Below are 72,089 nucleotides of genomic sequence, written 5' to 3' on the forward strand. Positions count from 1 at the left end.
CATGAAATTTTTGTTCTAGATCCCCCCCATGATGAAATGGAATTAGGAGGTAAAGTGGCATACCATGCAAACGCGGTTCCTGTTAGCGATAATGAAAATAAACGTACGCGAAATGCCTCTGTGTCGGCCAATTCTCCCAATTGTGCTAAGAACTGGCCTATATGTTCGCGTGTGTTTTTCACTTGATCACCCGAAAATTTTGCGAATTCGGGTATCCTGGTTCCCTGTGGGTATGGGTGGTGATCAAATCAGCTGTCATAAGGTTTCCGATATGATTGCCCCCCAGGGACCATGCTTACTCCGAGCTTATCTCGGAACGCCCCGGCTATTTCTTCCCTTACTATATCAATGGCAGCCGGTGCGAGACCACCGGCTCTCTGGTCAAACATAGGTGGGGTTGGCTGGATATTAGCATGTTGTCTTTCCCCCCATTGGTTTGAGTTACGTGGTGCATTTTCATTTGCCCTATATGGGTCATAGGTTTGATCGTTTCTTTCCAGCCTCCTGGGTGGGGCTGGAAAGCTTTCCTGGGCTCTGGATCTTGAATTAATGGGTTGATGCATTGTATAGTGCGATGGGAAGTGCTGCTGGGACGGGTGAGGATTTCGGTAACAATCCTCCTCAAAAAGGTCATGTGCGGACTGTCCGGACATTGGCCCGGCACATCCGTGATTATGTGCGGACTGTTCGTTGTTGTACGCGGACGGTCCGACTGGGTAGTTTAGATTCTGTGTCGTGTGTGGTGGTTCGGGCGCATATCTAGGTAACTCATTAAAAATCGGCCCGACTGTTGTTGGTCCGGACGGTCCGCGCTCACGTGCGGACGGTCCAGGCATGTGCAGATCGGCTGATTTGCTGCCGATTTGCGGTTGCTCAGGGTATGTGCCCATCGGCATCCCATAAAGGGGTTGTGACTGGTCGTGACAACCTGTAGCCGATGTGTTACGCGTGTTACCTCCTAACTCAACCTCGTGCAAAGGAAAATTTGTGATACTAGATTTATCAAATGCACGTACTAGTCTCTTAAGATCGCTTTGCATACCCCCTATGATGTTCTGCATTTGTTCACGCTGATCTTCTACATAATTTCTAAGAGATTGCAGATCGTTGGTATTACTTACATTGAGGATATCTGGCGTGGGTTGGAGAAAAGCCGGATCCGTTGCCCGATGTCGGACGACCTTGTTGTTCCTGTCCACTTTGAAGTTGGCCAAGAACTTTGCTTTCGCCTCCTGGATCATCCGCTCCTTGTGCTCCTCGAACTGGAGCTGCTCGTCAGCCGGCAAGGTTTCCCAAGTCGGCTTTATGATGTTGCTTGGAGAAATATCAGAGCTATCCCTTGAACCGGCCATTGAGGGCCGATTTGATGAGCTTAGATATGTATGTCCCCAGCGGAGTCGCCAAAAAGTATGTTGACGCCTTTTCGGAGCGTCAAATACTCAAGAAGAACCGGCAGCGGTGCTCTCTGGTCAGGCACGGACGGTACGCGGCCTGGGGCCGGACTGTCCGCGACCTGGCGCAGGGGCTAGGGTTTCCTGCCTGACGGCCGGACGGTCCGCGCGTGCGCAGGGGCGGCGGAAGATCGTCGGCGGCGCCTGGATCTCGCTCCCGGGAGGGACCCCGTCGGGAAGGAGAGATCCTAGGGATTGTCTAGGCTCGGGCCGGCCGACCTAGACTCCTCTAATCGGCGTAGAGTCGAAGAGAGCCGAAGAATTTGGGGATCGAGAGGCTAAACTAGAACTAGACTAGAACTACTTCTACTTGTACTGGAAATAAATGCGAATAGAAGTTGTATTGATTCGGTTGATAGTTTAAAATCGGCCGTAGACCTCTCTATTTATAGAGGAGGGGGGCTGAACTCTTTACACAACTGATTCCAAGCTAATTCCGCGAATATAGCTAATAACCGTAGCACAAAACTCGGAACCCTAATATGTTCGGCGCACGCGCGGACCGTCCGGCCCACAGGCGCGGACTGTCCGGACCGCGGACCGTCCGGCCTTAGGGCCGAACCGTCCGCCAGCTCTTTTTTGGTTCAAACACACACGTTCTAAACGCAGCTTACCCATCGCACAAGAATCGCATCGCATATCCAATAGCAGTGACTATTACTTCCCCCACATTTACTTAAGCAGTCCTCCAACTAAAAGAAAGGAACAAAAAGACAGACGACCCTCACAAGCAAACCCGTCGCCTTGCCCCCATCTCACATAGTACATGCTTCGGCATCAAAGTGGTAGGTTTGCATGTGGTGGCGCCATGTTCGTTCGGACCCTCTGGCTCATGCCATCATCTGGGGTGTTTTGCGGGCCAAGCAACCTTTAAGCATACTATTTTCTTTTCTCTCTCTCTTTTTCCCTTTTTTTCGAACGAACTTGTTTTTTAATCGTAACCTAGCAAATAAAATCTTATATATTGAAACAAACAAAGGGGGGAAATTGCCTTTACAATACTACAACTACAAGCAGGTTTGCGGGATCCGCAATCCCACTGGCACTGGCAGGTGCGAAGCAAATACGGCTTCCCAAACGCAGGCCCACAATGCAGGGACTCGTAGCGCAACAGCTAGACGCCGCAGCTTCCTCCCCGGGCCCCGGCCTCCCTCCCTGGCTGCGATCCGTGATCGATAGCAATGGGAAAGGAACTGCCTCTGCCTTGCCTCTATAAATACGCCGCCCGTCGCAGAACCGAAACCGCAGCCGTGACGGATCCAGCCGAACCCCCTCGCAGTCGCAGCCCCCTCACGCCACGCGACATGGGCAAGATCAGGATGCCCGTGCCGTCCCTGTTCCGCCGCCGCTCCTCCAAGCCGCCGCCGCCGCAGCCGCAGCAGCAGGCGCCTGCCGCGGGCGACGGCGACGGCAGCGGGTCCCCGGAGCGGGCGACGGCGGAGGAGGAGATGGCGCGCGTGTTCCGCAAGTTCGACGCGAACGGCGACGGGCGGATCTCGCGGTCGGAGCTGGCGGCGCTGTTCGAGAGCCTGGGCCACGGCGCGTCGGACGACGAGGTGGCGCGCATGATGGCCGAGGCGGACGCGGACGGCGACGGCTTCATCAGCCTGCCCGAGTTCGCGGCCCTCAACGCCACGGTGGCCGGCGACGCGGCCGCCGTCGAGGAGGACCTGCGCCACGCCTTCCGCGTCTTCGACGCCGACGGCAGCGGCGCCATCTCCGCCGCCGAGCTCGCGCGCGTCCTCCGCAGCCTCGGCGAGCCCGCCTCCGTCGCGCAGTGCCGCCGCATGATCGAGGGCGTCGACCAGAACGGCGACGGCCTCATCTCCTTCGACGAGTTCAAGGTCATGATGGCCAGGGGAGGAGCATGCTTCGCAAAGATCGCCTAGGTAATTAGAGGTTCCCTCCCCAGCCCTTTCGAATCCCTGCTGCTCCACCCATCCCCCCCCCCCCCCCCCCCCCCCCCCCCCCTCCGTTCACAGCAGCCGAGCGTATGGCGTCGTGTGCGGTCTTAAGTAAAGTGTATATAGAAGCCAAGATCATCATGGAGAAGCACTAGCGCTAGATTCTTCTCTCTACTAATAATTGGGAACCACGGCGGATATTGCTTTTTGCAAGATTGGAGCCTGGATGAAAGCAGTGGTTCAGAGCTAACTTCTGTTCTAGAGATGCGGATGCTTGACTATGTGAATGAAAGAGTAGACGATTCGAACCTACTCCTATGTGGATCTCTAATTCGTGTGTTTCCACCTCTCGGAATATGTGAATGTTTTTTGCATGTTTGTTTGGTATTTGTTAGATCCAATGTAAATCTGGTAATCTCAGCGCGGTGGAATCCGTAGGCTGTTAATTTAGCTCGATGCAGATAAAAGCTGTAGTGATCTTTTGTTGAACTTGTGGAGGATTTTTTTTTCTTAAGATCTCAAACATGGAACAGGAATATTCTTGCGAAGGTGGGGAGGAGCTTGAGGAATTGTCCTGATTGCGTACCTATCAATCATTGGCATCATCAGGGCGCGATGGGAGCTCGAATCTCTTCATTAGTTTATATCTACTGGTTGGAATTGGAAGCAGAACATGCGGAGGCCTTGGGTTGCATCTGTCTGCTCCAGTATACTAGTAGAAGATACGTACGTACACCTGTCATAGGAAATCCTGTCACAGGTTGCGTAGTATTACTACTAAATAGTTGTATGTTTTGGTAGGGATACTTAATTCTAGTCCTTAGAGAACTGTTTAGCGCGGCTCATGGGATGGATGACAGACAGAAACAGCTGATGACTAGCGTTGGCTGCTTGGCTCCAATCCAAGGAAGCGTGCGTCAGCCACTCACATGTGTGCTCGTGGTTTACGCGGTGAGTATCTGTGCTGTGCCACCTGGATCCAATTTGGCACCGTGCATTGCATCCGATTCCGAACCAACTCTCGTCAAGTTCGGCATCATCAATTCATCATCATCTCTACGAACAAATATGTGGCTCGCGTGCCTCCGAGTTGCGGTGTGTTGACGCTTGACGGGTACCATCCGCATCGTTGTTGACGATGCCAGTTGGGCCAACAACGGAAGGGCTGATGCGCAGCCTGCCGCTGAGCCCAGCCCAAATGTACAACACGGACCGGGGGAATGGACAGAGATGGGCTGCAATTAGAGGTGATAATGGATCACGATTCACAAATTGTTTGAGCTATTAACTAGTTTTAGTTTAAAAATAAATAGAAATCTTAGCTCATACATCACTCCACCAAAACATCAGTGCTATAAGACTAGCTCATACATCACTCGTGCTATAAGACTAGCTCCACCAAGGAGCTCTAAAGGGTCCTGTACCCTAAATTTAGAGGACGAGGTCCTCTACTCCCTCCAACAGTGTAGTCTAAACGGTCCTCTAAATTTAGAGGACGTTGTTGGATCCTCTATATATAAAGTTTCTATAAACGGTTCTCTATTTATTTGAATACTTTAAACAATCGGTTTAGTAAAACTAAAATATGTACAATACATTTGGTAGTATGACAAATACGTATGTATAAAAATTAAAAATTAAAAAATGTCTTTGATATAGGTATTTACATATAGAGGACGTTATTTAGAGGGCATTGTTGGAGAGAAAATAGATATAGGAGATAGAATCTTTTAGAAAAGACTGTAAAAAACGGATATAGATGATGTATACAGAGGATGTTGCTGGAGATAGTGTAAGAACCTTACCTTGTGTACTGCTCGTTTTCAAAGCACCGCGGGCACGGCAAGGAAATAATAGAAAAAGGCACCTGCTCTGCTCGGACGGAGAAGCGGATTCCGCAGCAAACGACAACTCCCCTGCGCCTGCAAAAGGGAAAAGAAAAGGTCAAAGTGAAGAAGATAGAAACCATTTACTGGATCGCTTTCATAAAGATATAAGATTTAAGCCCCGTTTGTATAGTTGGAATTGAATTTCATTCTAATAATAGTAATTTAGACATATATCAATTAAGCTAATTCAGTTTTATGCAAAATATATTTGTATACTATTATTAGCAAGATGTCGTAGATATTTATGTGCTACATTTTTACTATAGTGGAGTGAGACGAAGAGTGTCATGTAAGTTATAGATTAGAAACCAATTCTACTAATGCATAAAATCATTTCTCACCCTCCACCCCATAAATTTGAGATAGACTTATATCTCAACTTTGGAAAGTGGTGGAATGTGAAATTCCAAACTAAATAAGTTATTTTATTGAGTGAATTTTAATTCCTCTAAAATGAAGGAATCCCAAATGCCCCATTAGGGAAATAAACCGCCCCTTTTTAGCCCACTTGTGCATGTGTAGGCTTACTACTTGTGTACTTTTTACTAGTTCTCGTCGACCAATAATCTAAGTATCCAGTATACGACGACGTCTTTGCAGTTTGCCAAATCTACACCGGACTGGTTTGGTTTAAACTGTAAAATCGGGCTTTTCGTGCTCGATTTGTTTGCACTCCTCGTCTCATGTGCTGGATTGTATTTGACTTGTCAATTACTACCACGCTCGATTCGTACGTCTTTCTCGCAGTCTGTGGCTCTGTGCGGTCGTCGTCTATACGTTGGCATGTCGGCAAGGCATCTGCTTCGAGTAGTTAGTTATATTGGCATGGAGCCGCATGTCCTTGGGTGCAGTTTGGTTCAAAAAATGTAACGCAAATGATAATAGTAATGGTTTTGGCTTGATTACTGGCGATAACAAATTTGAATAAGTTGGTATCAAATTGTACTGTGGTATCTGATTACGGTTGAACTTAAGCAAACATGATTTAATGTTATCCGTTACCCATTATATTATAAATATATGAACCAAACCGCACCTTGATTCACTGGGCCAGCCACACCGCCATAGGCATTAGGCATACCGCATGTGACCTCTGCTCTGCTCTGCTCTGCGACGTAGCACAAGGGAACAAGAAACAGGTCGCGAGTCACGAGGCTGTCATTGTCTCGTCTCGTCTCGTCTGCATGGAAACGGAACTGCCTCAAAAGGCTGCAATGCATGGAAACCGGCGAGAAGGTTCACGCACGCCACGGTCAGCCTCAACCTCGGGAGTTCCCCTAAACTAAACGAAAAAAAAGAGGGCATGGACCAATGCACGGATCAGCACCACCAGCAGCAGCAGAAGATATTCCCTTTGGTCAAATACTGCAGAGGCTCCTAGTACGAACGAGCGCTCTCTGCTTTTGCTTTCACCCCAACCCGACTACTCCCTGCATGTGTAATGTGTCCAGTGTTCCAACTTCCAAGGACGTGCCAGTGCTGCTGCCAGACTTTATAATAATAATTAAAAATTACTAGCATCCATATCATATGGTTGGGCAATTGTATGATAGCAGCAGTATTAACCAGCAGCACGGCCGGATTGTCATTAACGGGAAAGCTGAGTGGATTCGGAGCGGGGGGTACCCGTGAAAATGTAACCATGCTCGCATCGCATCGCATGCCGGCAGCGCAAGAGGTATGGACGATGCCTACTGAGATTTGTGCAATTCCCCTCTGGAGGTATAGGTATGCAACGCAATGCAACTGGTGTGCAATTTCCCCTGTCCCAGACGCAAATTCCTAGTTGTACTTACTAGTCGTGCGTCAAAATAAAAAAAAATAAAAACGAAAAAAGAGATGACTTCTTTTTCCTAGCCTCGGGGGACTGGGTCCTCCCAAGAAATTGCAAGGCTGACTTCCTTCCACCGGTGGATCTTTTGGATGCTGAGAGTTGCTGCGCAGTTTCACCGAACCTGACTCCGCAGACTTGCTTGCAGCTCCAAGCTAGTATGGTTCTGATCATTGAGACAGTCAATCGGACTTACCTCTATTCTGAATGGAGACAGATTTAAGTTCATACCGAAAGGAAGGCTGGTTAAAGTTGGCAACCACACAAAGAATGGTGATTGACTGCAAAGGAGGAACAAGTGCACAATACAGAAAGAGCAAGTATGCGAATAAAAGTGTACGTAATACCTAAAGAAAGACAAAGGTATAATAAGATAAGTCGTTTTGTTCTAACGAGGAATGAAGGCGCAATGGAGCGTATGTTCGAATTTAGGATAGAGTGTCATACCATTAAGAGGGAGGTCTAATTAGACAACGCGATCATCTAGCTAGCTGAAAACTTGGTGTTGGAATGTCATGCGTTGCATATTAAGCGGGACGCGAGAAAGCAAGTGGAAAGATTTATTTAAAATACTTTTTTTAAAAGAAACGCTAACTAGGCTCTAACATGTTTGGCAAAATATTTATTTAAGAGCTAGCTCGCTTCAAAATATTCTCGGTGCGAACTTTGACGGACATGTCCGGTAAGGAATAAGACACGACATGGAATACGAGCGTGGCTAAGGTTTAGTATACAGTTCTTCAGCCATATCAGCATGGTGTTCAGTGTGCACCGAACGAACGGAACGGGTGGCATCGGAATGAGTCTGGCGTGAGGCACCGACTGTTGTCCCAGTGTAGCTCACCGAACGTGTTTGATGTGGCAGTGGATACCACAGTGGACATGAAACTGAAAAGGCCTGTAAATTTGCGTAGCTAAACGTTTCTGGGTGACTTGTTTGTCGGACGTCTGACAAGGTTAGTTTTTTTATGGACAACGCATATTTTTTTTATGGACAACACATGTTTTTTTTATATGGACAGCACATATCTTGTTTCTATTTTTAATGAACAAAAAAAGAATATTCATATTATTGTTGCGATTGCTTCAAGCGCAAGAAGAAAGGCACTGTTAGGATTTATGGGATTGGCTCAGTTAAGAAATTCTAATAAATCCCAGGAAAATCTCAAAAGCCCATACAAGTGGATGGCTAGGGAATTGGTGGAACCAATAGCACCATATTGCTAGTTCTAGTGGAGTAGAGCTAGCTTAAATATGTAAGCCACACTCACTCACCAAGTCATGGATGAGAGGAGAGAGTGTGGAGAGCCACACGCGCGCTAGCTCGCCTCGCCTGGGCGGGGCGAAGGGCGCACGACATGCGCGTGAATGGTCCACCGAAATCCGGCCCCTCGCCTTATCCTAACCGATCGCTATAAAATCTCAACTGATCGCGAGATTTTTGTGGGCGGATAAGATCGGGGGTCGCGGACTCGGCCCTATAAAAGGAGCCCGGCTGCCAGCCTCCAAATCATCCCAGTTCGCTTTCGCCTCTCTTCACAGCTGAGCCGCCTTCCAGTTCTCTTCATCCCGACCGCAGAGGTGCATCTGCGAGACGGGTCATTTTGCAACACAGTGATCGCTAGCAATGAGGAAGACAAAGGGTATGGTAATCTACTTTTCATCTTCCCAGTATTTCAATCACCTAGTTGGTGGCTTGATACTGGTGCTAATGTTCATGTGTGTTCTAACATTAACTTGTTCTCTTCTTATCAGGGTGCCCGGGATTCTTTCGTCCTAATGGGGAATGGGTCACATGCTTCTGTTCATGGCACTGGCACGGTGGATCTGAAGTTTACTTCGAGAAAGATCGTGCAGCTGAAGAATGTGCATCATGTCCCTTCTATACACAAGAATCTCGTTAGCGGAACCCTTCTGTGTAGAGATGGGTTCAAGGTAGTTTTGGAGTCCAATAAATTAGTTGTGTCTAAGTCTTGACAATTTATTGGTAAAGGCTATGACTGCGGAGGCTTGTTCCGCTTTTCTCTGTTAGATTTTAATAATAAGTCTGTGAACCATATTTGCGCTAATGTTGATGATCTTCCAAGTATTTGGCATTCTCGTTTGTGTCATATTAATTTTGGCTCTATGTCTCGGCTTGCAACCATGAGTTTAATTCCGAATATCACCATAGTCAAAGGTTCTAAGTGCCATAGTTATGTGCAGTCGAAGCAACCTCGAAAGCCTCACAAGGCTGCTGAGGAGAGACACCTGGCACCTCTAGAACTCATACATTCTGATCTCTATGAGATGAATGGTGTGTTGACAAAGGGTGGTAAGAGATACTTCATGACATTGATTGATGATGCGTCTAGATTTTGCTATGTATACTTGCTAAAAACTAAAGATGAGGCTTTAGACTACTTTAAAATCTATAAGGCTGAAGTTGAAAAGCAACTAGAGAGAAAGATCAAACGTCTTAGATCAGATCGTGGTGGCGAGTTCTTTCCCAAAGTCTTTGACGATTTCTGTGCAGAACATGACATTATTCATGAGAGGACTCCTCCCTACTCACCCGAGTCAAACGGGATTGGTGAAAGGAAAAACCGTACGTTGACTGACCTGGTGAATGCCATGTTAGACACTTGTGGTTTATCTAAGGCATGGTGGGGGGAGGTAGTCCTGACTTCATGTCATGTTCTGAATAGAATTCCTATGGGCAAAGAAGAGAAAACCCCTTATGAGAAGTGGGTTGGGACAAAACCATCACTTTCATACTTGCGCACTTAGGGGTGCATGGCGAAAGTCAATGTACCAATTAATAAAAAGCGCAAGCTTGGTCTAAGGACAGTGGATTGTGTCTTTCTTGGATATGCTTCGTGTAGCATAGCATATAGATTTTTAGTAGTTAAATTTGAAGTTCCTGATGTATACGTTGATACTTTTATGGAATCACGTGATGCTACTTTCTTTGAACATATATTTCCAATGAAAGACATTCATAGCAATTCTAGATACTCTTCTGAGATAACTCCTGAACATAGTACACCTATTGAGAGTTTTGAATAGCCACATGAAATTGTCCTAGAGGAGGATGACAATGATGCTCCTAAAAGGAGCAAGAGACAAAGGGTTGAAAAATCCTTTGGTGATGATTTCATTGTGTACCTTGTGGACGATACTCCTACTACCATTGCAGAAGCATTTGCATCTCCAGATGCAGATGATTGGAAAGAAGCAGTTCATAATGAGATGGACTCCATTCTTTCAAATGGTACGTGGGAAGTCACTAATCGACCCTATGGATGCAAACCTGTGGGTTGTAAGTGGGTGTTTAAAAAGAAGCTCAAGCCTGATGGTACAATTGAAAAGTACAAGGCTAGGCTTGTGGCTAAAGGCTATACTCAGAAAGAAGGAGAAGACTTCTTTGATACTTACTCACCCGTTGCTAGAATGACCACTATTCGAGTACTACTTTCTTTGGCTGCCTCGTATGGTCTCCTTGTTCATCAGATGGATGTAAAGACAGCTTTTCTTAATGGAGAGCTGGACGAGGAAATCTATATGGAACAGCCTGATGGATTTGTAGTAAAGGGTCAAGAAAGCAAGGTGTGCAAGTTATTGAAATCTCTGTATGGTCTGAAGCAAGCACCAAAGCAGTGGCATGAGAAGTTTGACACGACTCTAACATCTGCAGGCTTTGCCATTAATGAGGCAGACAAGTGTGTATATTATCGCTGTGGTGGGGGCGAAGGAGTTATATTGTGCTTATATGTTGATGATATATTGATATTTGGCACAAACATTGATGTGATCAATGAAGTCAAGTCTTTTCTATCAAAGAGTTTTGATATGAAAGATCTGGGAGAAGCTGATGTGATTCTAAACATCAAGCTGATTAAGGCAGATGGTGGGATTACTCTCTCGCAATCTCACTATGTTGAAAAGGTTTTGAAGCGATTTGGCTTCTCTGAGTGCAAACCTTCTCCAACACCTTATGATCCCAGTGTGACACTGCGAAAGAACAAGAGAATTGGTTTAGACCAATTGAGATACTCTCAGATTGTCGGTTCACTCATGTATCTTGCTGGTGCAACAAGGCCCGATATCTCGTTTGCTGTGAGCAAATTGAGCAGGTTCATGTCAAACCCCGGGACTGATCATTGGCATGCACTTGAGCGGGTTATGCGCTACCTGCAAGGTAAAATGAGTTATGGAATTCACTATTCTGGTCAGCATGCAGTACTTGAAGGATATAGTGATTCGAACTGGATATCTGATGCAGACGAGCTTTATGCCACCAGTGGTTATGTCTTTACTATTGGTGGAGGTGCGGTATCATGGAGGTTATGCAAGCAGACCATTTTGATGAGGTCAACCATGGAAGCCGAGCTAGCTGCACTTGACACAGCAACCGTTGAGGCAGAATGGTTGCGTGAACTCTTGATGGACTTGCCGGTGGTTGAGAAACCAATACCAGCTATCCTTATGAACTGTGACAATCAGACAGTGATTGCTAAAGTGACGAGTTCTAAGGATAATGGAAAGTCATCAAGACATGTCAAAAGACGATTGAAGTCTATCAGAAAGTTAAGAAACTCCGGAGTTATAAGTGTGACTTATATTTCAACAGATAAAAATCTGGCAGATCCTTTTACCAAGGGACTACCACATAATGTGATATAAATCGCATCCAGAGAGATGGGTATGAGACCCGAATAAAGTTGCCATGGTGGAAACCCAGTCTATGTGATCGGAGATCCCGTGAATTAGGTCCTGGGAAGAACAAGCCATTGGTGAACTGAGGAGAGTAACCTTTGACCCTCTCTAAGTAAAGATGCAATACTCTCAAATGCTGTAAGGCAGGTTGGCTTTGTGCCTTAATGTGTTCTGTTGGCTTGTATTAGCGAAGATGTTGTCCTGCAGAACATTCTTTGAAAGAACACACATATATGAGTTAGACTGTCTAACGTCGCAGTCTATGAGATTTGGGTGATCTCTAGTAAACTCATGAAGAGACCTTGGAGTACGACGTATATGCTCCACCTGAGAAGGGGACTACTGGTAGCCAAGTACTGGTCATGACTTCAAGTGAAACCCATTCACGCAAAACTTACAATTCAAGGCATAGTCCATTGTCCAAGTTGTGGGTTGGTGTAGCTTGGAGTTCTAGGCGGAAGTTCAACTTAACAGTCTCTGCTGAAAAACTAGTATATTAAACAGTAGTGAACAGTGGCGAAAACTGTAGATGGACATTTGAGATCTGGTGGGGGATTGTTAGGATTTATGGGCCTGGCCCAGTTAATAAATTCTAATAAATCCCAGGAAAATCTCAAAAGCCCATACAAGTGGATGGCTATGGAATTGGTGGAACCAATAGCACCATATTGCTAGTTCTAGTGGAGTAGAGCTAGCTTAAATATAGAAGTCACACTCACTCACCAAGTCATGGATGAGAGGAGAGAGTGTGGAGAGCCACACGCGCGCGCGCGCTCGCTGGTCTGGCCTAGCCTGGGCGGGGCGAGGCGAAGGGCGCGGGCGCACGACATGCGCGTGAATGGTCCGCCGAAATCCGGCCCCGCAAAATCTCAACTGACCGCGGGATTTTTGTGGGCGGATAAGATCGGGGGTCACGGACTCGGCCCTATAAAAGGAGCCCGGCAGCCAGCCTTCAAATCATACCAGTTCGCTTTCGCCTCTCTTCACAGCTGAGTCGCCTTCCAGTTCTCTTCATCCCGAACGCAGAGGTGCATCTGCGATTAGGAGAGCAGGTCTCTAGAACCCTTCGCCTTCTAGATCTTGCATCAGGAGAGGCCGAATAAGGTTTTTGGGAAGCGTCTTCACGCGACTGCTCGTGATCTTCTGACCTCGTCGACTCTGCTGATTTCGCTACTTCGCCGTCGTCGACCCTGCTGATTCCGGCGCGCGCTATCTATCAGTATGTCTAATCAGTTCGCATCATCTAATTTGACTTTTTACTTCAGTGCTTGTGATTTTGTCATGATTTATATTCGGAATTTAATCTAGAATTTGTTTAATTATTCAACAGGCACTAACTAATCCTGTATTAGAAAAAGGCTGCACTCTAATGCACCGCACCCTTTTGGAGGGTAGCAATGGCTTACTGCAACTCGTGAGGCCGAAACTTGCCTTGCACTTTCTCTTGTTGGAAAGTGAGGCTGACTCCAGCAGGGTCCTGTAAAAGCTCCTGTACTCTACATATAGAGGTTTGTCAGATCCTCTATCCCTCCAACAAGGGACTCTAAAAGGTCCTCTAAAATTTAGAGGATGACATGCATGCGCTATGTATAGAGGATGTACGGCGGTGCTCTATATAGTGTGCTGATTTCTGTGCACGTGCTGACGAGCGGTAAAAAATAATATAGAATGTCAAATCTAGTAGCACTGTTGATATAAAGGATGAAATTTAGGTGATATTGCTGGAGATGAAGAAGATATAGAGTACAGAATCTTTTAGAGAGTGCTGTAAAGGATTGAGAATATTATTCTAGGGGATAAAATTTAGGGGACGTTGCTGGAGACAGCATGACGGGCACTTTCTTTGAACGACACTGGAAAAGGAATAGGGAATGCTCTTGCTACTGTTTTTTTATATATAAAAAAAAGAAGAAACGGTGGAAAAGGTAAGGTCTGGAAGGAGTAGAGAGCACGCAGTTTCGTCGTTTCATGATAGGGAGAAAACAAACAAAAGACGTCTGCCGGGAATTGGGCGAGAAACGAGAGTGAAATGGCATCCTTCTGATAGGGAGAAAACAAAGGACGAGCTTTTGTTCAGTTCAGGGCTTCTTTTCAGGGGTTGTGCTTGATTCGTTTCAGGAGTTGGTATACGAGTGCTTGAGGAGCAACGGTCAGTCTGAGTCAGGTTCAGCAGCACAGACGCAGGAGAGCACAAACGAACTCGAATCTCCAATCATTCGTATTCGTACATCCAATTCATCCCATACGGCAGATTGAAAGAACGAATTTTGCATGCATGCATGCCGGCCGGTCACTGCACATTACTCTCTCGAACGAATTTTGCAAGCTGCATGCACGGGGCGGGGCGTTCTACTACTAATCGTGCATGGATTAGCAGCAAGCAAACATTTTTTTATAACAATTTGGAGCAAGTAGTCCTACTAGCAAGCAGGTGGGTAGCCTATCATCCTGCGCGCCGAAAAGACACTGTTTTTTTGGGACACAAAAGGCTGGCCTCGTCTTGCTCTCGCGGCCGCAGTAGATTTTAAATGATCCCTTCCCCGGCGCGCATCAGGGCTATGGCGGCGATGCTTGGCGGATCACTAAACTAGAAGGCCCGTGCGTCGGCCGTGCCGGCGCTGGCCATCATCATGCGCGCGAAGTCCTGGAAGCCGACGAAGCCGTCGCCGTCAGCGTCGACGCCGCCGATCATGCGGCGGCAGTCGTCGAGGCTGCACCCGCCGCCGAGGACGGCGTCCAGGACGGCGCGGAGCTCCTCGGCGGTGATGCGGCCGTCGCCGTCCGCGTCGAACACGCGGAACGCCTCCATGAGGTCGCCGTCGGCGTCGGCGTCGGCGTCGCACGGCGGGGGCTGCGCGGCGAGCGCGGCCACGGCGTCGAGCTCGGCGTCGGACGGCTCCGCGTGGCCCAGGCGCCGCAGCACGGCCTCCAGCTCCCGCCGCGGGATCTCCAGCGCCGGCGCCGGCGCCGCCGCCAGCACGGACCGCGGCGTCGTGGTGGCGGAGGAGGAGGAGGAGGAGGAAGAAGAGGACGCGAACGACGGCGCCTCGCCGCGCGACAGCGAGCGCTTCTTCTTCTTCTTCCCGTCCTCGACGATGCCGCCGCCGCCCCGCTTCGGGGACGGCAGGGACAGCTTCCTGGCGAGCGACTGGATGGACAGCTTCATCTCCGTCTCCGTCTCCTGTGGCGCCGCTGCGTGGCGAATGGGACACGGAGGAGACCGGATCCGATCCGAGGGGCTTTGGCTTGGGTGGAGGACAGGAGGAGGGATGGAGAGGACGGGGAGGCGGGAGGTGGGTGATAAAAAGGCGTGCGGTGCGGGCGGGGACGGGCAGCTTCGTGGAAGCTTCGTGGTCGATGTCGTGCAGGCGATTTTTCGGCTTCGTCTCCCTGCCCGCCTGGCCCTGGCTGGCCTATATACTTCTCCGTCCGTCTCCGTCCTAGCCAAGCGACTGTACCTTTTCGTTTCGCGGGGACCGTTTCCTTGCCCCGCTCGAGTGGCCGCCGGCCAGCGGATTGCCTGTGGAGTGGAGGAGGCTGTTGCGCGGCCTGTGGTGCCTGTTCGGCCACCTCTGCGTTCGTCGAGTTGGCAATACGAGGACACGCCAATATGGTGATGCTGATGGTGGTGTTGCCAGAAAATAGCTTGCCGAGGCGTGTGTTGTGCATGCATGTGTTATGCGAGCTTAGATGGAAATCGCAGGATTTACTGCGGCTTGCTACAGAAAAGGACAGGCTTTGTTGTCGCTTTCAGTCACTACGAGACACACCCACACTTGCCTGCTGGCAGTGCTGGTGTCGTATGTTTGTCCGTTGTACCTATAGATGTCCAGAAAACGTGGACCGTTAGCATTGCCACGAAGCATGAGTTTTTAGCACGACACATCATGAGTTAATCCGAGCCCGGGCTCAGCCCGGTCTGGCGGGCGTGTCAGGCTTGACAGCCATCTCGGCCTGTTGGGCTGGCCCGAGCACGCCTAGCTCTAGGGCTGCGCCGCCGACGCACAGCGCGCCTTCCTCCGTGAAGCACCCCAGATCCTGTGGGACTCAAATGTGATACCATTACTAGTCCCAGAATGCTAGTAAACACATTTATACATCAGATGATTACAGATCTGCTTAAACGAGACAAACCTATAAAGGTGGCGATCAACTTTAAGAGTTGATCCATGACTCGGGACATATCATCAGAGTGGGGCGGAAGCAGCCCGATATACGCAGCGAAGCAATTCAGCGGTCCAACAGCCACAGACAAGGTTGGGAACAGTCGTAACTCTTACCCGATCTCCTTTTTCTGAAAACAACAAATAAGCAAGGGTGAGTACAAACGTACTCAGCAGCCCACCTTCACCCGCGGAACGGGGAAATCAGATATAATGCATGGAATATGTGGAGCTCAGGATATTTTGCAGAAACAACAATATTTTATGCAGGACTGTTTTGAAAAAACATTTTGTATTTTGCAAAGCGCATCCTCTCCAAAAGGAGCAGAAAGTTTTTTTAGTATTAAAACAAAATCCCCTAGACTAAACCATCCAGGTATCTCAGCAGTTTCCCACTGGTTTTCATTTTCAAAAACAGCTACTGGACTTCCCGTCCACCATAGCTCACGGCTCAACCGCCGGACCTTTTTAAAAAAACACTTTTCTCAAACGCACCTTTTTTTGAAACAAAACACTAATTGTCGTACCACACCAGACTCGTCCATTCCTATGGACACAGACTATTCGAATATGTTTTCAAACTCTACGCAGAGGTGTACACTTTACCCACTAGTCCGGCTCTGCGATCTCATGGCCAATGAGATCCGAATCCGAATCTCTTTCCTTCCTCGCACGTCCTAACGTTAACGGTTATACCGGAAGGAGTCAGGCCACCGCCATGTCCAAACCGGACAAAACATTCCCCATCCTTATCCTCCCGGTGCTCCCCAGCCTTCATAACCCTAGGGTTGGACCGTACGAGTTCAGATTGAGTGACTGCCCACACAGTCTCGAGTGGTTGTACTTATCATGAGTACATGTAGTGAATGATGACAAACCGATCCTTATATGAGGGGACAATCCTTCTGCTCACGCCTAAACCAGCTGAGCCATCACCTTAGGCCCTCCCCTAAACCAGGGAGTCCCTGATCATCCCACTCACAAGGTGATAAGGGTGAAAACCCTTCATCATACACATTTTGAAAAGCATTTTCTTTTGAAAACTCACACCTTTTCTCAAATCATTTGTAACAAATATATCAAGGATTGATTGCGGCAAGCGGCTGGGTGGCCATAATAACTTGTCTCAAGATCATATCATGCATAAAATAACAGGCTGAGGGTTATGGTTGTAAAACATAGATAATTTATGCATCAAAGGGATCCAGTGAGCTTGCCGTGCTTATCCGGCGAAGGGGGAAGGGGAGCTCGCGGAACTGGCTTCTAGCTCCACCGCCTGGCATAGACTTGCAGATCTGGCCTCCACGAGACGGCACGAACGCTCCGATAACTATGCAACATGAATAAGCAAACATACAAACCAGCAGGTATATCAACAGATATTTAGTATAGTGGTCAGAATAGCGATATATGGATGGGTAGAGTCTTGAGTAGAATCTGTGTCATCTGGTGTTGTGATATTACTGGTGGTGGAGCGGAGGTGCTTACCAGGAGGGTGGACTGGAGGCGAAGCGACACTATGTGTGTAGCCGGCAGAGCGGAGTAACTGAGTGAGTGGGGTGTTTGCCTTGGCTGAGGGTGTTGAGTGTGTGTGGAGAGGGAGAGGGTAGCTGGGTGTATTTATAGCTGAGTGTATGTGGTGTAGCACAGTGAAGTTCACTATTGGTGAGAATAGTGACGAATGAATCGACTGACTTAGTCTGAACAGGGAGATTATAAGCAGAATATGAGATATGAGTATTTTAGGAGTTTTCTGGAATATGAACCATGCTTAAGGGATGACATGTGTAGCATCCCAAAAATTCAAATCCTGAAATTTTCTCAAACTCGCTCTAAATTCAAAATGAATTTCAAATTTCATTTCAAAATGTTTGTTTGCGAGTTGATATCAACAAATAAAATATAGTGGTCTATATTCTCTCCAAAATCCTCCTCAAATATCCTACAAATGTTTCTCCAGTGATCCCCCTCAAATTCTTTCCAGAAATACTGCCCAGATATTTCCCGAGTAATCCCCTTCAAGTTCTTTCCAGAAATATTCCCCAAATATTCCACCAATATATCTCCAAGTATTTTCTTCCTAAGAAATACCTTTATAATCATTTTTCAAGTCCCTACAAATATTTCTTCGTAACTTTTCTCATGCTCATACGTATACGTATGCCTCCAGTGTCATACGGTGAGCTCTACAAGCTAATTACACTTATACAAGACAAATACATGCTAACCTCCCACTAATCCTCTCATCCTCCCACTAATCCTCTCATCCCTCCCCCTAATCCCCCCACCATGGCTATAAATAGAGGGGCAAGGGCCTCCTCTCTTCCCACCCCAAGCCATTTCATGGCAACTCTCTCCCCCCCACACACACCCACTCCATGTTCCACACAAGCACACACTAGCACAAGGATCGTTCGGTCGTTCTTCGATCGTTCGTCCCCCTGTTCTTAGTTTGTTCGTTCGTTCGTCCGATCGTTCGATCGTTCGTCCGATCGTTCATGGTTCGTTCGTCCGTTCGTCCAATCGTTCGATCGTTCGTCCGTTCATTCGTCCAAATATTCTTTTTCCTACCGTTATGCTGCCGAAATTCCGATCGTTCGTTCGTTCGATCATTCATCGTTCGTTCATAGTTCCTATTCATCGTTCATCGTTCGTTCATGGTCCCTATTCATCGTTCTTCCAGATAATCTTTGTCCTGCCGTTATGCTGCCGAAATTCCGATCGTTCGTTCGTCCGATCATTCGATCGTTCGTCCGTTCGTTCATAGTTCCTATTCATCGTTCATCGTTCATTCATAGTTCCTATTCATCGTTCATCGTTCGTTCATACGACTATTCACCATTACTATTTATCGTTACTATTCACATACACTATTCATCATCGTTACTATTTATCATTGCTATTCATCATCGTTACTATTCATCGATGATATCTATAATTACTTTTCCATCGCCACTATTCATCGTTACTAATCATCGTTACTATTCATCGGTCATCTCGTCATCCCAAATTTCAACTACTCATCCATCATGCTGTCCAGTCCACCTAAGACCAGCCAGACCCATGTTCCAATCATACGAACTCCGATGACTGTGATTTTCCTTCCAGTGGGAAATTCCCATCTGGTCACCCATCCCAGGTTTCCCCAAGTTGAGCATGCTTGACTTTGAGATTCCTTCGAACCAGGCTTCCAAACTCAGATTCCAATAATTCTTGTTTCTAAATTCTTATCAAACTATTCCCTATCCAACCATGTCATCTCTTAAGCATGGTCCATATTCCAGAAAACTCCCAAAATACTCTTGTCCCATATTCTGCCTATAACTCTCCTGTTCATACTAAGTCAGACGATTTATTCGTCACTATTCTCACAAACAGTGAACTTCACTGTGCTACACCACATACACCCAGCTATAAATACACCCAGCTACCCTCTCCCTCTCCACACACACTCAACACCCTCAGCCAAGGCAAACACCCCACCCACTCAGTTACTTCGCTCTGCCGGCTACACGCATAGTGTCGCTTCGCCTCCAGTCCACCCTCCTGGTAAGCACCTCCGCTCCACCACTAGTAGTATCTCAACACCACATGACACATATTCTACTCAAGACTCTACCCATCCATGTATCACTATTCTGACCACTATACTAAATATTTGTTGGTATACTTGCTCGTTTGTATGTTTGCTTGTTCATGTTGCATAGTTATCGGAGCGTTCGTGTCGTCTCGTGGAGGCCAGATCCGCGAGTCTACGCTAGGCGGTGGAGCCAGAAGCCAGTTCCGCGAGCTCTCCTTCCCCCTTCGCCGAATAAGCACGGCAAGCTCACTGGATCCCTTTGATGCATAAATTATCTATGTTTTACAACCACAACCCTCAGCCTGTTATTTTATGCATAATATGATTTTGAGACAAGTTATTATGGCCACCCAGCCGCTTGCCGCAATCAATCCCTGATATAATTGTTACAAATGATTTGAGGAAAGGTGTGAGTTTTCAAAAGAAAATGCTTTTCAAAATGTGTTTGATGAAGGGTTTTCACCCTTATCACCTTTGAGTAGGGATGATCAAGGACTCCCTGGTTTAGGGGAGGGCCTAAGGTGATGGCTCAGCTGGTTTAGGCGTGAGCAGAAGGATTGTCCCCTCATATAAGGACCGGTTTGTCATCTTCACTACCTGTACTCTTTAATAGTGCAACCACTCGAGACTGTGTGGGCAGTCACTCAATCTGAACTCGTGCGGTCCGACCCCAGGGTTATGAAGGCTGGGGAGCACCGGGAGGATAAGGAGGGGGAAAGTTTTGTCCGGTTTGGACATGGTGGTGGCCTGACTCCTTCCGGATAACCGTTAAGGTTAGGACGTGCGGGGAAAGAAAGAGATTCGGATTCGGGTCTCACTAGCTATGAGATCGCAGAGCCGGACTAGTGGGTAAAGTGTACACCTCTGCGCAGAGTTCAAACCTATTCGAATAGTCTGTGTCCACAGGAATGGACGAGTCTGGTATGGTATGGCAATTAATGTTTTGTTTTCAAAAAAAGGGTGCTTTTGAGAAAAGTGGTTTTTAAAAGGTTCGGCGGTTGAGCCGTGAGCTATGGTGGACGGGAAGTCCAGTAGCTGTTTTTGAAAAGGAAAACCAGTGGGAAATTGCTGAGATACCTGGAGGGTTTAGTCCAGGGGATTTTGTTATAATACTGAAAAACTTCCTGCTCCTTTTGGAGAGGATGCGCTTTGCAAAAATACAAAATGTTTTTTTCAAAATAACTCTGCATAAAATATTGTTGTTTCTGCAAAATATCCTGAGCTCCACATATTCCATGCATTATATCTGATTTCCCCATTCCGCGGGTGAAGGTGGGCTGCTGAGTACGTTTGTACTCACCCTTGCTTATTTGTTGTTTTTCAGAAAAAGGAGATCGGGTAAGAGTTACGACTGTTCCCAACCTTGCCTGTGGCTGTTGGACCGCTGATTTGCTTCGCTGCGTATATCGGGCTGCTTCAGCCCCACTCTGATGATATGTCCCGAGTTGTGGACCAACTCTTAAAGTTGTTCGCCACCTTTATAGGTTTGTCTCGTTTAAGCAGATCTGGAATCATCTGATGTATAAATGTGTTTACTAGCCTCCTGGGACTAGTAATTGTATCACATTTGAGTCCCAGAGGATCAGGACGCTTCAGGTGGTATCAAAGCTGTTAGGTTGGCCGCAGGACGTAACCCTTAGCCTGATCCAAAAGTTTTTGAGTCAAAACTATTTTCTTAAAAAATTCTTGCTCTCATCCCTTCATTTCAAAAATGCTTCCACCTTTCCTTCTCTCAGAAGTCAGATGGAGGTCCGCTGCCAAACCAGCTTGTGTCAGAATGAAGATGGTTTCCCCAAGTTGTTGAGAGCATGCATAGTCCGCCTCGGAATAAGGAGCCAGCCAGAGTATGATGGTCGTGAATTCGTCGAGCATGGCACAGAGAAGTGTGTCGTGACTGTATACATTGGATCCAGTCCGCACCATGTGGAATGGAGTGTCACTGCTGCTGGGCACAGATTCAAAGACACCTGCCAAGTCATCGCTCGCAAGGCATTGAGGGCCCTGTGTCAGATCTATGAAGAAGAAGTGGCCGACACCCCGCTCAGATTCTTTCCGCCCTTTCAGAGAGACCGTCCCGCTTGGATGGCCAGGATGCGTGCATTGGAAGGGAAGCAGCTGCTTGAGGACGACCCCACAGTCGTGTACCTCACTGCATACCTGCTCACCCTGGATGCGCAGTATGATTTCTTGGCTCGGCACCACCGTCAGATGATTGCTCGAGCAGAAGATGAAGAGAAGCTCAACCGTAAGCTCCATGTGGATCTCACCACAGCTCAAGCCCGTGCAACTGCATTGGAAAGTCGTGAAGTCATTGCTGTTGAAGCCCTGAAGCAAGCCAAGGATGAGCATGTCCAGAAGCTGATGGAGGCCTACTTGGTAACCCATAACCAACGTAGAGCCCTGCGGATCCAAGAGCCCGCTCCATCCAACCCAGTTCAACCCATGAGAGCTGAAGATCCCTAGATTCTTGAAGGTCACTCGGTCTCTGTCAGAGGAGAGAAGAAGGCTTGGGAACTCCCGGAAGGAGCCATAGTCTTGGAAGGAATTCCAGTCTTCCCTCAGGCTATGGATAAGCAAGAGCACCCCGAGTTCTCCCAAGATCCCCCGCCGGAGTTGTGTGAGCCCCTCACCATGAAGAAGATTCCAGCACCGCCCCGTGAAATCAAGGAAGAAGCTGCAAGCACCCCGCCAGCACCGCCGCCCTCTGAGGAGCTACAAGAGCCAGTCCAGCTTGAAGAAGAGTTCAACCCCATGTTGCCATCTCAGTCGCCGCCAGAAGAAGTCATCAACATCAGCTCCCTCTTGACCCATCCAGGAGATGTCTCAGTTTGAAGTTGTGAGCCAGCCTTGCCAGAAGGGAAGCTGCCTGGTCTGAAGTTAGTTATGCCCAGTCCTCTGCATGCATTGGGTAGTGAAGTTTTTCTTCACTTTGGCTAGAGCCCTGCATGTATGAGAGGTAACCGTGTAGCCCCGTGATTTGAAAAACTCTAATTGTGTGGCCCCCTAGGGCATTTCAAAATGAATTTCGCTTGATGTTTTCTCCCCTTTTGAGTGCATATGTGATGCTTTAACGTTAGTGCTCATAAGTTGCATTTAGCATAGTTCTCAGTTCAGGAGCCAAGCAATAGTAGTTATGCTTAGCCCCCGAATCTGAGTAGTCCGTGCTTTGGAAAAACTCTATTCTTCCCTTATTCAAAACATTTGATTTGTTTGTGCTTATCATTGCTGAGCTTGTGTGTTCTCTTTCTTTTTAAGAAAGGTTTTCTCTAAAAACATAGATCACAAATTAGATCTAATCCTCACCTTATGCTTCCATTCTCATCTTAACCCATCTCAAGAGAAAAGTGCTTTACCCAAGAAGATACCGGGAAGCTTACCCTTGAAGCCTGGAATAAGGTACAGAAGAAACTAGTCCAGTCGCTCAGTCAAAAGGACCGACCGTGAGAATCAAAGCACTGCCCCTGAGTCAAAGTAAACAGGAAAAGAGGACAGAAGGAGTTATTACCATACAGAGAGGCAAAGATTCTTGGAACCAAAGTCCACAAACATCAGGGTCATCGACCCCACCACTCACCCGTGCCCCCCCGCACTCATGCCTCGCCTCCATGCGCACTACCACCGCCACCCACCGCCCCCCTTTGCAGCGCACTACCGCCGCCCACGCCACCTTTGCAGTGCACCCACCGCCACCCTCATCGCCGGCAACACCAGGCCCCCCTCCCCTTATCGCACACGCTGCCGCGTAGCACCTACTCCATCACCACTACTCCGCAACCGGACACCCCCGCTCGCCTATAAATCCCCCCCACCAGCCCCCTCAACTCCCAACTCGCTCAAAGCACACTCCAGATAAATCCCCTCTGCCAAATCGCAAGCAACTCCATTTTCCACTCCCTCGCCCCTAAGATCACAATGTTTGGTGATTCTTGGGTTGAAGACTGTTGCACATGGTTCATAGTCTTTGGTTTCCTCTAGTGTATGATAGTAATACTCTTTGATAGAATCCTCCAGTGGGAGGAGCAAAGAGAAAGGAAGGGTCAGTGAAAAGAAGATAGTGAAGAGAAGATAAGAAGAAGGTTCTTCCAGAATCAACCCTGTGTCAGTCATTTCTCCGCAGCCTGCTCAAGCAGCAACAGCAGAAGAAGGCCCCGTAACACCCTTGTTATGAGGTACTTCAAGGAGTTCAAATCCCCAAGATTCAAGAGTTCTACCCTCATTCTTTTTAAGTGGGGTAGTGTTCTAGAAAGGTTCTTGCTGTGGAGAAAAAGAAGAAGGCCTGCAGCAAGCTTGTCGAGGACCAGATCACCGAAGCTTATAAGTTTCTGGATGAGAAGTGGTCACCCAAGTTCCGTTAATGAAGCACCAAAAGACCAATCAAGTAAGGAATCCATGTGGGAGTTTGCAAGAGAAAGGTTTGCGCGTTGGCATCGATGCTTCTTCAATAAGCTAGCTGCCAAGCAAAAGCTAGAAGCCTGAAGATGATCTTTGAGTAGCCAGAATCAGCGTTTGCAATCGGCAACCGGATGCTCCTGAAAGGCTAGATTTTGTTGAAGTTCCATCTCCTCGAAGAGTCTGTAAAGTGAAAATATGTAGCTGAAGTAAAGCTATACCCATAACCCTTCTAAGCCGAATCTCGAGGACGAGATTCCTTTTAAGTGGGGTAGATTTGTAGCATCCCAAAAATTCAAATCCTAAAATTTTCTCAAACTCGCTCTAAATTCAAAATGAATTTCAAATTTCATTTCAAAATGTTTGTTTGCGAGTTGATATCAACAAATAAAATATAGTGGTCTATATTCTCTCCAAAATCCTCCTCAAATATCCTACAAATGTTTCTCCAGTGATCCCCCTCAAATTCTTTCCAGAAATACTGCCCAGATATTTCCCGAGTAATCCCCTTCAAGTTCTTTCCAGAAATATTCCCCAAATATTCCACCAATATATCTCCAAGTATTTTCTTCCTAAGAAATACCTTTATAATCATTTTTCAAGTCCCTACAAATATTTCTTCGTAACTTTTCTCATGCTCATACGTATACGTATGCCTCCAGTGTCATACGGTGAGCTCTACAAGCTAATTACACTTATACAAGACAAATACATGCTAACCTCCCACTAATCCTCTCATCCTCCCACTAATCCTCTCATCCCTCCCCCTAATCCCCCCACCATGGCTATAAATAGAGGGGCAAGGGCCTCCTCTCTTCCCACCCCAAGCCATTTCATGGCAACTCTCTCCCCCCCCACACACACACCCACTCCATGTTCCACACAAGCACACACTAGCACAAGGATCGTTCGGTCGTTCTTCGATCGTTCGTCCCCCTGTTCTTAGTTTGTTCGTTCGTTCGTCCGATCGTTCGATCGTTCGTCCGATCGTTCATGGTTCGTTCGTCCGTTCGTCCGATCGTTCGATCGTTCGTCCGTTCGTTCGTCCAAATATTCTTTTTCCTACAGTTATGCTGCCGAAATTCCGATCGTTCGTTCGTTCGATCATTCATCGTTCGTTCATAGTTCCTATTCATCGTTCATCGTTCGTTCATGGTCCCTATTCATCGTTCTTCCAGATAATCTTTGTCCTGCCGTTATGCTGCCGAAATTCCGATCGTTCGTTCGTCCGATCATTCGATCGTTCGTCCGTTCGTTCATAGTTCCTATTCATCGTTCATCGTTCGTTCATAGTTCCTATTCATCGTTCATCGTTCGTTCATACGACTATTCACCATCACTATTCACCATTACTATTCACCATTACTATTCATCGTTACTATTCACATACACTATTCATCATCGTTACTATTTATCATTGCTATTCATCATCGTTACTATTCATCGATGATATCTATAATTACTTTTCCATCGCCACTATTCATCGTTACTAATCATCGTTACTATTCATCGGTCATCTCGCCATCCCAAATTTCAACTACTCATCCATCATGCTGTCCAGTCCACCTAAGACCAGCCAGACCCATGTTCCAATCATACGAACTCCGATGACTGTGATTTTCCTTCCAGTGGGAAATTCCCATCTGGTCACCCATCCCAGGTTTCCCCAAGTTGAGCATGCTTGACTTTGAGATTCCTTCGAACCAGGCTTCCAAACTCAGATTCCAATAATTCTTGTTTCTAAATTCTTATCAAACTATTCCCTATCCAACCATGTCATCTCTTAAGCATGGTCCATATTCCAGAAAACTTCCAAAATACTCTTGTCCCATATTCTGCCTATAACTCTCCTGTTCATACTAAGTCAGACGATTTATTCGTCACTATTCTCACAAACAGTGAACTTCACTGTGCTACACCACATACACCCAGCTATAAATACACCCAGCTACCCTCTCCCTCTCCACACACACTCAACACCCTCAGCCAAGGCAAACACCCCACCCACTCAGTTACTTCGCTCTGCCGGCTACACGCATAGTGTCGCTTCGCCTCCAGTCCACCCTCCTGGTAAGCACCTCCGCTCCACCACTAGTAGTATCTCAACACCACATGACACATATTCTACTCAAGACTCTACCCATCCATGTATCACTATTCTGACCACTATACTAAATATTTGTTGGTATACTTGCTCGTTTGTATGTTTGCTTGTTCATGTTGCATAGTTATCGGAGCGTTCGTGCCGTCTCGTGGAGGCCAGATCCGCGAGTCTACGCTAGGCGGTGGAGCCAGAAGCCAGTTCCGCGAGCTCTCCTTCCCCCTTCGCCGAATAAGCACGGCAAGCTCACTGGATCCCTTTGATGCATAAATTACCTATGTTTTACAACCACAACCCTCAGCCTGTTATTTTATGCATAATATGATTTTGAGACAAGTTATTATGGCCACCCAGCCGCTTGCCGCAATCAATCCCTGATATAATTGTTACAAATGATTTGAGGAAAGGTGTGAGTTTTCAAAAGAAAATGCTTTTCAAAATGTGTTTGATGAAGGGTTTTCACCCTTATCACCTTTGAGTAGGGATGATCAAGGACTCCCTGGTTTAGGGGAGGGCCTAAGGTGATGGCTCAGCTGGTTTAGGCGTGAGCAGAAGGATTGTCCCCTCATATAAGGACCGGTTTGTCATCTTCACTACTTATACTCTTTAATAGTGCAACCACTCGAGACTGTGTGGGCAGTCACTCAATCTGAACTCGTGCGGTCCGACCCCAGGGTTATGAAGGCTGGGGAGCACCGGGAGGATAAGGAGGGGGAAAGTTTTGTCCGGTTTGGACATGGTGGTGGCCTGACTCCTTCCGGATAACCGTTAAGGTTAGGACGTGCGGGGAAAGAAAGAGATTCGGATTCGGGTCTCACTAGCTATGAGATCGCAGAGCCGGACTAGTGGGTAAAGTGTACACCTCTGCGCAGAGTTCAAACCTATTCGAATAGTCTGTGTCCACAGGAATGGACGAGTCTGGTATGGTATGGCAATTAATGTTTTGTTTTCAAAAAAAGGGTGCTTTTGAGAAAAGTGGTTTTTAAAAGGTTCGGCGGTTGAGCCGTGAGCTATGGTGGACGGGAAGTCCAGTAGCTGTTTTTGAAAAGGAAAACCAGTGGGAAATTGCTAAGATACCTGGAGGGTTTAGTCCAGGGGATTTTGTTATAATACTGAAAAACTTCCTGCTCCTTTTGGAGAGGATGCGCTTTGCAAAAATACAAAATGTTTTTTTCAAAATAACTCTGCATAAAATATTGCTGTTTCTGCAAAATATCCTGAGCTCCACATATTCCATGCATTATATCTGATTTCCCCATTCCGCGGGTGAAGGTGGGCTGCTGAGTACGTTTGTACTCACCCTTGCTTATTTGTTGTTTTTCAGAAAAAGGAGATCGGGTAAGAGTTACGACTGTTCCCAACCTTGCCTGTGGCTGTTGGACCGCTGATTTGCTTCGCTGCGTATATCGGGCTGCTTCAGCCCCACTCTGATGATATGTCCCGAGTTGTGGACCAACTCTTAAAGTTGTTCGCCACCTTTATAGGTTTGTCTCGTTTAAGCAGATCTGGAATCATCTGATGTATAAATGTGTTTACTAGCCTCCTGGGACTAGTAATTGTATCACATTTGAGTCCCAGAGGATCGGGACGCTTCAACATGGTTGGATAGGGAATAGTTTGATAAGAATTTAGAAACAAGAATTATTGGAATCTGAGTTTGGAAGCCTGGTTCGAAGGAATCTCAAAGTTAAGCGTGCTCAACTTGGAGAAACCTGGGATGGGTGACCAGATGGGAAGTTCCCACTGGAAGGAAAATCACAGTCACCGGAGTTCATATGACTAAAATATTGGTCTGGCTGGTCTTAGGTGGACTACACAGCATGACGGGTGAGTAGTTGAAATTTGGGGTGATCGGATGATCGATGAATAGTAACGATGAATAGTGTCGGGTACCGTAATTAGGGGTACCCCCAACACTCCTAAACGCGGCTGGAAAACATCTTCAGAGCAAACCATAAACAACTGATAAAGCACAATTCAAGTCAGGGCCTCGTCTACCAAGGGACGCGACCTCATCCGAGCCCAGCCTCGGCCTTGGGCGGGAATAGTAGTCCCGGGCGGATTCACGCCTCGCCCGAGGGCCTCCTCAGGCAGTGAGCGCACCCTCGGCTCGCCTGAAGCCCAACTTGGGCAGACTCAGTCGTACAACGACCTCGGCCGGATCGCCCTCCCAACCGACCGTATCGCATGCGCATTTAATGCGGGGATCGCCTGCCACCTTATCCTGACATGCGTGCCTCAGTCGGCAAGGTCGAAGTGACCGCAGTCACTTCGCCCCTTTACTGACCGATCTGACGGGAAAACAACGCTATTCACCCCGTTTCGACTGCTGTGCCAACCACCAGGGTAAAACTGAGTCACGATCTCCAACGAGTTCGGCCTCGGGCGCAACAGGGAGCTCCGCCTTGCCCGACCCCAAGCCTCGGCGTCGGCCTCAGCCTCGGCCTCAGGAGAAGGTCTCCGCCTTGCCCGACCTCAGGCCACGGCCTCAGCCTCAGCCTCGGGAGAAGTCTCCGCCTCGCCCGACCCTAGGCCTCGGCCTCGGGAGAAGTCTCCGCCTTGCCCAACCTGGGCCTCGGACCGACTACGCTACAGGGGATGCATCATTACCCTACTCCTAGCTAGCTGCCTCAGGCTATGAAGGAACAAGACCAGTGTCCCATCTAAGGTTACTCCGGTAACAGGTAATGATAGCTCCCCGCGTGCACCCATGACGTCGGTTGCTCTCAAACCCTCTACGGAAGCAAGCAAACGTCAGCAGGATCCATGCCGCCCGACAGCTGTGCCTCTATAGGGCTTAAGGCACTTCTCCGACGGCCACGTTAGCTCGTGTACAGGGCTCAAGGCACTTCCCCGCCAGCCACGTAGCGCATAGCTACACCCCGTTGTACAACTGAACATCTCCTTACATCTATAAAAGGGGATGTCCAAGGCCTTCCTAAGGGGGAGGTGGACGAAAAGGGGCACGTTGAGGTGGGCGCAGGGGCACGTGGAGACACAGACACGTTGACAACGGGGCTCTCTCTCTCTCGCTCTCGCCCTCGCCCTCTCGCGACGCTTGTAACCCCTACTACGAGCACCCCGGTGAAGGATAACATAAGCCTCATTTTCCCTCTTGTGTTCCATCTTGCATCAACCCATCTGGGCAGGGGCACGCAGCAACAAATTCACTGGTTGGCTAACGGACCTCGCGGGTCCGAAATGCCGACAGTTGGCGCGCCAGGTAGGGGTTCGCTGCGTGTTAACGAACACTTTCCCGTTGAGTTCCAGATGGGTAGTCTCCAGCAGCCTCTTCAGCCGGGGACAGTGCTCTGCTTCGGGGGTCTCGAGTTCATGTCCTTTGACAGCAGCTACGACATGGTACTCCTCCCCCCGCAGCGCGACAGCAACAATGGTCGTCAGCTCGCCCAGCAGCGGCGAACTCGACGACGACTTCCCCCCATGGCAGAAGAGGAACACTCGGGTTTGCCCCGCCACCCTCCTCGCCGGAGGAGGAGGAGACGGGGCAACCGTGGCCTTGCAGGAGGCGGCACCTCGTCGGCTGTCGGGCCAGAGCGAGTCGACGACACCGGCACCCCTGCAGGGGCCATGTCGGGTGTTGTCCTCGCACCTGAGACAACGACGGGTGTCGCTTCCCCGCAACGCGCCAACCCCAAGCGGACTGATGACGCCAGCACCCTCGCGAAGGACTTGTTGGGCGTTAGCCTCGTACCTAAGATAACAGTGCAGTCCGTCCCCGACGTGACTTCCCCACCGTCCATCGACCAAGAGGTACCGTCCGTTTTCCACCCTGTCCCTTTTAGATTCAGCTTCGATCCACCAAGCGACCCCGCTTCGATAAGCGCTTTCATAAAGGCATATCCTAACCTTCCAGGGACCATATGTGGTCATCTTGGGACCGACTGACAGCCGTATCAACCACCGGACTTGCAGGTTCCGAGGAAGATGACGACTCCGACTCCGGTTGGGATTTCTCCAGGCTCCGTGATCCCAGTGCCATGCGAGACTTCATGTCCGCATGTGACTACTGCCTCTCCGGCTGCTCTGACGATGACCGTAGCCTCGGCGACAAGGGTTGCGACCCGAGTCGCGAGTGTTTCCACATCGATCAGGGGGATCACAGTGGAGACAACCACCTCGGCATGTCGGAAGATGACAACGCCCCTGTGCCTGCGTCTCGCGTTGACATCCCGCGGGAGCTAGCTGTGGTCCCAGTCCCTGCGGGCGGTCAGGACACACAGCTCGAGCAATTCCGCGAGATGCAGGCCAGGCTCGACGAAGAAGCGGGGCGGCTTGTGCAGCTCCGACAAAACATCGAGCAGGAATGGGCAGGCCGAGCTCTCGCCGGAGGAGCGCGTCATCAGGCCCAAAACGTCCAGCGTCGTATCATTGATGGTGCCAGGGCAGGGCTGCTCCCGGCCTCCAGCAGGGTCGGCCAGAATCTAGCTGCAGCAGCGATGCTGCTTCGAACGATGCCGGAGCCATCCACTACCGAGGGGCGGCGTATCCAGGGCGAGCTCAAGGATCTACTGGAAGATGCCGCAGTCCGACGAGCTGAGAGCTCTGCCTCCCGAAGGCAAGGATGCCCCTCAGAGCATCGCGCAACGTCCTCTCGACTCATGCGGGAGGCCTCAGTCCGCACCGGGCGCACGCGGGGCGGGACGCCTGCAGCCCCAGATCGCCTCGGTGACGAGCACCACCGCCACGATCGTCGAGCCCGCCTTGAGGAGAAGGTGCGCCGAGGCTACCACCCCAGGCGCGGAGGACGCTACGACAGTGAGGAGGATCAGAGTCCCTCGCCCGAACCGCCAGGTCCGCGAGTCTTCAGCCGGGCCATACGACGGGCGCCGTTCCCGGCCCAGTTCTGTTCCCCAACCACCATCACCAAGTACTCAGGGGAGACAAGGATGGAGCTGTGGCTTGCGGATTACCGACTGGCATGCCAGTTAGGAGGGTCGGATGACGACAACCTCATCATCCGCAACCTCCCCCTCTTCCTCTCCGACGCTGCCTGGGCATGGCTGGAGCATCTGCCTCCCGCGCAGATCTCCGACTGGGACGACCTGGTCAAGGCCTTCGCGGGAAACTTCCAAGGTACGTACGTGCGCCCTGGGAACTCATGGGATCTCCGAAGCTACCGAGCTACCCAACATCACCGACTCGGACGTCATCGGGGCATTCCTCGCCGGCACCACGTGTCGGGACCTGGTGAGCAAACTGAGGCGCAAGACTCCCACCAAGGCGAGCGAATTGATGGACATCGCCACCAAGTTCACCTCTGGTCAGGAGGCGGTCGAAGCCATCTTTCAGAAGGACAAGCAGCCTCAGGGAAGATCGAAGGAAGACGCCCCCGAGGCGTTCGCCCAGCGCGGCACGAAAAAGAAGGCCAAGAAGAAGGCGCAAGCAAAGCGCGACGCCGCTGACGCGGATCTTGTCGCTGCGGTCGAGCACAGGAACCCCCGGAAGCCTTCCGGAGGAGTCAACACGTTTGACAAGATGCTCAAGGAGTCGTGCCCCTATCACAGGGGTCCTGTCAAGCACACCCTTGAGAAGTGCGACATGCTCCGGCGCTATTTCATCAAGGCAGGACCCTCGGTAGAAGGTGGCAAGGACCAAGGAAACAACAAGAAGGGGGGCGACAAGGATGAGGAGTTCCCGGAGGTCTGCGACTGCTTCATGATCTACGGTGGACAGATGGCGAACGCCTCGTCTCGGCACCGCAAGCAGGAGCGCCGGGAGGTCTGCTCGGTGAAGATAGCGGCGCCAGTCTACCTAGAATGGTCCAACAAGCCCATCACCTTCGACCAAGGCGACCACCCCGACTATGTGCCGAGCCCAGGAAGGTACCCGCTCGTCGTCGACCCCATCATCGACAACGCTAGGCTCACCAAGGTCCTCATGGACGGAGGCAGCAACCTCAACATCATCTACGTCGAGACCCTAGGGCTCTTGGGGATCGATTTGTCCATGATCCGGGTCGGTGCAGCGCCTTTCCACGGGATCGTCCCCGGTAAGCGCGTCCTGCCCCTTGTGCAACTTGACTTGCCCGTCTCCTTCAGAACTCCCTCTAACTTCCGTAGGGAAACCCTCACGTTCGAGGTGGTCGGGTTCCGAGGAACCTATCATGCGGTGCTTGAAGACCGTGCTACGCCAAGTTCATGGTCGTCCCCAACTACACGTACCTCAAGCTCAAGATGTCGAGCCCCAAGGGAATCATCACCGGCAGGTCCACGTATCGCCACGCTTACGAGTGCGACGTGGAATGCGTGGAGTACGCTGAGGCCATCGCCGAATTCGAGGCCCTCATCGCTGACCTGGATTGCCTCTCCAAGGAGGCGCCTGACGCGAAGCGCCACGCCGGCAACTTCGAACCGGCCGAGGCGGTTAAAACCGTCACCCTCGACCCCAACAACGACGCCTGCAAGCACGTCAGGGTCGGCTCCGAGCTCGACCCCAAATAGGAAGCAGTGCTCGTCGACTTTCTCTGCGCAAATGCCGAAATGTTTGCGTGGAGTCCCTCGGACATGCCAGGCATACCGAGGGATGTCGCCGAGCACTCGCTGGATATCCGAGCCGGTGCCCGACCCGTGAAGCAGCACCTGCGCCATTTTGATGAAGAGAAGCGCAGGGCCATAGGCGAGGAGGTCCACAAACTGATGGCTGCAGGGTTCATCAAAGAGGTATTCCATCCAGAATGGCTAGCTAACCCTGTGCTTGTAAAGAAAAAAGGTGGGAAATGGAGGATGTGCGTAGACTACACTGGTTTAAACAAAGCATGTCCACAGGTTCCCTACCCTCTGCCTCGCATTGACCAAATCATGGACTCCACTGCTGGGTGCGAAACACTGTCATTCCTCGACGCCTATTCAAGTTATCACCAAATCAAGATGAAAGAGTCCGACCAGCTCGCAACTTCTTTCATCACACCTTTTGGCATGTATTGTTATACTACTATGCCATTTGGCTTGAGGAATGCAGGTGCAACCTACCAAAGGTGCATGAACCATGTGTTCGGAGAACACATCGGCAGAACGGTCGAGGCTTACGTCGATGACATCGTTGTCAAGACAAGAAAAGCCTCTGATCTCCTCTCCGACCTCGAAGTAACTTTCGGGTGCCTGCGTGCAAAAGGCGTGAAGCTCAATCTCGAGAAGTGTGTCTTCGGAGTCCCCCGAGGCATGCTCCTAGGGTTCATTGTCTCTGTAAGAGGCATCGAGGCCAACCCGAAGAAAATCGCAGCAATCACCAACATGGGACCCATCAAGGATTTAAAAGGAGTACAAAGGTTCATGGGATGCCTTGCGGCTCTGAGCCGCTTCATCTCGCGCCTCGACGAGAGAGGATTACCCTTGTACCGCCTCTTAAGGAAGGCAGAGCGCTTCACTTGGACCCCCAAGGCTGAGGAAGCCCTCGGAAACTTAAAGGCACTCCTTACTAACGCGCCCATCTTGGTGCCCCCCGCTGCGGGAGAAGCCCTCTTGATCTACGTAGCCGCAACCACTCAGGTGGTCAGCGCCGCGATCGTAGTCGAGAGACGAGAAGAAGGGCATGCACTGCCCGTCCAAAGGCCAGTCTACTTCATCAGTGAGGTACTATCCGAGACCAAGATCCGCTACCCGCAAATCCAGAAGCTACTGTACGCAGTAATTCTAACACGACGAAAATTGCGACACTACTTTGAGTCTCATCCGGTGACTGTGGTGTCATCCTTCCCCCTGGGAGAGATCATCCAGTGCCTAGAGGCCTCGGGTAGGATAGCAAAATGGGCGGTGGAACTCATGGGCGAAAAAATTTCATTTGGCCCTCGGAAGGCCATAAAATCTCAAGTCTTGGCAGACTTCCTGGCTGAATGGGTCGACACCCAATTGCCGACAGCTCCGATCCAGCCCGAGCTTTGGACCATGTATTTTGATGGGTCGCTGATGAAAACAGGAGCAGGTGCTGGCTTGCTCTTCATCTCACCCCTCGGGAAACATGTGCGCTACGTGTTGCGCCTCCATTTTTTGGCATCAAACAACGTGGCCGAGTACGAGGCTTTGGTTAATGGGTTGCGCATCGCCGTCGAGCTAGGGGTTCGGCGCCTCGACGCTCGGGGCGACTCGTAGCTCGTCATTGACCAAGTCATGAAGAACTCCCACTGTCGCGATCAAAAAATGGAGGCCTACTGCGACGAAGTTCGGCGCTTGGAGGATAAGTTCCACGGGCTAGAACTAAACCATGTTGCTCGATGGTACAACGAGACTACGGATGAGCTGGCTAAAATAGCCCCGGGGCGAACGACGGTTCCCCCGGACGTCTTCTCCAGGGACATATATCAACCATCCGTGAAACTCGACGACGCGCCCGAACCCGACGAGACCTCGACCCAGCCCGAGGTACCCTCGGCCGCTGAGGGTGAGGCCTTGCGCATCGAGGGAGAGCGGAATGGGGTTGCGCCAAACCAAAACTGGCAGACCCCATACCTGCAATATCTCCTCCGAGGAGAGCTGCCCCTCGACAAGGCCGAAGCTCGGCGACTGGCTCAACGCGCCAAGTCGTTCGTTTTACTGGTTGATGAAAAAGAGTTATACCACCGCAGTCCCTCAGGCATTCTCCAACGATGCATATCCGTCGCCCAGGGATAAGAGTTGTTACAATAAATACACTCGGGGGCTTGCGGTCACCATGCAACACCTCGGACCCTCATCGGAAATGCTTTCCGACAAGGTTTCTACTGGTCGACCGCGGTGGCCGACGCCACTAGGATTGTACGCTCCTGCCGAGGGTGTCAATTCTACGCGAGACAGACGCACCTGCCCGCTCAGACCCTGCAAACAATACCCATCACTTGGCAGTTTGCCGTATGGGGTCTGGACCTCGTCGGTCCCTTGCAGAAGGCACCCGAGGGCTTCAAGCACCTGCTGGTCACCATCAACAAATTCTCCAAGTGGATCGAGGTCCGACCCCTAACCAGCATCGGGTCCGAGCAGGCGGTGGCGTTATTCACAAATATTATCCATCGCTTTGGGATCCCGAACTCCATCATCACCAACAATGGCACGCAGTTCACTGGGAAGAAGTTCCTGGACTTCTGCGAAGGCCGCCACATCCGTGTTGACTGGGCCGCCGTGGCTCACCCAATGACAAATGGGCAGGTGGAGCGCGCCAACGGTATGATCTTGCAGGGACTAAAACCAAGGATCTACAACGACCTCAACAAGTTCGGCAAGCGGTGGATAAAATAACTACCCTCGGTGGTTTGGAGTCTGAGGACGACGCCGAGCCGAGCCACGGGTTTCTCGCCGTTTTTCTTAGTCTATGGGGCCGAGGCCATCTTACCCACGGACTTGGAATACGGTTCCCCGAGGACCAAGGCTTACGACGACCAAAGCAACCAGACTAGCCGAGAAGATTCGTTGGACCAGCTGGAAGAGGCTCGGGACGTGGCCTTACTACACTCGGCACGGTATCAGCAGTCTCTGCGACGCTACCACGCCCAAAGGGTTCGGCCCCGAGGCTTCCAAGTGGGAGACTTGGTACTTCGGCTGCGACAAGACGCCCGAGGGCGTCACAAGCTTACTCCTCCCTGGGAAGGGAGTTTCATCATCGCCAAGATTTTGAAGCCCGGGACATACAAGCTGACCAACGATCAAGGCGAGGTCTACAACAACGCGTGGAACATCCAACAACTACGTCGCTTTTACCCTTAAAAATGTTTCAAGTCGTTCATGTATCTCGCTTTTCTTTACATGCACAAATAAAGTCTAACCGTCAAGGAAGGATCAGCCTTGCCTCGGCAAAGCCTGACCCTCCCTCGGGGGCTAGAAGGGGGAACCCCCTCGGTATCAAAATTTTCCTTGGGAAGTCTTTTACTAGAACGTCTTTCGCGCTTTTCGACTACGTCGATAACAGAATCCTAACGACGAGCGAGAGAGACCTTGAACGGCAAGGCCGACCGAGCCGAGGGACTCCTACGCCTCCGGGATATGGATACCTCACTCATCACCTTCCGCGAAAAGTAGCTCACGCTCGGATAAGCGATTCTGCTACCGAACAAGTCCTAATGCTCGAAAACTTTTCTACCAAAACGACTTTCGTGCCTTTTCGACTGCGTCGACAACAGAATCCTAAAAACGACGGGAGAACACGTAAGCGGCAAGACCGACCCAACCGAGGGACTCCTATGCCTCCGGGATACGGATACCTCACTCATCACCTTCCGCGAAAAGTAACTCACGCTCGGACAAGGGATTCTGCTACCAAACAAGTGCTAATACACGAAACGAGAGGAAAACACAGCTTTATAATCCGACAATTGCAATGTTTTGGCCTCAGCGGCCGCAAAAAACATACGCATACTTCAAGCAAACTGTTCTTGCAGGCTCAGACATCAGCAGGGGGAGGAGCAGCATGCTCGGCGTCATTTCCACCTTCGGCAGAAACTGGCCCGGCCTCAGACGGCAACACGAGCAGAAGGATCTCCACCTCAAAGGAGGAAGCCAGCGCCGCGCTCGGGCCCTCGACAGCCGCGTCAAGCCTCTGGACCTCAGCTAAGGCAGCCTCCTCTTCATCGGGTAAGCAGTACCCCTCGCTAACCCGCTCTAGATCCACATCGTAGTGGGAAGCGAGCACGACGAAGGCCCGCCTAATGTCGTGGTGCAGCGCCCCGATGAGTCTGTCGCGCACATGGCCGCCCAAGGCTCGCAGATGACTCTGGGGGGAGCTACCCGAGGAGACGCCGTCGAGGCCGAAGGCCTAGCAAAAGGCCGAGATAGCCTCGGACATGGCCACACGGTCGGCCTCTTTCTGCTCAGCCGCCTCGGCAAGCGCCTTGTAGTTCTTGACGACCTTGCAAAGAGCCGTCTTGGACCCTGCAGACAGCAGGACAACATTCTTCAGACGCAAGAAGAAGAATGGAGACATAAACAAAGTCATAGAGCGGGCAAAACATACCTTCGGCCCGGTCACGCTGCTGTGAGGCCATGCCTCGGGCAGACCGGGTAGACCTGACGACCACAGCGAGACCCTCCGCAAGGGTCCCGGCCCGAGCGGTCGTCTCGGGTCTAGAAAGGAGGAAGCCCCCTCTGCGTCAAATCTTTCCTCGGAAAAGTTTTCCGCCAAAATGACTTCCGTGCCTTTCGACTGTGTCAATGGCGGAATCCTAATGACGAGCGAGAGAGACCTTGAACGGCAAGGCCGACCGAGCCGAGGGACTCCTACGCCTCCGGGATACGGATACCTCACTCGCCACCTTCCGCGAAAGGTAGCTCACGCTCGGATAAGTGATTCTGCTACTGACGAACAAGTCCTAATGCTCGAAACAAGAGGAAAGAAACACGACTTTATACCCAAATGTTCAGGCCTCGGCAGCCACAATGAACAAACACACGTACTTGGGGTAACAATGGTACCTAGACTTAGACGTCGGCAACGCCCTCGGCGGTTGTCTCGACCTACAGCAGATGTCTTAGTACTTAAAGCTATTACATCTCGCTCTCAAGAGGGTACCATTACAAACAGGACTCCGGGTCCATTCCCGCAGGAATGAACAACCTCCACACCAGAAGGCCTGCGGGATAACAAACTCCAGGTGGGTCGCCGGCGACCACTGCACCAGCAGCGCGATAGCGACCTCCGTCACAGGTGGCTAGACAGCAGCTGCGATGGCCTCAGGGCAAATGCTACTGCTAAAAGGCCCTCGTTCACGTCCACTCACGGGGGACGAGAACCAACTATTAAAGCCAAAGAGCCGGAGGTCTGGGGCGCAGGTGCCACTGACGGTCTCGTCGGCGGAGGCAACCGCTTCGGCAAGAGGGAGCCTCACCTATGGCGATCGCCCCCTCAGCACCGACAACAGTGGCCACCTGCCCACTAACACCGGACCGGCGAAGGGCGACCGCCCCAAATCGCACCGGCAGGTCCTCACTCTTGTCCTCGCCGAGGCTATCCCAGAACACGAGTACCGCCCTCGCGCGCGTACGACGTGTTGTGCGACTCCCCGGTGCAGCCGACGGCGCAAGGAGGACCTGGACGTGGCCGGCCCACGCACGGCGCGACCGACACCCGTGTGGCAGACGGGCAGCCACACTCCACCCCGGCGGTAGGAGGTGGCACCGGAAGCAGCACCAGAGCCGCTCAGGCCAGGGAGCCAGACACGCGGCAGCTGCCAGCACCACAGACAGCGAGCGCCCTTCTCCCCCGATCACTGAGGGAAGGAGCGGGCCGCTGTCCACGCCGAGGTGAACCGCAGCTCGGCGCACCCTCCTCCCCAGCACGGATGATGAACATCCTTGAAGCTAAGGGTAGGGGGGAGGCCACGGCTCGGCTCGCTATTCCCCACCACAAGGCCTATGGTCATCATCCTGGGTGACCGCCGGCGGGGGACTGCAGCCGGGCTGTCTGATGAAAACCCTTGAAGTCGAGCGATGATTGAAGAGCGCCAACCCCCGCGGGGTCATGCTCCTCAAACAGCAGCAAAAAGAAGGAAACACATGTGCACCCCATCTGGGGACTCGGAAGGTGGAAAGGCGCGATGAATGCGAGAAGTGTGAAGGCATGGCTACTGCCCGGGGGATCGATCCCTTTTTAAAGGTAGATCTCCTCACTCGCACCTCCAAGCGTCACGGGCAAAGTCTCCACCGACGTGCTCCAGGGTTCTCACCCTCCGACGCGGGGGCTGGGTCCCACACGTCATGCGAGCTGACCCGAAACGGAAGAAGCCAAATCGCCGCTCGCGAAGCATGTAACCGCCCCGCGGTTATAAGCGTTCCCCCGTTCTCACCGAAACCAGCGGACCGCCACGCGAGAGGCATGCAACCGCACCACGGTTGTGCACCCTTTCGGCTTCGTCGCATCCGGCGGTCCAGCATGGAGGCCCGGGACCACATGTCATGTAACCGGCGCAACGGTTACTACGTGCAAGGAAACCGCACCGCCACTCGCGCCAATGCCGCGTCTTCTCGACTGCGGAACCAGTGCCGTGACTCAAGGCAGCCCTACGCGTGACCCAACAGTGCCAATTGAGTGCAACGATCACGGGTCAGTCAGCCGCGGGGAGAGGCGCAACGGTCGATATGGCCAAAAGCGGACCGTCAGTAATTGCAGCGGCAGACGGGCGGAAGCAGCGGTCCAATCACCTACAGGCTCGCACCCTCTCCTGAAACGGCAGGGGAGCCCTCTCCCACGGAGTAAAGACGACGCACCCGTGCTCCGTTCCTCGAACGGCTCGCGCACGCGCAACAGACGCTCCACGAATCACCCGTCCCGTCGCATTAACTCCTTCGCAGGGCAAGCGACACCTCCGGCAGGAGAAGCGGGCGCCGTTTCACCTCCGTCATGATGACCACGTAAAAAAAAGGTGTGCTGCCTTATTTAAATTCATGTCATTTTTCTTTCCCTCTCTCTCTTGCCACAGGGACTGGGAAAGGGGGTATTTCGAAAAAGGATCCTTCCCAGCGAAGGAAACGGGCCCCGAGCCCTCCTACTGATCAGGGGTTCGAAGGTTGCGCCCTCCGGGGTTCGGCAACCGCCCCAGAGCACTCGGGCTCCGTGCCCTCTACTGATCAGGGGTTCGAAGGCTGGCCCCTCGGAAGGGTTCGACAGCCGCCCCAGAGCACGCAGAGTCAGGGATGACCCTGGGTACGTCCGTTACATGGCCGAGGCTCGAGCTACGCTCCCGAGGTACCCTAGGACATTTCCGAGACCAGCGGGAATGATTTTGTAACGGAATCCCACTGGAGGGAGGCATCGAGAACTCGGACCCTATCGAATGGGTCCGGGTCCGGCAAATCACCTGCAAGTACTTTTGGAGTGCGCCTCTGGGCCACTAGCCGACCCTTATCGAACGGGGCTCGGGCATCCACTCGTATCACCCGCTAGCAACTCACTGGAAACACCATGTTCGGCGCCCTCCGAGGGCAACATGGCGCTTCCCCCCTTCCTCCTTGCGGAAAGGCGACAAAGGGGCGTACAATGAAAGTCGACAGTCCTTGATCGTCCTCTCGCTCCGTGCAGAGGCTCGGGGGCTGCTCTCGCACCAGGCTACGACCGAACCGTTGACCACGTCAACAAACCAGCGTGAAAACTCGGAGCCTGACCGTGCACCCGGGCTACGACCAGGCCACATGAGGGAACAACAAGGCCGACCGAGGCATCGCAAAAATAATTAAGACCTCATAGGAGTCAAACCACTCCTACAAGGCCTCGGGGGCTACACCCGGCGGGTGCGCTCGCGCGCACCCACCGGAACAAAATATAACCGAGAAGGGCCGGTGCCCTTGCAAAAATCCGGCAGAACCTCCAAGCGAGTGTCCGCACTCCCTTTGAGGCTCGGGGGCTATTGTCGGGTACCGTAATTAGGGGTACCCCCAACACTCCTAAACGCGACTGGAAAACATCTTCAGAGCAAACCATAAACAGCTGATAAAGCGCGGTTCAAGTCAGGGCCTCGTCTACCAAGGGACGCGACCTCATCCGAGCCCAGCCTTGGCCTCGGGCGGGAACAGTAGTCCCAGGCGGATTCACGCCTCGCCCGAGGGCCTCCTCAGGCAGTGAGCGCACCCTCCGCACGCCTGAAGCCCAGCTTGGGCAGACTCTGTCATACAGCGACCTCGACCGGATCGCCCTCCCAACTGACCGTATCGCATGCGCATTTAATGCGGGGATTGCCTGACACGTTGTCCTGACACGCGTGCCTCAGTTTGCAAGGTCAAAGTGACCGCAGTCACTTCGCCCCTTTACTGACCATCTGACGGGAAAACAGCGCTATTCACCCCGTTCCGACTGCTGTGCCAACCACCAGGGTAAAACTGAGTCACGATCTCCCATGAGTTCGGCCTCGGGCGCAACAGGGAGCTCCGCCTCGCCCGACCCCAAGCCTCGGCCTCAGCCTCGGCCTCGGGAGAAGGTCTCCGCCTCGCCCGACCTCAGGCCACGGCCTCAGCCTCGGCCTCGGGAGAAGTCTCCGCCTTGCCTGACCCCAAGCCTCGGCCTCGGGAGAAGTCTCCGCCTCGCTCGACCTGGGCCTCGGACCGACTACGCTACAGGGGATGCATCATTACCCTACTCCTAGCTAGCTGCCTCAGGCTATGAAGGAACAAGACCGGTGTCCCATCTAAGGTTACTCCGGTAACAGGTAATGATAGCTCCCCACGTGCACCCATGACGTCGGTTGCTCTCAAACCCCCTACGGAAGCAAGCAAACATCAGCAGGATCCATGCCGCCCGATAGCTGTGCTTCTACAGGGCTCAAGGCACTTCTCCAACGGCCACGTTAGCTCATGTACAGGGCTCAAGGCACTTCCCCGCCAGCCACGTAGCACATAGCTACACCCCGTTGTACAACTGGACATCTCCTTGCATCTATAAAAGGGGATGTCCAGGGCCTTTCTAAGGGGGAGGTGGACAAAGAGGGGCACGTTGAGGTGGGCACAGGGGCACGTGGAGTCACAGACACGTTGACAACGGGGCTCTCTCTCTCTCGCTCTCGCCCTCGCCCTCTCGCGACACTTGTAACCCCTACTACGAGCACCCCGGTGCAGGATAACATAAGCCTCATTTTCCCTCTTGTGTTCCATCTTGCATCAACCCATCTGGGCAGGGGCACACAGCAACAAATTCACTGGTTGGCTGACGGACCTCGCGGGTCCGAAACACCGACAAATAGTGACAGCGAAAAGGTTGCCATAGATAGCATCGATAAATAGTAATGATGAATAGTAACGATGCTGAACAGTAATGGTGAATAGTAACGATGAATAGTAATGGTGAATAGTCCGTATGAACGAACGATGAACGCTGAATAGTGATGATGAACGAACGATGAACGATTATTAGGAACTATGAACGAACGGACGAACGATCGAATGATCGGACGAACGAACGATCGGAATTTTGGCAGCATAACGGCATGACAAAGATTATCTGGAAGAACGATGAATAGGGACTATGAACGAACAATGAACGATGAATAGGAACTATGAACGAACGATGAACGATCGAATGATCGAACGAACGATCGGAATTTTGGCAGCATAACGGCAGGGAAAAGATTATTTGGACGAATGAACGGACGAACGATCGAATGATCGGACGAACGAACGATCGAAATTTCGGCAGCACAATGGCAGGACAAAGATTATTTGGAAGAACGATGAATAGGGACTATGAACGAATGATGAACGTTGAATAGGAACTATGAACGAACGATGAACGATCGAATGATCGAACGAACGAACGATCGGAATTTCGGCAGCATAACGACAAGAAAAAGATTATTTGGACGAACGAACGGACGAACAATCGAACGATCGGATGAACGGACGAACGAACCATGAACGATCAGACGAACGATCGAACGATCAAACGAACGAACGAACAAACTAAGAATAGGTGGACGAACGATCAAAGAACGACCGAACGATCCTTGTGCTAGTGTGTGCTTGTGTGGGAAGTGGAGTGGGTGTGTGGGGGGGAGAGAGTTGCCATGAAATGGCTTTGGGTGGGATGAGAAGAGGCCCTTGCCCCTCTATTTATAGCCATGGTGGGGGATTAGGGGGAGGGATGAGAGGATTAGTGGGAGGATGAGAGGATTAGTGGGAGATTAGCATGTATTTGTCTTGTATAAGTGAGATTAGCTTGTAGAGCTCACCGTATGACACTGGAGGCATACGTATACGTATGAGCATGAGGAAAGTTATGAAGAAAATATTTATAGGGACTTGAAAAATGATTCTGAAGGTATTTCTCAAGAGGAAAATACCTGGAGATATATCGGTGGAATATTTGGGCAGTATTTCTTTAAAGAACTTGAGAGAGATTACTGAGGAAATATCTGGGCAATATTTCTGGACAGAATTTGAGGGTGATCACTAGGAAATATTTGTAGGATATTTTTAGGAGGATTTTGGAGAGAATATAGACAACTATAATTTATTTGTTGATATCAACTTGCAAACAAACATTTTGAAACGAAATTTGAAATTAATTTTGAATTTAGAGCAAGTTTGAGAAAATTTCAGGATTTGAATTTTTGGGATGCTACAAATCTACCCCACTTAAAATGAATCTCGTCCTCGAGATTCGTCTTAGAAGGGTTATGGGTATAGCTTTACTTCAGCTACATATCTTCACTTTGCAGACGCTTCGAGGAGATGGAACTTCAACAAGATCTGGCCTTGAGGAGCATCTGGTTGCCGATTGCAAACGCTGATTCTGGCTACTCAAGATCATCTTTAGGCTTCTTGCTTTCGCTTGGCAGCTAGCTTATTGAAGAAGCATCGATGCCAACACACAATCCTTTCTCTTGCAAACTTCCACATGGATTCCTTCCTTGATTGGTCTTCTGGCGCTTCATCAACAAAACTTGGGTGACCACTTCTCATCCAGAAACTTATAAGCTTCGATGATCTGGTCCTCCACAAGCTTCCTATAGGCCTTCTTATTTTTCTCCATGGCAGGAACCTTTACTGTAATACTACCCCACTTAAAAAGAATGAGGGTAGGACTTTTGAATCTTGGGGATTTAAACTCCTTGAAGTACCTCATAACAAGGGTGTTACAGGGCCTTCTTCTGATGTTGCTGCTTGAGCAGGCTGCGGAAAAATGACTGCCACAGGGTTGATTCTGGGACAACCTTCTTCTCATCTTCTCTTCACTATCTTCTTTTCACTGCCCCTTTCTTTCTCTTTGCTCTTCCCACTGGAGGATTCTATCAAAGAGTATTACCATCATACAGAGGAGGAAACCGAAGACTATGAACCATGTACAACAGTCTTCAACCCAAGAATCACCAACCATTGTGATCTTAGGGGCAAGGGAGTGGAAAATGGAGTTGCTTGCGATTTGGCAGAGGGGATTTATCTGGAGTGTGCTTTGCTTTGAGCGAGATGGGAGTTGAGGGAGCTTGTGGGGGGGGGGGGTTTATAGGCGAGCGAGGGTGCTCGGGGGGGGGGGGGGGGGGGGTGGAGTGGTAGTGATGGAGCAGGTGACACAAGGCAGTAGGTGCGACAAGGGGAAGGGGGGCCTGTTGCCGGCTACGATGGCGGTGGGTGCACTGCAAAAGGGGGCGTGGGTGGTGGTAGTGCGCTGCAAAGGGGGCGTGGGGCGGTGCTGGTGCGCATGGAGGCGGGCACGCGTGCGAGGGCATGGGTGAGTGGTGGGGTCATAGACCCTGATGTTTGTGATCTCTGGTTCCAAGAATCTTTGCCTCTCTGTATGGTAATAACTCCTTTTGTCCTCTTTTTTTGTTTACTTTGACTCAGGGGTAGTGCTTTGATTCTCACGGTCGGTCATTTTGACTGAGCGACTGGATAGGTTCCTCTGTAGCTTATTCCATGCTTCAAGGGTAAGCTTCCCGGTATCTTGTTGGGTAAGGTGCTTTTCTCTTGAGATGGGTTAAGGGGAGAATGGAAGCATAAGATGAGGATTAGTTCTAATTTGTGATCTATGTTTTTAGAGAAAACCTTTCTTAAAAAGAAAGAAAACACACAAGCTCAGCAATGATAAGCACAAACAAATCAAATGTTTTGGATAAGGGAAGAATGGAGTTTTCCAAATCACGGAACTACTCAGATTCAGGGGCTAAGCATAACTACTATTGCTCGGCTCCTGAATTGAGAACTATGCTAACCAGAACTTATGAGCACTAACGTTAAAGCATCACATATGCACACGAAAGGGGAGAAAACATCAAGCGAAATTCATTTTGAAATGCCCTAGGGGGCCACACAAATAGAGTTTTTCAAAGCACGGGACTACACGATTACCTCTCATACATGCAGGGCTCTAGCTAAAGTGAAGAAAAACTTCACTACCCAATGCATGCAGAGGACTGGGCATACTAACTTCAGACCAGGCAACTTCTCTTTTGGCAAGGCTTGCACACAACTTCAATCTGAAACATCTCCTGGATGGGTTAAGAGGGAGCTGATGTTGACGACTTCTTCTGGCGGCGACTGAGATGGCAGGACAGGGTTGAACTCTTCTTCAAGCAGGACTGGCTCTTGTAGCTCCTCAGAGGGCAACAGTGCTGGTGGGGTGCTTGAAGCTTCTTCTTTGATCTCACGGGACGGTGCTGGAATCTTCTTCATGGTGAGGGGCTCAAAGAACTCTGGCGGGGGATCTTAGGAGGATTCAGGGTGCTCTTGCTTATCCATAGCCTGAGGGAAGACTGGAATTCCTTCCAAGACTATGGCTCCTTCCGGTAGTTCCCAAGTCTTCTTTTCCCCTCTGGTAGAGACCGGGTGCCCTTCAAGAATCTGGGGATCTTCAGCTCTCATGGGTTGAACTGGGTTGGATGGAGGGGGCTCTTGGATTCGTAGGGCTCTATGTTGGTTGTGGGTTACCAAGTAGTCCTCCATTAGCTTATGGACATGCTCATCCTTGGCTTGCTTTAGGGCTTCAACCGCAATGACTTCACGACTTTCCAATGTAGTTGTACGGGCTGGAGCTGTGGTGAGATCCACATGGAGCTGACGGTTGCGCTTCTCTGCATCTTCTGCTCGGGTAATCATCTGACGGTGGTGCCGAGCCAAGAAATCATACTGGGCATCCAGGGTGAGTGTAACACCCCGAGGGTCCACAAACACCCCGGAATGCTACTAAACAACACTTCTGCCATCTATATATAAAATTTCGGCAGCATCCCCTTTGCAAAATTGCATAAACGAGGGGGCAACAGTGTATAAACATATATCATTACAAAAACATACTAAGTACTATTAATCGGCTAGCAAGAGAAGTTAAACATACGACATGAACTGAATTAACTAGTGCGCACGACTAGTTAAAAAACAAACTTCCTTTGACAATAAATTTCTAATTAAATCATGGCTGCACCTCGGCAGCGCTATTGTGAGAGTGAAAGTGGACGTGCTGCTACTCCCCTCATTCCCAACATGTATCAAGTACCTGCATTGAGTAATGCAAGAGTGAGATGACACATCTCAGCAAGTAAAATAATATCAAACTGTTTAACCACATAAGAACATTGTTTTACCACCACTTGATTCCACAACCTTCTTATTACGAAGGTGCAGCACGTATACAACGTACAACACACCTAGTCACCACACCTCGCAGGTAGAAACCACAATAGTAACATAGTAATGTCACACTTCATATATATATACCTCATGAGTGCAAATGTCTGCAAATGCAAGAATGACTTCTGCCTTCATACCTCTAAGGATATGAAGCCGCATCGTACCCCTCCTCGGGCAACGTACGATGCTAAAAATGTACCGGTACGGTCGGACCATAAGATCACGACATAACTTCAAAATGCAAGATGGATGATGAGATGTGCATGTCATGCCTACAACACTTCATATAACGTGATTCAAAAAGATACTTCAACTTCATCCAAGATGGGAATCAACCACATATATCATTAACAAATTATGATCATCCACAATATTAGGCAATTGAGAATTAATACTTACAAACAAATAAACTTCATCATAGAATTCAATGATTAACATAATTAAAACTTATGCATACTCAATGACAGGGAATAGGATGCAAACCAAACGGTAGCAACCACCACTGTATTTACTTGCCTTTACCGGAAGTTCGGGCAAATCCCTAAGTACGATCCGGAAGTCCACCACCTGTTTTTGACACACAACTTAGTGCACCAATTTCACATAATCAGGCTCATAAGCGACGCCGCACCTACGCACAAACTCAAACCCCGCCGCGGGTTACATCTCTCCCCACACCCACCAAACTGCAGCGGGGCTGCTTAATAATTTCATAACTTTAAAATTATGACAGCAGTGGTAACAAACAAAAACTCCAGAGGTATCTACATAAAATTCCCCACAAGTTTTGTACATAATTTATAATTAAATTCCAACATCTAATTATCCCAAAACAGTCCACAAGATGAACCCTGTAATCTGTTTTTTTGTCTTTTGGACAGCGACATACCCGGATTCAAACAGCGATATCTTTTAAAATATAATTCCAAATCAAGCGCATAAGTACTCATTGGAAAGATAAGACAAAGCCCTACAGTATTATCATACTGGTTAACACTAATTACCCACGAAAAATGCCCAGAAACTGCTAATACTACTGCTGTTCACCCACCTGAAAATCTGTTTTTTTGGACAGCAACATAACCGGATTCAAACAACGATATCTCCTAAATTATAACTCCGAATCGAGTGCATAAGTACCCGTTGGAAAGGTATGACAAAGCTCTACATGATTCACCCACTGATCCCCACTAATTACCCACGAAAAATTCCCAGAAATCCCTAGAACTACTGCTGTTCGCCCACGCACAAAATTTCAGGACAGCACCTCTACCGATTCGGATAGGTAAACATATAATCAATTGGATTACAACACAATTAAACAAGATACAATCTCAAAATCACCTTGAATCCTCCCCCTTTCCTCCCTTCTTATTCCCTCCACCAAAATCCAATTGGAGACATGCACCAACGCGACGTAGATCCGAGCGGGAAAGGAATGGCACCTTGGAGAGAAGGGCTTGAGGAGGGGGCGGCTAGGGTTTGATGGGGGAGGTTGGGTGGCGACTGCAAATGGGTGGAGGAGTGAGAGGGGCGTCCTCCAAGCCTAGAGAGAGGGGGGGCGGCTGCACAAGAGAAAGGGGAGGGGGGGTGGCTGAAAAAAATCCCAAGGGATTAAGGGAGGGGCGGCTAGGGTTAGGGGAACTAGTGGGCCGGATCAAGAACCACGGCCCAACTCGTTCACACGTCAACCCCCGACCCCCCCTAGCGCATGAGTCTAACCAAATTCTACTATTTTACTGGTGAATGCTTCCCCAAAAATTCCCAACCCCAAAAGCGTACCACCCGAAAGAAAGAAGGAAAAAAGAAACAAGGAAAGAATAAACTCCAACTTCTCTTCTTTGCAAACTGGGTATCACACTCTACCCCCCTTGAAAAGAATTCGACCTCGAATTCTGACGCTTCTATCAGAACGACCAAAGGAAAGATCAGCGACGACAAAAACTCACCCCATAACAAAAAGTTCGGGGTACTTCTGCCGCATCAGCTCCTCGAGCTCCAAGGATTCTAGGATACGCAGGAGACGACACTCTAGAGTCAGGTCTTGCTACATGGGAATCGACTCTAGCTCGATTTATTGATCTAGATTCTGCAAATACTTTCTCAACATAGAGACATGGAATACATGGTGTACACTGATCATAGACTCCGACAATTGCATGTGCTAAGCCAAGCTGCCAACTCGGGCTAAGATAGTAGACGGTCCTATATACCTCGGACAAAGCTTTCCTGACACCAAATCAACCTTGACACATGCAAGTACTTCAATGAATATATATATTAATGCAATACATACGGTGCTCCTATAGCCTAAACCAAACCTATTCAAACAAGAGTAACTTCAAAAGACCAATTTAATGCTTGCATATTTCTAGACAGCAGCACAACAGTTAATTGTTTTGCCCATAACTCACAAAATATGCATCCAAAAGTAGTAAACTAGGACTTTATGGAAAGCTTACAAAGTCCACTATACCCTTGGTATTATCATCACCACAATATTTGACACTTAGAAAGGCCAAACAATGCAAAACATAAATTTTGTCCAGACTTGGACAGAATTCAACTACTCACTTCAAAAATCCATAATTGAAGTCTCAGTCATCCAATTGAGGCGCTCCTAGACTTTTTAGGAAGCTAGTAAAATTGCCTATATTTCATTTATAAACATATTAGGTTAATTCAATGCATATCAAGATCAAAAGACATAAGAAAGGCTTTGCTGTCCAAATTTGGATAGATTCAAAGATTCCACTTCAAACAGCTGTAGCTGAACTTATAGGTCACCAAAAAGGGTGATCCAAAATTTGTTGGAAAGCTTAAGGAAAGTACTACCACTTCTTTATAATTTATAAGAACTGATTCGAAGTTTAACTTAGACAAACAAGGTCAGTTTCGAAATCTGTACAGAATCTGGACAGATTCCAAGACTAGACTTGAGAAAATCATAACTCCCAAGCTTCTAGACCTATGGTCATGAAATGTTTACACAAGTAACATGAAGAAGTTTGCTACAACTTTTATATACAACACCTCTACAGAAAACATGGTTTAATTCATTGAACTAGCTGCATAACCAAAACTGGTCATACAGTCCCAAACAACAAGCAATAGATTTATTCAGGTTCTATACTCTTCTAAGATTAAGCGTTTATCGAAGGACTAATAACTTTAGGTTCTTCATTACGAGACACTTAGATCCAACATAAGGATAGAAGCAATATGCTAACTTTTTAAATCATTTTAAGCCTGATCTCACATCATGCAAGCAAGAATCGATTTAACCATACTATGCCTGCCCATAAATCCATCCAAGCACATTCTATACATTATATCATCCCATCGAAGAACTCTCTTTTTTTAATTATACTATGCATATATATCCATCCAATAACTCACACAATCTCCATCTCAACCTAGACTTCACACGACGTAACTATTTCATACTTACGCAATCACGCAAAGACCAGAAAACATGGCTTCACAACAATACGTACTGGCCTATTCAAATGTCCCTCGCTATCTCTGTGTTTCAGCCCACGCTCCGCATATACTTAAACAAGATAACTATCACAACCACTACGTCTATTCCCTCCCACCATACAACGTAATTAACATGGATTGCGAAAGAGCTCACTATAACCCAAACTTCCATGGAAATATCCCTAAATAGAAAATTGACAATCAACAACACAAATGTTCATTATGTTTCTACCTCTTTCACTATGAAAGCAATGATAACAAAGAAATATTATAAAATCATCTAAACTTCATGATCTACAACTTTCGGATTCAAAGGATAAACAAGGTTTTATTTTATCTCCCATTTTTAATTTGACTTGTAAGGAGACATACAAGATCTGCCACCAGAACCTGACGGAGCATGACCCATAAATTCAAAACCTCATAACTCTCTGCATCTAACAAAAATTTGCAAATATAAACTCATTGGAAAGATTATAACATTCCCTAAAACTTTTATTATAATGAGTGTCTCGGAATTGGTTTCCAAACCAATAAAACAATGCAAACTGCTTTGTTGCGAAACTGATATGATAGAAACAATGGACAACTAAAATTCAAAATCCTATAACTCCTGCTATACTCAACTTAAACTACAACGATCACGCGTTGGAAAAGTTTGGAAATTGTCCACGACTTTTGCAATAAACTTGCACCCAAATTTATCTTTATAGCCCTCAAATCTGCATGACCTACAACTAAACTTAGCCTGAGATACTGCACATCGGAGATTCGACTTATATCCGGACAACCACGTCACCCAATCTATTTAACAGACAATTACAAGTAAATACCCATTAAAAGATACTGAGAAAAACTAAAAGTTTTGGTTAAAGAGAATTCCCAAATTTGGGCTCTGAAACTATGAAAAACGCGGTCGATTTGTTGGTGGTTTTAACGACACCTAAAGTTCAGACACAACGGTGCAACAACTTTAGAGTAGCCTAACTCCAATTATATGCAATGAAAATTACAAACCAATACTCTTTGGAAAGATCATGAAATTACTAAAACTTTCATAATCCAGCAAAGACCAAAATTTACCGTCTTCAATGTCTATACTTCCGTACAAAATTAAGGCTGCAACAGGAAACCCATAACTCTCAAATGTTTAGACCAAACTGGGTGATTAAGCATCCTATGCAAAGATGAAGAAACCTACTACAAAACATTCTAGATAAGTGAATCCTGATTCAGCCTCCAACTAAGTTAAGATGACTCCCAAAACCAAACAACACCTTACCCATAAAAAAACAATATAAAATAAAACCCAAGGCATTGGCAGGTGCAATCAACACTAGGATTTTCCACTACCAAATGGGGATGCAACTCCCCAAAGCCTTTAAACAACACTTTACCTAATAGGTTAGAACACTAAGCACAACAATCAACGGATTCAACAACCTCGTTTGTTAATGCCACTAAGGTCAAACATCCTTGTATCGACAATGTATGAAACAACTGGCATACCCGTCTCTAGCACTATAAAACATGGTTGTTATTACACTAGAATCCCACTACTAGAGCTCTCCACAACTATTCTGTTGACGTGAAGCAAATGGTGCTCACATCATATAACGTCTTTTTCTCCTCTCAAAAGAGATAAAATTTACAATACTCATAAAGCAATGGAGGGATAACAACAAGAAAACTAATATACTTCTTGACACAGACTCATGCAAAAGCTTCATAAGTATTACTTTCAATACTAAAATAATAACACGATACTGTGCTCAACAGTAGTAATTGGACTTCAATAAGACAATCCACATAACCAAACTACCTTGATTAACCTCACATACAACAAAACCTACTATTACTGCACTTGAACAATTTATACCTCGTGATATCACGGGATGCATTCAAAGTAGTAGACATACATGATCTATCAAACCATCATTCATATAAAAAAAATCTCAATCCGATGCAACAACCCCATCACTAAAGAGATAGATGACTAACAAACATAAGCAACTCCCAGTTAAGCATTGACTTCGTTTAAGATAAAGCGGTCTAAATAATGATTCAACAAGCATGCATAGAGAAACTGATCATAAAAAAAATCAAACTACCATACAACGTTGGCAAATAAAAAAAATATAGAACGGATTGTCAATATCGTCCACATGACTAGCCTGCAACAACTAAAAATTATGCATAGCCTTTATGGCTATTGAAACAAGCCATAGAAGGAAAACATGCACGACATAAAATCCACTTGAAACCACCCTATTTATTTTTAAAAATAAGGTTGCACATAATAAGAAAACCCATCAGGTAAACATGGTTGGACTTATCAATCTACGTCATCTTACAAATTCACTTGAGTTCTACCAGTCTCAAGATTTCATAGACATTACAACGTTGCCTTTGCTCTATAGAGACAAACCAATTTTATACTAAGATCAAGTTAGCAAGTAGCCACACTAGCCAAAAAAAAGGTGAGGTGCAAAGCATTGCACCCACGGAAATATTACATTGATAAGTTGGGTTGTAACCCAACAGTCAATCAAACTCAACAACACCATAAAACTACATTATATAGTGTTTTCACACTACACCAAGTCGGATTAGACCCACTATACACAAGCTCAATAAACAATCGGTCCTACAAGTACTAGAACCCAAGAATCCTTTTGGAAAAAAACATCCACAGTCAAGCATATAGAAATATATGATAGTAATAGCTCAGAGATTTGAAAACATTGCATCCAAAAAAACATCATGACGATATGAATATAAAACAAGTACATTAGTAGCTTCACTTGCATAATAACTTAAATAACAACCACATCAAGAAACCAATATTAAATAGAAGTAACATATCATATCAAGCATTACGTCGTTAACGACATACCCCATCAAACCATAAAGGGATTTGGAATAAGAACATTCTAGTCATCTATACAATAAAATACTAATATGAAAGATATACGAACCCATACCCTTCCTATATGTGCAAGTGTGTCAAATTTATCTTCAAATTGCGTAGAATCTAAAGCGTATGCTTGGATACCAACTGTAACACCCCGAGGGTCCACAAACACCCCGGAATGCTACTAAACAACACTTCTGCCATCTATATATAAAATTTCGGCAGCATCCCCTTTGCAAAATTGCATAAACGAGGGGGCAACAGTGTATAAACATATATCATTACAAAAACATACTAAGTACTATTAATCGGCTAGCAAGAGAAGTTAAACATACGACATGAACTGAATAAACTAGTGCGCACGACTAGTTAAAAAAACAAACTTCCTTTGACAATAAATTTCTAATTAAATCATGGCTGCACCTCGGCAGCGCTATTGTGAGAGTGAAAGTGGACGTGCTGCTACTCCCCTCATTCCCAACATGTATCAAGTACCTGCATTGAGTAATGCAAGAGTGAGATGACACATCTCAGCAAGTAAAATAATATCAAACTGTTTAACCACATAAGAACATTGTTTTACCACCACTTGATTCCACAACCTTCTTATTACGAAGGTGCAGCACGTATACAACGTACAACACACCTAGTCACCATACCTCGCAGGTAGAAACCACAATAGTAACATAGTAATGTCACACTTCATATATATATACCTCATGAGTGCAAATGTCTGCAAATGCAAGAATGACTTCTGCCTTCATACCTCTAAGGATATGAAGCCGCATCGTACCCCTCCTCGGGCAACGTACGATGCTAAAAATGTACCGGTACGGTCGGACCATAAGATCACGACATAACTTCAAAATGCAAGATGGATGATGAGATGTGCATGTCATGCCTACAACACTTCATATAACGTGATTCAAAAAGATACTTCAACTTCATCCAAGATGGGAATCAACCACATATATCATTAACAAATTATGATCATCCATAATATTAGGCAATTGAGAATTAATACTTACAAACAAATAAACTTCATCATAGAATTCAATGATTAACATAATTAAAACTTATGCATACTCAATGACAGGGAATAGGATGCAAACCAAACGGTAGCAACCACCACTGTATTTACTTGCCTTTACCGGAAGTTCGGGCAAATCCCTAAGTACGATCCGGAAGTCCACCACCTGTTTTTGACACACAACTTAGTGCACCAATTTCACATAATCAGACTCATAAGCGACGCCGCACCTACGCACAAACTCAAACCCCGCCGCGGGTTACATCTCTCCCCACACCCACCAAACTGCAGCGGGGCTGCTTAATAATTTCATAACTTTAAAATTATGACAGCAGTGGTAACAAACAAAAACTCCAGAGGTATCTACATAAAATTCCCCACAAGTTTTGTACATAATTTATAATTAAATTCCAACATCTAATTATCCCAAAACAGTCCACAAGATGAACCCTGTAATCTGTTTTTTTGTCTTTTGGACAGCGACATACCCGGATTCAAACAGCGATATCTTTTAAAATATAATTCCAAATCAAGCGCATAAGTACTCATTGGAAAGATAAGACAAAGCCCTACATTATTATCATACTGGTTAACACTAATTACCCACGAAAAATGCCCAGAAACTGCTAATACTACTGCTGTTTACCCACCTGAAAATCTGTTTTTTTGGACAGCAACATAACCGGATTCAAACAACGATATTTCCTAAATTATAACTCCGAATCGAGTGCATAAGTACCCGTTGGAAAGGTATGACAAAGCTCTACATGATTCACCCACTGATCCCCACTAATTACCCACGAAAAATTCCCAGAAATCCCTAGAACTACTGCTGTTCGCCCACGCACAAAATTTCAGGACAGCACCTCTACCGATTCGGATAGGTAAACATATAATCAATTGGATTACAACACAATTAAACAAGATACAATCTCAAAATCACCTTGAATCCTCCCCCTTTCCTCCCTTCTTCTTCCCTCCACCAAAATCCAATTGGAGACATGCACCAACGCGACGTAGATCCGAGCGGGAAAGGAATGGCACCTTGGAGAGAAGGGCTTGAGGAGGGGGCGGCTAGGGTTTGATGGGGGAGGTTGGGTGGCGGCTGCAAATGGGTGGAGGAGTGAGAGGGGCGTCCTCCAAGCCTAGAGAGAGGGGGGGCGGCTGCACAAGAGAAAGGGGAGGGGGGGTGGCTGAAAAAAATCCCAAGGGATTAAGGGAGGGGCGGCTAGGGTTAGGGGAACTAGTGGGCCGGATCAAGAACCACGGCCCAACTTGTTCACACGTCAACCCCCGACCCCCCCTAGCGCATGAGTCTAACCAAATTCTACTATTTTACTGGTGAATGCTTCCCCAAAAATTCCCAACCCCAAAAGCGTACCACCCGAAAGAAAGAAGGAAAAAAGAAACAAGGAAAGAATAAACTCCAACTTCTCTTCTTTGCAAACTGGGTATCACAGTGAGCAGGTATGAAGTGAGGTACACGACTGTGGGGTCGTCTTCAAGCAGCTGCTGCTCTTCCAATGCACGCATCCTGGTCAACCAAACTGGACGGTTTCTCTGATAGGGCGGAAAGAATCTGAGCGGGGTGTCGACCACTTCTTCATAGATCTGACACAGGGCCATCAATGCCTTGCGAGCGATGACTTGACAGGTGTCTTTGAATCTGTGCCCCGCAGGTACGGACTAGATCCAATGTATACAGTCACGACACACTTCTCTATGCCATGCTCAACGAATTCACGACCATCATACTCTGGCTGGCTCCTGATTCCGAGGCGGACTGTGCATGCTCTCAGCAACTTGGGGAAACCATCTTCATTCTGGCAAAAGCTGGTTTGGCAGCGAACCTCCATCTGACTTCTGAGAGAAGGAAAGGGGGAAAGCATGTTTGAAATGAAGGGATGAGAGCAAGAATTTTATTAAGAAAATAGTTCTGACTCAAAAACTTTTGGATCGAGCTAAGGGTTACGTCCTGCGGCCAACCTAACAGCTCTGATACCACCTGAAGCGTCCCAGATCCTCTAGGACTCAAATGTGATACCATTACTAGTCCTAGGAGGCTAGTAAACACATTTATACATCAGATGATTATAGATCTGCTTAAAATAGACAAACCTATAAAGGTGGCGATCAACTTTAAGAGTTGGTCCACGACTCGGGACATATCATCAGAGTGGGGAGGAAGCAGCCCGATATACGCAGCGAAGCAATTCAGCGGTCCAACAGCCACAGGCAAGGTTGGGAACAGTCGTAACTCTTACCCGATCTCCTTTTTCTGAAAAACAACAAATAAGCAAGGGTGAGTACAAACGTACTCAGCAGCCCACCTTCACCCGCGGAATGGGGAAATCAGATATAATGCATGGAATATGTGGAGCTCAGGATATTTTGTAGAAATAGCAATATTTTATGCAGGGTTGTTTTAAAAAAACATTTTGTATTTTACAAAGCGCATCCTCTCCAAAAGGAGCAGGAAGTTTTTTTAGTATTAGAACAAAATTCCCTGGACTAAACCATCCAGGTATCTCAGCAGTTTCCCACTGGTTTTCATTTTCAAAAACAGCTACTGGACTTCCCGTCCACCATAGCTCACGGCTCAACCGCCGGACCTTTTCAAAAAAAATACTTTTCTCAAATGCACATTTTTTTGAAACAAAACACTAATTGTCGTACCACACCAGACTCGTCCATTCCTGTGGACACAGACTATTTGAATATATTTTCAAACTCTGCACAGAGGTGTACACTTTACCCACTAGTCCGACTCTGCGATCTCATGACCAATGAGATCCGAATCCGAATCTCTTTCCTTCCTCGCACGTCCTAACCTTAACGGTTATACCAGAAGGAGTCAGGCCACCGCCATGTCCAAACCGGACAAAACATTCCCCCTCCTTATCCTCCTGGTGCTCCCTAGCCTTCATAACCCTGGGGTTGGACCGTACGAGTTCAGATTGAGTGACTGCCCACACAGTCTCGAGTGGTTGTACTTATCATGAGTACAGGTAGTGAAGGATGACAAACCGGTCCTTATATGAGGGGACAATCCTTCTGCTCACGCCTAAACCAGCTGAGCCATCACCTTAGGCCCTCCCCTAAACTAGGGAGTCCCTGATCATCCCACTAACAAGGTGATAAGGGTGAAAACCCTTCATCATACACATTTTGAAAAGCATTTTCTTTTGAAAACTCACACCTTTTCTCAAATCATTTGTAACAAATATATCAAGGATTGATTGTGGCAAGCGGCTGGGTGGCCATAATAACTTGTCTCAAGATCATATCATGCATAAAATAACAGGCTAAGGGTTGTGGTTGTAAAACATAGATAATTTATGCATCAAAGGGATCTAGTGAGCTTGACGTGCTTATCCGGCGAAGGGGGAAGGGGAGCTCGCGGAACTGGCTTCTAGCTCCACTGCCTGGCGTAGACTTGCAGATCTGGCCTCCACGAGACGGCACGAAAGCTCCGATAACTATGCAACATGAATAAGCAAACATACAAACCAGCAAGTATATCAACAGATATTTAGTATAGTGGTCAGAATAGCGATATATGGATGGGTAGAGTCATAAGTAGAATCTGTGTCATGTGGTGTTGTGATATTACTGGTGGTGGAGCGGAGGTGCTTACCAGGAGGGTGGACTGGAGGCGAAGCGACACTATGCGTGTAGGCGGCAGAGCGGAGTAACTGAGTGGGTGGGGTGTTTGCCTTGGCTGAGGGTGTTGAGTGTGTGTGGAGAGGGAGAGAGTAGCTAGGTGTATTTATAGCTGAGTGTATGTGGTGTAGCACAGTGAAGTTCACTATTGGTGAGAATAGTGACGAATGAATCGACTGACTTAGTCTGAACAGGGAGATTATATGCAGAATATGGGATAAGAGTATTTTATGAGTTTTCTGGATTATGAACCATGCTTAAGGGATGACATGGTTGGATAGGGAATAGTTTGATAAGAATTTAGAAACAAGAATTATTGGAATCTGAGTTTGGAAGCCTGGTTCGAAGGAATCTCAAAGTTAAGCGTGCTCAACTTGGAGAAACCTGGGATGGGTGACCAGATGGGAAGTTCCCACTGGAAGAAAAATCACAGTCACCGGAGTTCGTATGACTGAAATATTGGTCTAGCTGGTCTTAGGTGGACTAGACAGCATGACGAGTGAGTAGTTGAAATTTGGGGTGATCGGATGATCGATGAATAGTAATGGTGAATAGTGATGACGAAAAGGTTGCCATAGATAGCATCGATAAATAGTAACGATGAATAGTAACAATGCTGAATAGTAATGGTAAATAGTAGCGATGAATAGTAATAGTGAATAGTGATGGTAAATAGTTCGTATGAACAAACGATGAACGATGAATAGTGACGATAAACGAACGATGAATAGGAACTATGAACGAACGGACGAATGATCGGAATTTCGGCAGCATAACGGCAGGACAAAGATTATCTGGAAGAACGATGAATAGGGACTATGAACGAACGATGAACGATGAATAGGAACTATGAACGAACGATGAATGATCGAATGATCGAACGAACGAACGATCGGAATTTCGGCAGCATAACGGCAGGGAAAGATTATTTGGACGAACGAACGGATGAACGATCGAATGATCGGACGAACGAACGATCGGAATTTCAGCAGCATAACGACAAGACAAAGATTATCTGGAAGAACGATGAATAGGGACTATGAACGAACGATGAACGATCGAATGATCGAACGAACGAACGATCGAAATTTCGGCAGCATAATGGCAGGAAAAAGATTATCTGGACGAACGGACGGACGAACGATCGAACGATCGGACGAACAAACCATGAACGATCGGACGAACGATCGAACGATCGGACGAAAGATCGAACGATCGGACGAACGAACGAACGAACTAAGAACAGATGGACGAACAATCGAAGAACGACCAAACAATCCTTGTGCTAGTGTGTGCTTGTGTGGGAAGTGGAATGGGTGTGTGAGTGGGGGGGGAGAGAGTTGCCATGAAATGGCTTGGGGTGGGATGAGAGGACGCCCTTGCCCCTCTATTTATAGCTATGGTGGGGGATTAGGGGGAGGGATGAGAGGATTAGTGGGAGGATGAGAGGATTAGTGGGAGATTAGCATGTATTTGTCTTGTATAAGTGAGATTAGCTTGTAGAGCTCACCGTATGACATTGAAGGCATACGTATACGTATGAGCATGAGGAAAGTTATGAAGAAAATATTTATAGGGACTTGAAAAATGATTCTGAAGGTATTTCTCAAGAGGAAAATACTTGGAGATATATCAGTGCAATATTTGGGCAGTATTTCTGGAAAGAACTTGAGGGGGATTACTGGGGAAATATCTGGGTAGTATTTCTGGACAGAATTTGAGGGTGATCACTGGGAAATATTTGTAGGATATTTTGAGGAGGATTTTGGAGAGAATATAGACCACTATAATTTATTTGTTGATATCAACTTGCAAACAAACATTTTGAAACAAAATTTGAAATTCATTTTGTATTTAGAGCAAGTTTGAGAAAATTTCAGGATTTGAATTTTTGGGATGCTACACTCCACAGCTGGAGGCGCGCCCACGCCCGCGACGCCGCGCTCTACCTGCGCAAGTCGCTGCTCGTCACCGAGTACGACAAGTTCCTGTGGGACACGCCCAACGACTCAAGAACGTTGCCTCCTTTGGTCCCTTGACGGGGAGCCCCATCCTGGCCGCCCGTAGGAGCGCGCAGAAGGTGGCGACGGGCGTGGACAGCACCAGCGCGCATGGGCGCCTCTCCATATCCGCTCCTCCATCGTGCCGACGTAGAGGAAGTCAGTGGTCGTCTTATGCGAGTCCCCTCGGCGGCGCGCGCGGATCGCGATGAGGAACACCGAACGCCACGACGATGCTCTCCTTGGCAGGACCGCCATGCTCGGGCTGGCACGGGCTACTCCATGGGCTGTGCTTTCCGGGCCAGCCCGGCATAGATGGGCTAGTTCTGTGCCATGCTCGGCTGGTGTAGTTAGCCCGTCGGGCGGCACGACCCGACCTGATTATCTGCTCAGTCTCAAACGGGCCGGGCTAGAACGGGCTCGGGCTGGGCTGGGCCGTGCCGCCCGTTTGGACATCTATAGTTGTACCCAAGTTCACGATTTTGTTAGCTTAACAGTAGGTAGTTCAGACCTACAACAGTTTTCACAATGATCATGTAGCTTGTTCCACCTCGTGCTCTCTCTCTCTCTATTCAAAATTAAACACCGATCTAGTCAGCGCCAATCACTAGAGGTGTACCATCTAGTGGTGTCCTCTATGGTGGCGCGGACGGTCCGCGACCTGGCCACAGGAGCGATGCCTTCCCTGCGGCGCACCGGACGATCCAGGCACAGGGCCGGACGGTCCACGACGGCACAGGGTCATCTTCCTCCTCGCTGGAACCTACATCTCGCCCCTGGGGAAGAGATCTTAGGGCACCCTAGCTCGATAGATCACCCGGGGCGTCCTTAGACGATGTGGAGTCGCCTAGGAATTAAGAGATCAATTCGAGGAAGAGGCCTTGGGTGGACAACTAGATCTTGCCCCCCGGGAAGGGTAAGACCCTAGGGTTATCTTGGGGTCGACAGGCCACCCAAGGCGGATCTAGATGATATATAGTCGAATAGGGTTGGAAGGCTACAATTAGAACTATGCTACATCTACTCCTAGGACAGGAAAGGTAAATAAAGTAGAGAGATTCGATTGGAATGTGTTCGAGGTTCTCAATCAGTCGTACCCCTTTATATTTATAGGGGAGGAGGTCTGGACCTGTTCCTAAGAGATAGCCAACAACTCCCACATGATTAGATGGATAACCACGCACGAGATAAGGATAATCACCTGAGTTAATCTGATCGTGGGGCCGCAGACCGTCCGCCACTTTTGGTGCTCAACACATGCCCCCTGCCTTTTGGTGGAGCTTGGCGAACCAAAACCACTAGTGAAAACTTCAGAAACAATTGACCTCATGAGTTATTTTGTTCTCGAAGTAAGGACTCAGCTCGATGCAAGTCATCGGCTCTTGTGATAAGATAATATTAATACTTGATATAACTTTAATGCACAGAGGCCGTTTCGGATTGCATCCTCTTCGGCCATGTCTGCCTGATCAACCTGTCAATAGGCAAAAACTTATGGTGCCCCCAGCCCAAATAAGCAAACGGATTGGGCCACTAATATAGATTCATCGCCGTATCACCCCACACATGAGTGGGACAACACATCGTTGATGGATAGACCGGGAAGCACCACACTATCCCTGGAGGAGGATGACTAGGCGATCTTGGTTGTGCTACCTTTTGTGCCGTTTTAGTCGGCTTTTGCTTTCACACAGATCGCCTTTTTGACTTTGTTGGTTTTATTGGCCGGTTATATGGAATGACCTTCTTCATATATTTGGCAAGCAACTGATCAAAAGTAGGGCCGACTCTACTGAGTCGTCTAGACGTGTTAGCAGTGTTTTGCTTCCTAACACTTGTTTTGGAACATTGTGGTCCGATGGTCTGAGGTTGCTGCTTTTGACCGTCTACGGACCGTTCGGCCATCATAGTCGGACTGTCTGTGCCTGTCTCGAACTGTCCAACCTTAGTACCTAGACTGTCCGACGTACGCGGGACATGTGACCATGATTGGGTGTCCGATCGTGCTTGCCCCCGGTGCCTGTTGGGGACTTGTTCTCAAATGCTTCGAATTAAGAACAAGGCAACACAAAGATATTAAGTATAAATGTCCTTCGTCCGCTGAAGCATTATCTCCCCAAGGATTTAATGAGCTTCGGACGAAGGTCATAAGTAAAGTATCACGAAGATTTCACCTTCGTGACCATATTTGTAAGACAACAAACAATGAAAAATGAAATATAAAGTATAAAATATATTCACATGTTTTATTATATGAATATACAAGTATTAACATGATATTTAAGCACATTTATACCTTCGCCTTGGAAGAAAGCAATAATTCAAGCGCGACGTGTCAATGATTACAGGATCGCGTGAACAGTGCCATGATACTGTTCACCTATTTATAGGCACAAGATGCAACCTGCGCAAAATTACATTTATGTCCTTTACAATCGACTACAATAATGACACAAAACATCATGTGTTTTTAAGTCAATTCATCTTTAAGTCGGTTCGACCCTTCATCTTGAGATTTGTCTTTGTGCCGAAGTTTTATAGATAATAGCTTCGGCGCTTGCTTCATCATGGGTCTTTTTAGGATCTTCGGCTACGAAGTATACCCCCAACAGTAGCCCCTTCGTGGTGCTAGATCGTTTTTCGTAACGAGCTTGATCCGTGAAAAAGTCTTCTAGGCTTCGGGACGCCGAAGATCCAAAAAACACCTTCCCTGAGCTCGTTGGCGAGAAACGATTAAAATAATCGTCGCGCGTGCCCCGTCTTGCACCAATTACACGCGCGCCAGCGATTCACCTTCTCGGACCCTGTGGCCCACCGTTCAGTGAGTGTGGGTGACTGTTTGTTCGGTGCTGGAGACCTTGCCGATTCACCTTCCCACCTATGGCACTATATAAACAGATGGGTAGGTGTGAAGTTACCACAGCATTCATTGCTATTACACTGTTTTGCTGCCAAATTTTTAGTCATAGCCAAAGCTTAATCATCATGCTCAGACGAAACTTCGCTTGTGATTCTGCTTCGGAACAAGAGTAAAAGCTTCAGAGAAAACAAAAAAGTCAACACCAAAAATTTCAAGTAAGTCATAATCAAATGGCCAGAATTCGCTCTACTGTTCGGGTCGATCATGAGGGAGATGAGACCGAAGCTACCGAGACTGTTCCTATTTTGGAAGCAATGAAGCGCTCGGGGTTGGTAACACCGGAGGACATCCCTGTTGCCGAAGTAGAACAGGCTGCTGTTGAAGAAACTGATTCCGAAGATGATTACAACAGTGCAGTGCCGAGCAAGCCTAGCCACCTGGACTTCGGAAAGTCCACCATCTCCGAAGCTGATTTTCCTAAGATGGTGAAGTTGGGCTATCTTAGTGAAGCAAAGAAGAAATTGATTCGTTTCGGTGGAGAAGAAACTATCCCGTAGCTGGGAAAAAATGAAGTGGTGGTTTTCAAAAGTCTTTTTAAAGCTGGTTTAAGATTCCCTCTGAACAAGATGATTGCTGGTGTGTTGAAGAAATATGGGATCTACCTTCATCAGTTGACGCCTAATGCTATCGTTAGGCTGAGTGTTTATATCTGGGCCCTCCGAAGCCAGGGGGTGGAACCATTCTCCGAAGGTTTCTACCGAGTACACGAACTGCACTACCAAACCAAGGCTAGGGGGATGGTTTGCATGAAAATTTTGGCTGCTACAACTTTGCTTACCGCAAAACTGCAAAGTTCCCAGTGATTAGCTACCGAAGCAAATGGCCAGCGGGATAGAAATCTGAATGGTTTTATGTCAAGGTTGACGAAGATGAAGATAAATTGGTCCAGAGTCCGTTAGAACTGACCTTCGGAGAAACAAGACCCCCATGCAACATGGAACGGGGGAGCCCGAGCCAGATTGCCTTGGCTGAATTTCGAGTAATTGCAGATCATATTGGCACTAGAGACTTGGTGCAGGAATTTTTGGCCTTCAGGGTATTTCCCACTTTGAAGGAGTGGGAAATGCCGAAACTAGAGGGGGAGAAGAAGAAAGGGGAGCTTATTCGGTTGCCTTACCACTACAAGTTCAAAAAACATTTCAAAGTACCCTGCCAAGAATGGCTGGATACAATTGAAGTAATGTGCAACGAAATTCTTGGAAATTATTCTAAAAAAGAAGATCAGTTGATGACAGCGGACTTCGGCACCCGTCCAAAACGTAGGCTGAACAGAGTGATGGATGCTATAGGCTTTGAATATCCTGACTATGAGCGACTGGACAAGGGTGCCGAAGGGCAAAAAAAGAGTGGCTAGTGCTTTGAATAAAGACGACGATGACCAATCAAAGAAGAAGAAACAAAAATCTGAGGCGAAAGCAGTTGCTTCGAAGAAAAGAAAGGACTCGATCCCAAAGCAAAAATCAATTGATGAGGAAGAGAAGACTTCTGCGACAACTTCTGCTACTGAAATAGAGGAAATCCTAAAGGTAATGACTGAAACTTTGCCTGTCAAACTAAGTTCATTGGGGCTTCATCTGACGAAGCTTTTTCATAAGGAAAAGGAGCCCACAAAAACAAAGGCACCTAGGCCAAAGAGGCAAAGGATTGTTACTGTGACAGAAGTGATTGAAGCAACACCACCAAGGGCTTCAGCTCCGAAGGTGCCTGCTATTGAAAGCACAACAGCTACTGAAGTTGCACCTTCAGAGGCCACAGATGCCGAAGCTACTAGAGCCGAAGACATTAATTTGGAAAATGTGGGTCTTGATATAGATAAAATTCTGCTAGGCATGGCTGCAGAAGAAGCTACTGGAGGCACCGAAGAGGCTTCGGCCCCAGAGACCGAGAAAAAGAAAGAAATTGCCGAAGAAACACTGGAAGATGAAATTTTCGATTTTCAAAACTTGGTTGGTCAAGAATTAACAAAAGCCGAAAGAGAAGAATTAAAAGAGTATGCCATTTCTTGCGGCTATCGGCCAGGGGCACTTCTCTTCGGAGGTGTTGATGATGAGAAGCTAGGCTGCATCCGAGATCAGACCGGAGCAAAGGTTATCGGTACTCTATCAAAGAGTATCGATTTCCCGAAGCTCGAAGCCGATATTAGCCGCTACCGACGACAACACATCGTCGGTAGTTTGTTTTATTCCAATTTCAAGGTAAACAATCTCCCTCTAACTTTTTATTTTCATAAAAATGTTTTCTAACGAAGGTTGTTCATGTACAGAGTATGCTATTGAGTAAAGCTTTGAGGATGCAACAGGATTTAGAAGACAAAAAGCACGAGGTTATAATTGAAAACTTAGAAAACAAAATAAAAGATCAAACAACTGCTTTTGAGAAAAAAGAGTTCGAACTCCAAACAACTGAAGGTTTACTAGCGGAAGCCGAAGCTAAAATAACAGAACTGAATACGAAGCTTCTCTATCAGTCAGAAAGTTTCGGACAAGAAAAGCTGAAGCTCAATGAAAAACTTGAGGCTGAAATCCAGAATGGTTTAGTTTTGAAAAAATCATTAATAGACCTTCAGAACAAATGTTTGAAATTCAGCAATCAATGTGTTCAATGACTGAAGAAGGTGTTTTATTCAGTCGGGGCCAGTAGTGAAAAATTTATTCCTTCGGCTAAAGATCTGCCAGGAGCCTTCGAACACATTGAAGGTGAGATTGATGACCTCGATGATGTTATTGCTGGACACAACGACTTTTGCGCCCTGGTAGCTTCTCGGGGCACCGCTGCTGTGTTCCTGAAATCTGGCTGTGAGCACGGAAAATTTATCAACAGACCCAATTTCAGCCTATCACCAGCAATTCTAGATGATATTCCTAACCTCGCCCGAAGCATTGCGAATAAATTTATAAAGGTGATATGGACAAAGGGTGGGCGAGAGAAAGCTGGTGACGAAGCCCGAGACCACCTTAAGCTGGTAACAATATTATACCTTATGATTACCTTTTCCTTTGAATTTTGAATTTAGCTTATAATACTTACATACATGTTAACCAAGCCGAAGCTGAAGCTGCAGAATAAAAGGAAGAAGCTCCAGAGATGCTGTCGAAGCTCGAATAGTCTGTAAAAATAGCTCAAAAAAACTCATGTGATAACTTGTATAAAGTATGATGTAATTGAATTTCACTTTGTAATATAATCTTACTTTTCCGTCCATGTATGAAATGCTTTGGTGTGGACGAAATTAATACTTTTGAGCCATAGGCGAAAAACACCTTCCCTTCTTTGCGTACACAGCGAAGCATAAAATTGCCTCCTTTTCTCTTTTTTCCGAAGCCTTCTCTTTCGAAGCCGAAGCAAGTTTGTACGTTATGCTGATGATGATCCTATGTATGTCTAAGTGAATGTTTATGAATGCAAATGTATGATGTAATGTATCGTGCAAATGAATGTTTGAAGACACATATGAAACCATAATAACAAATCTGTGTCGTTTATTTTTCGGCTTCACCGCTTATTTTTCGGTATATCAGCGCTGACTTTTCACTGTAAGCCTCCCTTAGGAGCTTCTTCGCCTTTTATTTCGGCGGAATCAGCGTTGACTTTTCGCTGTAAGCCTCCCTCAGGAGCTTCTTCGCCTTTTATTTCGGCGGAATCAGCGTTGACTTTTCGCTGTAAGCTCTGCATTCCCTTAGGGACGACTTTTGAGCAGAAAACTTACACTGCGCTCCCTTAGGAACGACTTTTTGTAGCTTCGTCGTGCTCTGCATCCCCTTAGGGACACCTTTTGAGCTTCTCCGTGCTTTTTCTTTTTCTCATTGCACTCGATGGTGCATGCCCAGTTTTTACATTTACATCTTCGGGGGATACTGCTCTTGTAGAGCTGATATAAGAAAAAGAGAAATTACATGCTATGGCCCCATTAAAAACCTTTCTCCCCTTTGGAAAGGAAAAGGGTGCCATAGAAAAGAATAAAAAAGATTACATCAGGTTACACATAATACTGCCGAAGCTCATCTGCATTCCAAGATCTAGGAATGTCGCTACTGTCCATATCCTTCAGCCTGTAGGAACCGGGTCTTGACGAAGATACTACCAGGAAAGGCCCTTCCCATTTCAACTGCAGCTTGCCTACTGTGTCTGGGTTAGCAACTCTTCGAAGTACCAAGTGTCCTAGCTTAATATTATTTAACCGAACCTTTCTGTCACGCCATTTTATTTTTTCGGCTTGATATTTATTGATATTCTCCACAGCCTGGAGTCTGATCCCTTCTATAGCATCTTTTGCCACAGAATAATCAGCCTCGTCCTCTGCCGAAGTCACTGTCCTTATGGATCCCGCTTTAGCTTCTTCTGGGGTTATTGCTTCGTCACCAAACAACAATTTGAATGGTGTAAAACCTGTTGACCTTGATATTGTTGTGTTGTGGCCCCACACCACTTTGATTAATTCATCCGGCCACTTCCCCTGGGTTGGTTGAAGATTAACTTCATTATTCCTGTCATTATAATGCCATTAGCTCTTTCGACAAGTCCGTTTGACTTCGGATGCCGAACTGATGCAAAATGGATCTTCGTGCCAATTTGTTCACAAAACTCTCTGAAAGCTTCGACATCAAACTGTGTTCCATTGTCCACGATAATGGCCTTCGGCACTCCGAAGCGACACACAATATTTTTCCAGAAAAACTTTTGAATAGTAACCGAAGTTATTGTGGCTAAAGGCTTCGCCTCAATCCATTTGGAAAAATATTCCACTACCACTACAACATATTTTAAATTCCCTTGTGCTGGTGGAAGTGGGCCTAGCAAATCAAGGCCCCATCTTTGCAATGGCCAAGTGGGCTGTATTAATTGAGTTAGGGACGAAGGTTGTTTTTTATCTCTTGCACATTTTTGACAACCTTCGCATTTTTGGACTAATTCTGCTGCATCCGAAGCTGCCTTCGGTGTCACACCCGGGTTTTAGGGGTCCAAAGCCCGGGAGTAAACATAATCACCAGGTGTGCTGGGACCAAGTCTCACACATATGATGAATCATGGCACAAGATCGAATGTCACAACTTTACTATATAATAGGAGTTCTATACAAAATAAATAAATAATTACATTATAAGGAGACAACGGTCCAGCAACCCAAAGTTGACTGGGAGACGACGGCCTAGACCACTCACGAACTCATCACAGCATCCTCCACGCGCCTCATCCTGTGGTACCTGCTCTTGACCTGTGGGGGGGGGGGGTGTGAGACAGCAAGAGTGAGCTCACATACGTTCATCGCTCAACAAGTTGTGGGGAATAATGTGAATGAACTCGCCAGAGGTGGGAGCTCACGTGAAGTGTAAGGCTTACCAAAGAGGATGGTTGAAGCTGAGCATTGCTTTTAAAGTTGGTCAAAATTTTATTAGCAGTTACTAAGTATAAGTAAATACCAACCCAATTAAGTAGTAGAACAAAAGTAACAACATCACCTGCGATGCAATGCATATGACAACTTGAATTTAAGTTCCATAAATTAATCATGTGAGGGTCCGAGCTGCTCATGACCGTGAGCACGGCTAGTATACCAGTTTTACACTCTGCAGAGGTTGCACATCTTTACCCACAAGTCATGTTACCCATCTGCCAAGGGATCGCGACTTCCCATACACCTCTAACGAGGAGGCGAGGCAGGGTAACACTACGAGGCCTTTACAAAGTTCCACTAGCTTCAGAAAACCCGCTATAGTTTATAGGAAGCTCCAATGCAGGAATCCCTTCAATGACCGCCATCGCAGCAAAATCATCCCGAGGGCCTCCCTACACTGACCACTCCCCTACTGCCCTTGCCCCTTTCGGGTAAGGTAGTCCTCCACTAGCTTTCCTAATTAATCAGCCAAGGGCGTCCCATTATACCCTTGTGGTAGCACTGTTTTCCCGGGTGGTCGCTCCATGTTCCAATTAACATAATGATCTTATCATGAACGATAAATAACAACGGATAACAAAAGTATAATCATGAGTAATGTATCTTCATACCCAAAACCACATAAAGCACTAGCAAGTACTACCCAAAAAGTTCAGTGGTAACAAGGTATAAAGATAATCAAACTAGGGTAACCTATTGGGTCCCATCAAAATTAACCTATGCAGATCATTATGATTAATCAGAACATGGCTGGGTAAAAAGAAGTGATCAAGGGCACAACTTGCCTGGGACTTGAGATTCCAGGTACCAACTTGCTCTTTGGATGACACGTGACCTCACCGCTAGACGTAGCAATACAAACAAACAGTGTATAGGTAAAATTAACATTACACCAAACATATATGCAAAATACATATTAATAATCTACATGCTGAAATATGATCACAGGAACAGAAATTATTAATTTTGGAGTTATAGATTTTAAGTTATGGATTTCCAAAGATTCTATGTGCTTAGTACAAGATTAATTAAGATAACAATTTTAATGTGACTTTTATGTCAAAACAATGGCACTAAATGATAAACAATAATATTACAAAATTATAGGAACTAGAATGGGCTAATTTGGACTTAATATGAATTTTCTATGGATTATACAAGTTTTACAATTATTTTCACATTAAAAATCATTTTCTAAATGATTTTCCCAGTTTTATTATCATCTGGACCGAGCTACTAAAATCAGAAAGTTTAGGGTTTACTGCGCAAGAATTCTGTGACTCAGCGCACAGCAGCTATGGACCGCGGGTTTATTTTTAATAAAGACAAGGGCTCTTTTGCAATTAGTACCGGCCGAAGGGGTATCGGGGTCTTACGATCGTCCGATTAGAAATCTGTGGTCTAGATCAGATCCAGGCTTCAGTGAATCGGTACGAATTGTGATACCTTGGATATGGATCCGATGGTTCACAACCAATCCGAGCACGTGAACGCGATAACTCAATCCCAGCCGCGTGATCGTAGATCTACGAATCGGATTTAAAAGACCCAAGATGGCTCCCTATGCGTCCGATTCCCATCCAACGGCCAGCCACACATCCTGGCCGAGCCGTGCCGCAGGCCAAATCCCCACCGCTCATCAGAAACCAACGGACAGGGGGGGTCGTCTTCCACCCCTCGGTCGCAACAGGGAGAAAGCAACCGAAGCACCGCCGGTGAGCTCGCCGTAGCTCGACGATTTGGCGTGCCCGTGCCCCCCCCCCCCAAATCCAACATGAATACAGAAATAGGTGGAGGAGATATTGGCGAACGCAATAGAAGGATGCCTACTGGCGGTGGTGCCGTGGGGGGGGACTTGCCCACCACGCAGCACAGATCCACGACGGCGAAACGGGTTCGGCCATAAGTCCACGATGACCCAGTGCATGAATCCCAACTCAATACGGCCCTAAACGCATCTGGGGGACATGAGGAAGGCAAGGAGCTTACCAGAGTTTGAAGTTGCTAAATCGCTCGCCATGCAGTGCAGCGGCAATGCGTCCACGCTCAAATTCCGGTAAGAAATTGCCCAGTTGTGAGACCATCGCGTCACTCGTAATCCATGCACGGCGGCTATGAATATGGAGGCACACGTCCGCTGCTTTTCTCTAGAGCGACCGAGACGGCAACGGTGCTAATCCTCCACGGTCCGAGGCTCTTCTCTCCCATGACTACGCCGGGCACCACCATCGGTCGATGAGACGAGCAGTTTATTCCTGGATATGGCGAAGGACTAACGCAGCGTCGAGTACTTATGCTTGGAAGGGTGAGAGAGGATAAGGGCAAGAAAATCGTGAGGTTGCGGCGTCCGAGGATTTCTCCCGCCCAAGGCGGAGGATCTGTTGCGTTTCTGTTAGGAGCCCGAGTCCAACGCGAGGTAAACAGTTCTGACGAAGAGCGCCCACATGTCAGCGAACGGCTCGAGGGAGGAGTTGGTCCGGGAAGCGGGTCCAGCCATACAGCGACACAACCAAGGCTGGAGGCGCGCGTGGTGGCGGCTAGGGTTTGTTGGCGCGCTGGTTTTCGCTCCTGGGCCGCGCGCGAGAAAAAAAAAGTAGTGGGCTGAGGAGATAGGAGATGGGATATGGGCCGATGCAGGGAAAAGTCGGCCCATGCGCAGGTTTTCTTTATCTTTTTCTTTTCTGTTTTAGTTTTGCAATTCCTTCCAAATTTCAAACTTTGGTTTTGAAATTCAAATCTGTTGATAAGTTTCACACACAAATTAAGTGCACAAATAAGAGTGTCCTCATGAAAAGTATGTATTTATTCATCTATTCTTGTTTCTTTATAGTACATTGTTTCCCTTTTCTTCCCTCTTCTTTTCCTTATCCATTTTCAAATTCTGGATTTCAAAGTAGTTTTAATTCCCAATTTCAAATCTTAATATATTTTTATTTCATTTAATTGCACAAACAACTAAACTCCCACATGATGCAATAGATATATGCTTATTTTAATTATTTTATTTATTGGATAGATGTGAGAAATATGAAATACACTCCTATTGTTTTCTTCCTTTTCTAAAATAATTCTTGGTTTTCAAAATTCAGTTCTCGATTTTCAACACTCCAGTATAATCTGAGATATATGAATTTACTATTTCATTTCTTCATATATTTATTTTATTGTTATTTTTATACGCATTTTGGGCCTTACATTCGGCCAATAGAATCCTTGACGAAAAACTTTACCCAACAGAGGCCTGGATCCGATGTGAGATCCACACAGGCCTGCATGTATTTCTTTCATCAGCTCTATACCTTCGGTTCTGGATAGACATTTGAGCAATGGAGAACAGACTTCATGATTGTATAACTCCCCTTCTATTATTACATATGGACGAGCTCTTGCCGCTATTCTCTTTTGATAAGCTTCGTCATCTGAAAGAAAGTTGCCCTGGAGAAAAGATATGATCTCAGTTCTCCAATCTTCGCTATAAACAGGAGATATATTGAGCACTGCTCTTTCAAGAAGGTCAACCGAAGGTGCTTTTATTGTTTCAAAGAAAACTTCCGAAGGTAATGGCAGCCCCTGTGCTGCTGACTTGGCTAGTAGATCAGCGTGTTCATTTTCTCCTCGTGGAATATTCTTAACAGAAAACCCTTCGAAGGAGGCTTCAAGTCTTCGAACTGTATCCAAATATTTTTCAAGCTTCGGATCTCTTGCTTTGCAACTTTTGTCAACATGGCCAGAAATAACTTGAGAATCAGTTTTGAGGACCGCCCTTCTTATCCCCATTGCTTTCAACTTCCGAAGACCCAAAAGCAAAGCTTCGTATTTAGCAATATTATTTGTGCAACTAAAATCAAGTTTTACTGCGTAGCATGTTCTGACTTTGGAAGGTGCAATTAAGACGGCAGCTGCACCTGCCCCGAAGGTTCCCCAAGAACCATCGCAGAATACTGTCCAAGCTTCGGCATCTTTACTTGCTTCTTCTTCCTGAGCCCCTAGCGTCCAGTCAGCAATGAAGTCTGCTAACGCCTGGGACTGAATCGAAGATCTATGCACATAATCAATGCAGAACTCATTGAGTTCCGCAGCCCACTTCCCAATCCTTCCAGTAGCTTCTCTATTTCTCATAATATCCTTCAAAGGCTGTGAAGAAGGAACAATTATATGATATGCTTGAAAATAATGTCGAAGTTTCCTGGAAGCCATCAGAACAGCATACATCACCTTCTCCAATTCTGTATAGTTTTTCTTTGATAAACTAAGGACTTCGAAGACGAAGTATATTGGGGCTTGCTTTTTGACTTGTCCTTCAAGCTTCTCTTGGACAAGTGCCGCACTTACCGCTGAGTGCGAAGCTGCCACATATAACAACAGAGGAGCCCCTAGCATTGGTGGAGTTAATGTCGTTAGATCTATCAAATACTGCTTCAGCTCGTCGAAGGCTTTCTGCTGAACTGACCCCCATTGAAAAACTTCGGCTGACTTCAACACTTCAAAAAATGGTAAATTTCTCTCTGCTGATCTAGATATGAATCGATTCAGAGATGCAAGTCTTCCCGTTAGTCGTTGAGCCCCCTTCTTTGTGCTTGGTGGTTCCATCCGAAGAATAGCTTCGATTTTATTTGGATTAGCCTCAATCCCTTTTGTTGAAACTAAGCAACCAAGGAAT

The 72,089-nt window shown here is 47.6% G+C and overlaps 2 protein-coding genes across 2 annotated transcripts; one reads left to right on the plus strand and one right to left on the minus strand.

The window, feature by feature from the left end:
* The first annotated feature begins 2,621 nt into the window (after positions 1-2,621).
* LOC100286243 (polcalcin Jun o 2) lies at positions 2,622-4,197 on the plus strand. The gene is made up of 2 exons (NM_001159131.2): positions 2,622-3,340; positions 3,889-4,197. The coding sequence occupies exon 1, from the start codon at positions 2,756-2,758 to the stop codon at positions 3,338-3,340; it is 585 nt and encodes a 194-aa protein (NP_001152603.2). The 5' UTR covers positions 2,622-2,755; the 3' UTR covers positions 3,889-4,197.
* Positions 4,198-14,289: 10,092 nt separating this feature from the next.
* Positions 14,290-15,174, minus strand: LOC100283599 (calmodulin-like protein 1). The gene has a single exon (NM_001156500.2). It carries the CDS (start codon positions 14,937-14,939, stop codon positions 14,361-14,363), a length of 579 nt encoding a protein of 192 aa, NP_001149972.2. The 5' UTR covers positions 14,940-15,174; the 3' UTR covers positions 14,290-14,360.
* Between the last annotated feature and the right edge of the window lie 56,915 nt (positions 15,175-72,089).

This window comes from Zea mays, chromosome 3 (assembly GCF_902167145.1).
Source record: "Zea mays cultivar B73 chromosome 3, Zm-B73-REFERENCE-NAM-5.0, whole genome shotgun sequence".
NCBI classification, from domain to species: Eukaryota; Viridiplantae; Streptophyta; class Magnoliopsida; order Poales; family Poaceae; genus Zea; species Zea mays.

Bases quoted from the DNA above. Each gene is read 5' to 3' on its own strand.
- LOC100286243 (NM_001159131.2), top strand. From the start codon at position 2,756: ATGGGCAAGATCAGGATGCCCGTGCCGTCCCTGTTCCGCCGCCGCTCC.
- LOC100283599 (NM_001156500.2), bottom strand. From the start codon at position 14,939: ATGAAGCTGTCCATCCAGTCGCTCGCCAGGAAGCTGTCCCTGCCGTCC.